Here is a 72089-nt window from a genome sequence, read left to right as displayed (position 1 = left end):
AAGCTGCCTAAGACTCCAGGCGGGTTTGACACCATATGGGTAATCGTAGACAGATTGACCAAGTCTGCGCACTTCCTGCCAATAAAGGAAACCGACAAGATGGAGAAGTTAACCAGAACGTACATCAAGGAGATTGTGCGACTGCATGGTATACCAATATCCATTATCTCCGACCGAGATAGTAGATTCACCTCGCGATTTTGGCAGTCTCTACAGAAATCCTTGGGAACTAGGCTTGACATGAGTACGGCCTACCGTCCACAAACCGACGGACAAAGCGAGAGAACCATCCAGACATTGGAAGACACGCTGAGAGCCTGTGTGATAGACTTTGGAAAAGCATGGGATACCCATTTACTGCTTATCGAATTCTCCTATAATAACAACTATCACACTAGCATTAAAGTCACTCCGTTCGAAGCTCTCTATGGCCGCAAGTGCAGATCACCCCTGTGTTGGGCCGAAGTGGGGGATACTCAGCTAGCTAGGGGAAAGTTCCTAATAGCACCCTCACTGGTCCTGAAATCATAAGGGAGACCACAGAAAAGATTGTTCAAATCCGAGAAAGGCTGAAGGCCTCCCGAGATCGGCAAAAGAGTTACGCGGATAAGCGACGCAAACCTTTGGAATTCCAGGTTGGTGATCGAGTGCTACTAAAAGTTTCCCCTTGGAAAGGAATGATACGTTTTGGCAAGCGTGGGAAACTGAATCCAAGGTATATTGGTCCATTTGAAATCCTTGCCAGGATTGGACCAGTGGCATACAAACTTCGATTACCTCAAGAACTTGATAAGGTACATCCCACCTTTCATGTATCGAACCTGAAGAAGTGCCTGTCTGACAAGACACTCGTAATACCACTTGACGAAATCGAAGTTAACGAAAACCTCCACTTCGTGGAGGAACCAATCGAGATCATGGATCGGGAGATCAAAAGAACGAAACAAAGTCGCATTCCCATAGTGAAGGTTCGTTGGAACGCGAGACGAGGACCTGAGTTCACCTGGGAACGCGAAGACTAAATGAAACAAAAGTATCCGCATCTCTTCCCAAACCCTTGAAGTCCCAGTCCGAGTTTAAATTTCGGGACGAAATTCCCTCTAACGGGGGGATGATGTGACAATCGTCAATTTCGAGTCAAGTCAAAGTCAACAAGTCAAACCGATCGACTCGATTAACCTTGTGTATTGGAGCATACGTTATGTAATTCCTGTATAACTCACTATTTTAATGAGAAAACATCACTTGGAAAAGTTCGTGTGTTTAAATTTCCTAAGCCTTAGTGCTAAACAATGAACCAAACTGATAAAACAATGTTACATACTCATCGGGAGTGGGTAAGATCCTTAAACATGACTTAACGGGGTTCACGGACCTTGCGTTGCGGAGCCAAACACTCACCATTGTCACACATGAAACCTCTCTCAACCGTTTTCACTCTATCTCTCTTTATCGAGAATCTCTCCCAAATCACTCTTTCTATGAGAAATCTCTCCAAGAATGTGAAATCTCTCCCAAATCTCTCTTTGTATGAGAAATCTCTCCCAAATCTCTCCAAGAATGTGAAATCTCTCCCAAATCTCTCTTTATATGAGAAATCTCTCCAAGAATCTGAAATCTCTCCCAAATCTCTCCAAGAATGTGAAATCTCTCCCAAATCTCTCTCAAAAGTTTCTGTAACTTTTTTGAAGTCATACGGGTCATTCCGACCCTTAACCGGGTCAAAAACCGCTTAAAACGGGGCAAGAACAGGCAAAAAGGGCTTGAGGACCCGAAACCCTCTTATTAGGGCCGAAGCCTCTTAGGACCCGAAAGTCCTCTTAGGGATCGAAACCAAGAGGAACGAACCCGAAGGGTGCTCTTGGGCCCAAACCTCACTCAAAGAACCGAACCCGAAGGCTCCTGGAACCGAACCTCGCATACCACCCGAACCCGAAGGCACTGTTCACTTCGGTCTATTTCGCTCCTTACGCCTTCGGACCGAGCCTTCACTTCTTGCTTCTTTCGCTTCCCTTCGCTTTCGGCTCAGCATCAGAGGAGACCGAGCCTCGGCCAGGACCGAGAGGTCTCGCAGGAAACTCATTATCTCCCGGTTTTCGACTAGTTTTGCGTTTTAGACCTGTTTTTAATTGTTTTAACACGGGATTTTCACCCAAAACTTTATTTTAACATATAAGACCCCTTAATTAATGATTAATCACGTTTTAAAGATAAAACATTATCCAAGAAGAGTGGGTGAAGTACAAAGGTTGAGTGTTGACTTTTCCTTGTATTATGACACAAGCAACCCCCATACCCACTCCATGACCAACCCACACTCCTCCCCACCATACCTTGTCACTTCCTTGTACTTTTTACCTCTCTCACAAGTTATTCACACGTTCATAGAGATGGACATTCATCCTCTCTCCTCATTCTCACTCACTTGCTCTCATTTCACCAAAAATCAAACACAATTTTTCTCTCAAACTTTTCTCTCTAATTCGAGATCCCAAGGCTGATCATCAAGTGTTCTCCCACTCTTGGTAAGTATAATCCATCCTTCTTGTGATTTATACACTTCATTCTAATCCAATCATCGATTCCTTACACAAACATCATCACGTTCATGTTAGATCTTCAAATCTCCAAGTGATCTTTCAAGTGTTCTTGAGTTAAACACTTCCGTTCTTCAACAATCACCTACTGAAATCACTCAAGGTGAGTTCATACCCCTACATTTTCACATTTTCTCAAGGTTTTTTTTTGGGGGGGAATACAAGTTGTCACAGCAGCTGCTACTGCAGCTTGTAATGTAGTGGCGTCGATATGGAGGATAGGGGTTTCGTTGCTCGCCTGATTGTTTCCGGATGACGACATGATTCTGTAACACGAAAGATAAGGATTTTGTGAGCGATTTTGGTTGACCCTAGATGTACTTCGATTGTTCAAGTAAGGAGTAAGAGTATGTTCTCGAAAGTTTTACCTACATCCCTATGATGCAGTCCTAGTACAGATTGGAAGTATGTTCACGAAGGTTTGACCTACATCCCTATGACGCAGTCCTAGTAATGAGTGGAAGTAAGTTTGTAGAATGGTCTCAAGACGTTTGTCCTTCAAGCCGAGGTATCGTTGGTTGGTGAATAACATGATCCAACCACTAAAAGAGACTTGGAAATGTCTCTGGAGCTGAATAACTATAGTCTGATGACTTGACTAAAGCATGTTTCAGGTATACTCAAATAAAAGTATGATGAGAGTATTTGAATAAAGAAAATGACACAGAAGTTAGCCGACTGTCAATATCTTTGATATTCATGACGTACAAGTTCGGGAAAATGACCTTGTACAAAAGGTCTTACATCATATCCAGAGAAGATAGTTCTTGACATCATAAAGGCCTAACTAAAGTACTTACAGTACAAGATAGTTTCATACAAAATGCCACATCGGGCATAGACAGCAAAACAATTCCTTTTAACAAGGAAAATAAAGTAAAGCATCTACTACTAGCGACGGTCATCCCTCTGGTGAAATCTCAGTTCGGCTAGTTGGCGTTCCATATCAAGTAGGTGTCTTTCGTACACCCTCTGGCGTATCGGAGCTCTATGACTTCGGCTCATGATTCAGCCAGTGCTTGCAACAGGGTTTCATGGTCTCTCTCAGATCTCTCACGAGCATCTTCTAGACGAATGGTGCGGAGGGTATGCATTCTTGCATCGGCGACAACTTATGTGATCTGATGTAGGGCTGTCCTGCCTTGAATCTCATTTCGGGCCACTCTGCGGACCAAGATTGGCAAGATTCTGTCTGCTGAGCCCCCATTGCTCAGGTCATAAAAGCTTCGGTCACCATTAAATGGCATGGTCTGATCTTGTCCTTGGCTCCATGTTTCCAAACATTCCACCCACTCAGGCGTCGGGCCATGAAAAGCCGGACGAGGGTTAGGAATTGGAAAGGGAGCTGCCTGGGGTAGGTTCTCAACCTCCGGTTCCGATTTAGCACCGTCTGAAAGGTCTTCATCATGGTGATCATTCAAAGGGATAGGATGATCATTCTCTGGTTCTTCTCCAAACCAACCAGCAATGACTTCGTTCAGAAGGTACTGGTTGCCGTGGGGATGGAGTCCAGCCATGTTATCTACGCGAGAATTGGAGTGAGAAAATAATTATTAGACGAACTATCTAAATAATTATTTAGAAAATCTTCATTAGTTACATCACTATTTGTGAAGTGCATACCAGTTATATGTAATCGAAACGGGATAGGCCTTCGAATAAGTGACCTTAACTCCAAATTCACAAAGAATGGGGGTAAAGCAAAATTTCCACAGATTCTAAGTCTCTAACATCCTAGTTACATATAACTTTAGTGTATCCACTTAGCAACTATCAACTTAGTAATGAAGATTCCATTTTAGTTCTCAAGTATAAAGTACTTATAGTAACACCAAATACTCCTATAGTATTTTAAGTTTAATGTTATGTTCTACTGTTCTCATTGTGGTATTGTTGGTAAGATTTTAGACTTGTTGCAACCACACAACTACACTTAGGCACATGCTAGTCAACCCTCGGATAATATAGTTGATCAGGCTATATCTTCCCAGTTTTGCCTATATGTCTCTAAGTCCACCTGTGTTGCCCAACAATCGTAATTCTTTTGTACTGTCCTAGTCACGCTGATTTTAGTATGAATGCAGGCACGTATACTTAATTAAATATTTTATTATTTAAAGTATAAACTCTTGGTCAGAGTATTTTAATCCCATTGTATTTATAGTCTGTATATCTTTTATGGGTTGATATACTTAATTCACTATAAGCAATGACTCTGATACCAATCTGTCACACCCCAAAACCATGAACGGCGGAAACGTTCTGGGGCGGAGGACGTCATGTACAGTATCACAACAATAAAAAGTAGTAAACAAGCAACAACATCATCCATTGCATTAATAATATAATTTTAATACAAGTGTGTTCTGTCAAATTATAATAGACATTAAAGTATAAATCAAAATGAAAGATGAGTCTTGAACGAGCACCATCTTCTCTAAACCTTGCATCGGTACCTATCTATCGTTGACCTGAGGATACAAGTTATTTTGAAAGAGAGTATCAGCTTTAAAGTTGGTGAGATCATAAGTATTTTAGTGTCTTAATTTGTAAGAATGTATTTGTATGTATATGAACTGTAAGTATTTGTATGTATGAAATGTAAGTATTTGTATGTATATGAAAATGTAAGTATTTGTATGTATATGAACTATAAGTATGAAAAACGTTTTGAGCATCCTAGAAAACCATATGTTTCCTACTAAAAGTATCCTTCTACCAAGGCATCTAGTATCTGTGTGTGTCTCTCGTAAGAGTGTGTATTTTCCCAAATCTAACTATCATTAACCAAAAATATAGTTTCTACATTACCGTGCACCGTGTGAATGTTCACGAAGTGAATGTAATGGGAAAATAAAATAGTACTATGGTGTAGTATCAAATAACTACAACCATACTAACTACCTTAAGTCTATTGTAATCTTGTGAGTACTGTAGTATTTGTAATAAGTGACTACTTTTGTACTAATATTGCCTTATTTGAGGGATAAGGCATAATGTGATGGCTAGATCCCAGGCTAGATGCTCCCCTGTCAAAGGGATTTTGGGACCCATACACGACCCCTGCATATTTGCAAGCCGTGAACATCCACATTACTATGATCATGTATACCCAAAATAACTATCACAATGCGTTGTGATTCATTGGTATAGTTAGATCCTGAAATCGTTCCATGCTATAGCACCTAGTGATGTCTGTTCTATTATCGTATACGTAAACGCACTAATGTAAGCGTAATCATCTAAACGAAATCATGTAAATGTAATCATGTAAACGTAATCATGTAATAGTATAGTAGTGTATTGTAATGTTCTGTGTGTGCTAGCTGTAACGTGTGTTCTCTCTCTATCTAGCATGTATAGTAATGTACTGTGTGTACTAGCTGTAATGTGTGTTCTCTCTCTATCTAGCATGTATAGACTCATGAATGAACTGACTTGTGGTATGATTCCGTATTTTAGTAAACGTATTAATATCTTCCTAAACTACCCATATGGTAGCTTACTAGTAATATAACTGGTACGTATGAACATGGAAGTATACCCTTGCTACCCAAGGGTATTGAACTGACTGGAAGAACCTTTATGAATATATATGTACACATGATATATAACTAATATTTAAACGACCTTCAGATGGATACCCGATACCCCACCAGACCACATCTCAACGGCGAAAAGGAAATAAGGCCGGCAGGCCTTCCTAAGCCTTTTAAACATTGCTTATATAACTATACATACATAGACATGCAATTGATAATAAGTATAACAGAGCTGAAGTAAATGTATTTAATAAGTATAAGAATTTGTAAAACAGTTTGAAGCAAAACAGTTTGATAAACAGTTTAAGTATAAAGAAACATTTTTTTGAAATACAATTGTAAATGAGTTTGAAATGAAACATACAGTGTAAAATGACCAGTTTAATAAGGAGTTTTAAACATATAAAACGTTTATGAAAATCATGTGAAGAAAATTGTTTGGTAAAACAGCTAATGAGTAGTAAATCATTTGAATGCTGCTTATTAATCACATGTGATTGATATAATAACTAGCATGATTCTACTTGTATCCCCCCCCCATAAAACATTTAAAAACATTTAAAACATTGATTAAGGGGTATGAACTCACCTGTAGTGATTGGTACGGATGAACTGAAGACGTAGGATTGCTAGGTGTCAAGTGAAGTCTTGAACACACTCTATGATCCTAGTTAACATATAATATCACATATATGTATCAAATTAGACTTTAAACAACTAATAAACAAAGTCAAGACACCCTAGGACATGTTAAACACCTTTATCAAGTGTTATTAGCCTCTAGGATTGCAATCTAAGTGTTGTAGGGACAAGCTAGTGTGTGTAGGGTTCAAGGAAAACTCCCTAATGGAGTTCACGGCCCTAATGTCATCAACAAATGAGTTTACGGTTGTAAACTCATGAGTTTACGGCCATAAGCTCATACTCACATGACCATTTGATGTTTGAGGCTCTACAAGACCCTAAGAAGCATTTCTACTTAATGGCAAGGTCTTTGGAAGAGTTTAGGGCATCCTATAACTCCTTTGAGGAGTTCACGGCCCTGGGACCAAACCCCTTGGAGATTACAGCCATAATCTCCTATGCAAAGGGTGTTTTTGGTGTTTTCAAGCCCCTAACTTAAATAGGAATGAATCTAGGCTAGTGTCCAAGGCTTAAGGAGAGTTTAAAGCACACTTTGGCGCTTGTGTTTGGAGTTCACCGTCCAAGAACTTTTTAGGCCGTGAACACCTTACTCTTTGTGTTCTAGAGGTGTTTTCTAGTCCTAAACACATTAGAGTACAAGTCTAAACTAATTTTATTGCACAAGGAAGGGACTAGGGCACTCTTTGCCCCTTAAAGAAGGGTTTACGGTCCAAGATGTTATTGGGCCGTAAACTCTTAAATCTTGATGGTTTCCTATGATTTCTAGTGTATTAGACACATATCAAGCCTTATATCACACTTAGAAGTACTCACGTTTTGGGACGAAAGTCCGAAGATCCTTGAGAGAGAATTCGGCTTTTCTCTAGTTGGAAATGTAACAAATGAATAACTATGGCTCAAAATCATATATATATATATATATATATATATATATATATATACTCCTGGGGTTTTTGGCATAAAATATTTTATTCAAGCAATGAATTCTAATATCATAGAGTTTTGAAATAACAGAGTTGCACAATACCCTAGAGCATCCTCTCTCCTTATATCTCTTTAAGTGTAAATCCTGAAATACTCAAACTTATACCAAAAGTCTAAAAATTTATTGCAACTGTTCTAACTTCTATTGACTTGATATGTTATACATAATGGAAATTTCGGGTTGTCACATCATGGGTTTCCCCATAGATTTCGTGCACTCCAACCTCTATGGAGTCCATTAGCCCAATATCCAACTATCACACAATTGACAGTTCTAGACCCCTTTATTTAATTAATGTCTTTTAGCCACAAAATTAATTCTTATTAATTCTTGACTAATATTAATTAAACAATATGATTTCTCTTTTAATATATTATTCATATAATATATTAATAAATCATAATTAATCTCTTTTTCCACAAATCATCCTATCAAGTTGCTTTGGTTAAGGCAAACCAAAAGGCCCATGCTCACAAATGGGTCAAGTACATACCAAAATAGTTATGGACTTAGACACTAATCAAACACTAAATTCATCTGCAATTTCCTCTCATCCCACCTGCGATTTTGCATTTTTTTCTTCCTTTTTTTTAATGTTTTGACTATGAAATTGATAGGGTTTAATTGCGAAACAACCTTATTATAGATAAAGTTTTGAAAAAAATTATCAGTTTAGTTTTAATTTCTTTGGAAAATTTTTTAAAACATCTCTAATAAAATGAATTTGTAATGCCCCGATTCTCAGGTATGGTAAATATTAGTTTTTGGATTAGGCCCTACTCGACGAGTTGGTTTACCTACTCGTCGAGTAGCAGTGAGAAGGATCGCGGGTTAAGTGACCTACTCGGCGAGTCCATAATGGGACTCGGCGAGTAGGAGCTGGCAAGTGAAACCCTAATTCCCGGGGTTTGCACCCCTATTTAAAGGGACCTTAGCCTCCCTTGGACCTCCTTACAGTTCTAAAGAACCCTTAAGAGCCTTATTCATGTGTATGTGCCTTGTGTGTGTGTTTGAAGCTTGAAAGAGATTCCTTGGAGGGAGAAGACTTGGAGGAGAAGGAGATTGAAGCAATTGGAGTGTAGGAATCAACACTCATCTCAGATATCAACTTCAAAAGGTACCCAAACCGTCATTCTCCTTATAGATATCCTTTATTGGTTGAGTTTTAGGGTTTTCATGGAATATCAAGTTGGTATGATGCACTATGGGCTAGATCTGAAGTTTTAACGTCAGATCTGGACTCTCTTTGGATTCTAGAAGCATAAAGTTGTAGCTTTAGTCGTGATTGAGGTCCCCTTTGTGCATAAAGACCCATCAATAGCTTAGATTTTCCATTTTGAGCCTTTAAAGCCATGCATGCACGTAAAGTTTGCAATTTTACGTGATAAGCATGCCCTAGAAGCTTGGATCTGTGATTTGGAGTCGCTGCATGGCTCAAAATGGATCTGTATGGGAAGAGGACTGAATGGACTCGGCAAGTCGCAGGGTCGACTCGGCGAGTCGCATGAAGATGGCCATTGAACTCGACGAGTTGGTTGAACAACTCGGCGAGTCTGATGAAGATTGTCATCAGACTCAACGAGTTGAAGAACAACTCGACGAGTCGGATGAGTTTTAACCAAGAATATGTTCACGAGTATATCCGTCGAGTCGTAGGGAGGGAACTCGATGGGTGGCCTTAAGGTCTTATCGGGATTCGAACAAACTCTACAAGTCACCTCGATGACTCGGCGAGTAGCTGGGTGTACTCGGCGAGTTGAGGTCAACATGGGCTGTTGACCTTGACTGAGGACTTTGACCTTGATCAGGGGTTGACTATTGGGTTATGGAGTACCTTATAAGGATAAAGACTTATGTGTATATTAAACTATGGTTATAGGTGGTGGGGTCGGTGTCGAGTGATCCGAGAGTTGGAGTTTACCTTCCGAGTCGACATCTACGAGGTGAGTTATCCTCACTATATTAATAAGGTCTACGGCACCAAGGCCAGCCCTTTAGTTGTTATTATTATGGTATGTTGCATGTGGTTATGATTTGTTAGTTTGGAATCGAGGTAGACAGTATGCTATGCTTTTATGATCCGTAGGGATTGGTGTGTTAGTAACCCGCTAGGTCGGTACTCTAGTTACAGGAGAATTCTATGACTATGATCAGTGAGATAGACATGTCTGATGTTTGTATATGCATGTATATGATAGTTATGCGCACATGGTTATTTGCTTGTTGGTTGGGTTGAGGCGGTCCTGCTTTGTGCTGAAGGCCAACATACCCTATGAGCGGTCCGGGGAGACTGTAGGCCCACGTGGCGGCCCAGTCATGCCGAAGGCTCGGGATAGATCCAGATAGACTGTAGGCCCAGTAGGGCGGTTCAGTCAGGTCGATGGCCCAGTATGCATGTTGATTGATTGATTATTACTGTTATGATATTGGTATTTTGGGGGTAGCTCACTAAGCCCTCGGACTTACAGTTTACAGTTTACTGTTTCAGGTACTTCAGGAGATCATGGAAAGGCGAAGGCGTGATCGTATCGCTCTTCATCCTTATGTTATGATTTTTGGGACGCGCTGATGGGAAAAATGATTTGAAAACATTTTGTAAACAATGCTATGTGGTTTTTATTTATGCTTGAAAAAAGTTTAAATTTGGTGTGAATTTTATGGATGTTACAAGTTGGTATCGGAGTCATGGTTTAAGTGAATTTAAGGAACACTCGTGTGAATCCAGTCTCAAATCAAGGAGATTTTCGGAAATAAGTTTAAAATGGTTTTCAAAATAAAGGATTGGGGATGCAGAGGGTATGATCAGCCGAAGCCTGTAAGTAAACCCCAAAATACCATGCAGTTATTTGATATTCTGATATGTTAGAACAGCATGCTAGTGCTAGGCTAGGGATCTTCAGGAATCACATGATAGATTTTCCTGATTGCATGATGCCTATTAGCCTAGGGTTTCTTATACGTGGAATTGACATCATAACTATAGATGTTTAGTGTATGCATCACGGCTGTTCATAATAAAGACCTTATAGCCTGAGAATGTTGATTCGGCCTTCGGGTAGGATCGGATATTCGAAAGTCTATTGGGTCCAGCATTATGTGCAACTAGCATGCATTGGCGCTGCAAGGGATGATGGAAGTTTCATGGATGTGAGAGTCGTGATAAGTGGTGAGTCTAGATGCGAGGTGTTTGGTATTCCCCTAGAATTAGGGTTGAGCGCATTTCCTATGTTGATGATATTTTTAGGGCGTTGTGATGATACTAGAGACAAATATGGGTAGGTGTGGAAGGTAGTATGGGACCGTACTACTAAAAGCACAGGACCCATACGCGTAGCAAGGAAGTCACAACCCCTAGGGTTTTTGGGTTTTGGTCTCCCGACATTATGTTATTTATCTGATGACTTGTATATATTTTAGTATGGTGGTGACGTGACGTGTTGCTTCGGGATCCGGATCAGGATCAGGATCGGGGTCGGGAGACGAAGGGTTGGAGGTGCTGGTAGCACCCAAGCCCGTGGTTCAGAGAGGGACAGAGGAGTTTGATGCCATGATCTGGGAGATCATGCACGACGAGATTGTTGCTACGTTCCGAGCGCAACTGCCAGAGATGTTTGGGTCGATTAAGACCGCGATGGTTGAGTATTTTGATGAACGATATGCAGCTCTAGCAGAGATAGCTGCCGCTGCAGCCACTTCGGTTGTAACTACGGCAAGGGTTGGAGGAGGAGCCGGCAGGGCTTTCCAGTACTGGGACTTCGATAATACGAAGCCATCGACGTTTGATGGTACACAGGATGCGATTAGGGCTATGAGGTGGTTATCTGACGTGGAGGGCTGTTTCTTCACGTGCTCATGTCCTGCTGACCAAAAAGTCAGGTGTGCCCTGAACCTGCTGAGGCTTGGGGCAAAGGACTGGTGGAGGCTGATGACTGGGTCGTATACTGATGATCAGCGACTGCTGTTACTTGGGAGCAGTTCAGAGATATGTTCCGCACCCGCTACGTTCCACGCATTGAGCGGGAGCGGCTTGCGCAGTAGTTTCTGACCTTGAGACAAGATGGGGAGTCTTTAATGGAGATTACTCGTATGTTCACGGAAAGGGCTATGTTTTGCCCGGAGTTCGCTTCAGAGCAGTCTCAGATGACTCGATATTTGCGTATGCTCAAGACTGATATTCGACAGTTAATGTCTACACAGCGATGTGATACCCTCCTGGACCTTCAGGAAGCCGCGAGGCGGCGTGAGTTGGAGATAGGGCTGCAGCTGAAGGAGCAACGTCAGGCACCAACACAGTCTCAGCCGGCGCCTAAGCGGTCTTAGACCACTGATACACAGTCTGGGGTCAGTAGAGCCGCACTTGTAGGAAGTGTGGCAGGGTTCATTCGGGAGTTTGTAGAGCAGGATGTGGGTGCCACAAATGTGGCAATGAGGGGCACTTTGCCAGGGACTGCCGTTAGTCCGCCCCTCCCGCAGATATGAGGATTTGTTACCATTGTCATCAGGTTGATCATGTAAAGACCAACTGTCCGCAGCTCGCCGCCAAGCCGGCACAGGGTTCCGCGCCAGCTGGTGCGAGGATTGGAGATGGGAGGCCAGTCAAGGTGGAGCCTCCAAAGTCTCAAGGTCGCGCCTTCCAGCTCACGGCCGAGGAGGCCAAGTCAGCACCAGATGTGGTTACTGGAACGTTTCTATTCTCTGTCTCAGTTATTGTATTTGTGTTATGCTTATTGATTGTACCTGTGATTAGGTACGTTTTTAGTAAATTCTTTGCCTGATTTGGTATTATTTGACTCGGGGGCGAGTCGGTCGTTTGTATCTCAGTCCTTCTCTAGAGGGTTCAGTGTGCCGATAGATGATCTTGAGTATCCATTGTGAGTTTCGATCGCCAACAAGCATGGGGTTTCTGCTTCTTCGGTCTACCGGGGATGCGAGTTAGAGATTTTTGGGGTGTCCTTCCCGATAGATTTGGTTACTATCCCCATGGGGGATGTATGTGTGATTATAGGGATGGATTGGCTTAGCCATTTTGGCGCCATGATCGACTGTGAGGGACAGCGGGTGGTGGTTCAAACCCCAAGTGGGGGAGAACTTGTAGTATATGGTGAGAGCACCAGGTCGGGATCAGGGTTTTGTTCAGCAGCTAGGGTTTGACAGTATATTCAGCACGGGTGTGCCGGTTATTTGGCGTATGTGGTAGATACGCGGGTTCGAGAGCAGCTCTCAGTTTCTGAGGTCCCGGTGCTTAGGAAATTTGCTGATGTGTTTCCGGAGGAGTTACCCGGAGTGCCTCCGGAGAGGCAGGTTGAGTTCAGGATTGACTTAGTGCCAGGTGCGGCCCCTATCACCAAGGCACCGTACTGACTGGCACTGCCTGAGATGCAGGAGCTGTCATCTCAGTTGCAAGAGCTGCTGGGCAAGCAGTTTATTCGTCCGAGTAGTTCACCCTGGGACCACCGATCCTTTTCGTCAGGAAAAAGGACGGTTCGCACAAGATGTGCATTGACTATAGGGAGTTGAACAAGTTAACGATGAAGAACCGTTATCCACTCCCGAGGATAGATGATCTTTTTGATCAGCTACAGGGTGCGTCTTGGTTTTCCAAGATTGATTTGAGATCAGGATATCACCAGGTCAAGGTGAGGGGGGAGGACGTGGAAAAGACCGCGTTTCGGACTCTTTATGGTCATTACGAGTTCGTGGTGATGCCGTTTGGGCTCACCAACGCGCCAGCGGTGTTCATGGATCTGATGAACCGAGTCTGCAGACCGACGCTCGATCGCTCGGTCATTGTGTTCATAGATGATATCTTGGTGTATTCCAAGACTCGAGAGCAGCATGAGGAGCATCTTAGGGAGCTGCTAGGGGTTCTGAGGCGAGAACGGATGTATGACAAGTTCTTGAAATGCGATTTTTGGTTACGAGAGGTCAAGTTCCTCGAACATCTCGTTAACCAGGAGGGGATTTTGGTCGATCCGGACAAGGTGGAGGTGGTAATGCAGTGGGAGACTCCGAAATCTCCCTCAGACATCAGGAGTTTCTTGGGATTAGCAGGGTATTATCGGAGATTCATTCGTGATTTCTCCAAGATTGTCGTACCCGTCACTCATCTAACGAGGAAGGGGGTGGATTTTAGGTGGGGCCTTGAGCAGAGGAGGGTGTTTGAGACCCTCCGACAGTGTTTATGTGAGGCACCGGTGTTGACACTCCCCGAGGGAGTGGAGGATTTTGTGGTATTTTGTGATGCATCCATCACAGGCTTGGGGGCAGTCCTCATGCAGAGGGGACGAGTGGTAGCCTACGCGTCGCGGCATCTAAAGCCGCATGAGACGAGATACCCTACTCACGATCTTGAGTTGGGAGCGGTGGTTTTTGCTCTCAAGATTTGGAGGCACTATCTGTACGGGGTCCATTATACTATATACATGGATCACAAGAGTTTGAGACACATCATGGATCAGCCAAAACTAAACATGAGGCAGCTCAGGTGGCTGGATGTGGTCAAGGACTATAATTGCGAGATCCTTTACCACCCTGGTAAAGCGAATGTGGTTGCGGATGCTCTGAGCCGCAAGTCAGCTAGGTCCTCGACCCTAGCCAGTTGTATGAGGATAGCAGTGCTGGTGGGTTTGATCAAAGATGCCCAAATTGAGGGCATGAGGCCAGAGAACTGGAAGTTGGAGAGGATTAAGGGCGAAAGCACCCGGTTTGTTCAGGATAGCCGCCGATTGTTGACCCGTTATGGTCGGGTTTGGGTTCCGATGTCCGGAGGGGTCTGGCAGACAGTGATGGAGGAGGCTCATAAGTCTCGTTTTTCAATTCACCCGGGAGACACCAAGATGTACCGTAATTTGAGTTCGAGTTATTGGTGACCTGGTATGAATCGAGATATCGCTTGGTTTGTTGAGAGGTGCTTGACCTGTAGGATGGTCAAGGCCGAGCATCAGAGGCCGCATGGTAAGTTACAGCCTCTAGGGATTCCCATGTGGAAATGGTAAAGGATCACAATGGATTTCATCACGAAGTTTCCGAAGAAGGCAAGGGGGTTCAATGCTATATCGGTCATCGTGGATCGATTGACCAAGAGTGCCCATTTCCTAACCGTATGGGAGAGTTCATCGGCAGAGAAGTTGGCTGACCTGTACGTCAGAGAGATTGTCTCTCGCTATGGGGTTCCAGTTTCTATCGTTTCCGATCGAGATGTCAGGTTTACTTCCCGTTTTTGGCAGAAGTTCCATGAGGAACTGGGTACACGACTGCATTTTAGTACGGCGTTCCATCCGCAAACTGATGGGCAAAGTGAGCGGACCATTCAGACCCTCGAGGATATGTTGAGGGCGTGCGTTATTGATTTCGGTGGGAGTTGGGATTCCCACCTACCGCTTGTAGAGTTCGCCTTCAACAACAGCTATCATTCCAGTATTGGGGCCCCGCCTTTCGATCTGTTGTATGGGCGGAAGTGTAGAACCCCAGTCTGTTGGGGCGAGGTTGGGCACAGAGTGATGGGTCGGACAGAGGTAGTTCTGCAAACCACCGAAATGATATAGCAGATTAGACAGCGACTACAGACCGCTCAGAGCCAGCAGAAAAGTTATGCCAACCAACGCCGATATGAGCTAGAATTTCAGGTGGGTGACATGGTTCTTCTGAAGGTCTCACCCTGGAAGGGTGTGATTTGCTTTAGGAAGAGAGGAAAATTGGGTCCCCGTTACATCGGGCCATTCAGGATTATCGCCAGGGTTAGCAGGGTGGCTTATAGGCTAGAGCTTCTGAAGGAGCTTAGCCGGATCCACAGCACATTTCATGTTTCGCAATTGCGAAAATGCATTATGGACCAGGAGGCAGTGGTATCATTGGATGACATTCAGGTCGATGAGTGTCTGAACTATGTGGAAAGGCCTGTGGCAATTTTGGAAAAGGAAGAAGAAGATTCTGCGGAACAAGGAAATACCTTTGGTAAAGGTACAACGGGAACATCGGAAGGGATCCGAGTGGACATGGGAGCCGGAGGCGGAGATGCGCGAGCCTTACCCGACATTGTTTATTCCAGCGGACTTCGAGGGCAAAGTCTAGTTAAAGTGGGGAAGAGTTGTGACGCCCCGATTCTCAGGTATGGTAAATATGAGTTTTTGGACTAGGCCCTACTCGACGAGTTGGTTTACCTACTCGTCGAGTAGCAGTGAGAAGGATTGCGGGTTAAGTGACCTACTCGGCGAGTCCATAATGGGACTTGGCGAGTAGGAGCTGGCAAGTGAAACCCTAATTCCCGGGGTTCGCACCCCTATTTAAAGGGACCTTAGCCTCCCTTAGATCTCCTTACAGTTCCAAAGAACCCTTGAGAACCTTATTCGTGTGTGTGTGTGCCTTGTGTGTGTGTTTGAAGCTTGAAAGAGAGTCCTTGGAGGGAGAAGACTTGGAGGAGAAGGAGATTGAAGCAATTGGAGTGTGGGAATCAACACTCATCTTATATATCAACTTCAAAAGGTACCCAAACTGTCATTCTCTTTATAGATCTCCTTTATTGGGTGAGTTTTAGGGTTTTCATGGAATATCAAATTGGTATGATGAGCTATGGGCTAGATCTGAAGTTGTAACTTCAGATCTGGACTCTCTTTGGATTCTAGAAGCATAAAGTTGCAACTTTAGTCGTGATTGAGGTCCCCTTTGTGCATAAAGACCCATCAATAGCTTAGATTTGCCATTTTGAGCCTCTAAGGCCATGCATGCACGTAAAGTTGCAAACTTCTTTACATCCTGCACGGCTTGGAAGCTTGGATCTGTGATTTGGAGCCGCTGCATGGCTCAAAATTGATCTGTATGGGAAGAGGATTGAATGGACTCGGCGAGTCGCAGGGTAGGGCGGTCCAGTCAGGCCGATGGCCCAGTATGCATGTTGATTGATTGATTATTATTGTTATGATATTGGTTTTTTTGGGGGTAGCTCACTAAGCCCTCGGGCTTACAGTTTTCAGTTTACTGTTTCAGGTACCTCAGGAGATCATGGAAAGGCGAAGGCGTGACCGTATCGCTCCTCATCCTTATGCTAAGATTTTTGGGACATTCTGATGGAAAAAAAATGATTTGAAAACATTTTGTCAACAAAGCTATGTGGTTTTTATTTATGATTGAAAAGGTTTAAATTCGGTATGAATTTTATGGATGTTATAGAATTCTCCAACAAAAAAATTGAAAAATGTTTGAAAAATGAAATCATCCATTGTGCCTCTAGAGAGAAAGTTCTCCAAAAAAACAAAGTTTGAAAAATGAAAGGAAAAAACATTACGTTTTTATACACCTAAAAAAGGGAAAAACACATATGGACGCAAAATCAGTCCATTTGCAAATGTACAAGTTGCTAAAGCATAAATGTGCTTTAGCGACTTGTATGTTCGCAGATGGACAAGTAAAATTGCCGATGGACTGAGTCCATCTGCAATTTTGGTGGCTATTTTTGTAATTTGGGTTTTTTTGGCTATTTTCCACAAAGTAATTAAGGGATTAGGATATATTTATAATTTTCTCTTTATTAATAATCTATGGTCCCCGATTAGTCCACGTCAATATCGATTAATCCCTAAACATCAGCCGACCGTGCCGAATGATTTTTACAACCTTGGTTCTAGAGAACAATTAAGAAATGATGTTAAACTTAATGTTTCCTCCACCAACCACACACCATCCATGTATGGATGATGTTTCATCCATATATATCCATGCATCATTTCTCTTACAATTATTTCCTTTTCGTCAACCATGATATTGTCCTTCACTTTTAATTACTAAACCCAAGGTCTAAATGAAATCATATGAAACGCCTATCCATTTTAGTAAACATCAATTCATATATAATAGAATTAATTTCATTGAAAGACCACAACTTTCGTATTTCTGAAAGACCCAAACTTTCATACTTCACAATATTATTACTCCAAAACATGCTACTTGCATATTCATAAAAGCAATATTTTACATTGCTAAAGAGGTTACAAACTATTGGATACAAACCGACTATTACAAAGTGTTATGTATTACATAACTACCCAGGATATTATAATTTATACAAACCTAAACTGAAATACAAAAGTACTATTACAAACTATTCTAAATCTTCGAACAGTAGACGATCATACTGATTACTTATATCCTGCAATTGTTAAACATTGAGAGGGTAAGCGGTGACGCTTAGTGAGTTCAATAATAGATACAATATAATGGTATGTCATATATATACTTCAATATGGCAGAAGCAAAGAAAAACAAGGAACAAAAAAAGGCATATGTGAATCATGTGTTAAGCTTTCCATATCATTCAATGACTTGATTCAAAGATATACAATCAATGAGACATAACAATTTCCATAGTTGATATACATCAATAAAGCTTCGGCCCAAATGGCACAGAAGACATAAGATTTCTGATTAACATCTCGGTAGATTTCAGGCTTATAGCTCTATCTAACCATTGGCCAATGCCATAGAATAGAAGTCATTCTCTTACGGAGACAAGCTCTACATCGTCAGAGGCTACGTACCAGTACCAATGTGAATCTAAGTCCTTTCACTGATCACATGGTCAAAGGTATTACTTTTGCTATAAAAATAGCGAATAAAATAACACGGAAAAATAACTCGGAATAATAACACTAAAAAACACATAGCACATATAACACATAACATACAATTTGTTCCTATATATTGAACTCACATTGAATTAACCGGGGGTCAAAATAGTAATTTGGGCAGCACTTCGGCTTTAAATATGACTTTCTATGTTGAAAACTGGGAGCTTAATTGAAAACCGGGCTCTGCGAACGTAGGGCTTCAAAACCGAAAAGATAAATTTTTCGGGCTTCTCGGGCACTTCGTGGCGTATTTCGGGGGTTATAATCGATACCGGGGCTTCGTGGAATGTTAAGATGAAGAAAATATGGAAAAAGGGGGTAAAACATGGCAAATTTCCAAATGTATCCGAGAAGGCTCGCAAGCCCTCTATTTATAGGGAAGATCCGAAGGTCGGCCGAGAGGAGGAGTCAGCAGCGAAGCAGCTCGGTGGCAGCCATATGCGAGGCGTCTTAGGAGGCGTCTTAGACGTCGCCTAGGACGCCGAAAGGCACGTCAGACAGCACACCGGTGACTAAGCAGCTTCGTGCGAGGGACGTGGCTGCTTCGTGCGAGGGACGTGGCCAATTCCGGACCACCCATGCGAGATTCTTCGGAAATTGAGCCCCGAACTTCTAAAATCCATAACTTTCGCATACGGGCTCCGTTTTTGACGTTCTATATATGCACGCGTAGGCAGGAATATTTTCTACAACTTTCGTTTAGACTTCGTCGGCTATTTTTGAATTTATTTTTAATATTATTATTTTTAACAGACCGGGACAGGAAAATCCGTTAAAAATTCATAACTTCTTCATCCGACGTCCGTTTTTGTCAGACTTTTTACCGTTGTACTACAAATGATGAGACCTTCGATTCTCGTTTAGGTTGTATCGGCTAAATATCGCTTGATCTAAAATTCGAGTTTTTAGTTGTCTACTGCTATTCCGAAACTTAGAAAAATCATAACTTCCTCATACGATGTCAGATTTTTGGCGTTCTTTTTATCGAACTTCTCAGTTTAACAAATACTACGAGTTTCATTTAGATCACTAAGGCTAAAAAGTAGTTTATCAAAAACTCACTTTTTACGTCATTCGGTGTCGTGCCGATTTTGTCGCAGATCTTCGATTGGTCATAACTTCTTCGTTATAACTCGGATTTCGACGAGGTGTTCGCCTACAAGTTTCTAACGAAATTATATACAAATTTAAAGAATAAAATTTCACTTATTTCAAATTTTTATATTTTCGCTAAATTTCACTATTTGACTTTTAACTGGAATCTCATAAGACTTCCAATATTTTTATGAGTGATTCTAAACATAGTTTTACTTTATTTCTAGTAAAAACTATCTGTTAGAACTCAACACTCAATTTTATTCACTTTTAATAATAACATAACACTATTTCAGAATGTGTATGTTACAAATACCTCCTCCTTTTAAGGATTTCGTCCCCGAAATCATAACAATTAAAACAAATGGGGATATCTATCTCTTATCTCATTCTTATTCTCCCAAGTATAATTTGGGCCTTGATGGTGTTTATACTTGACAAGCACCAACTCTACTTCTTTATTATGTAGATTAGTCGTTCTTTCATTTACGATCTCTTCTACTTAACTTATTATCCAGTTTCACCTCGGATAATAGAACCATTTCATCATATATGCTTAAACCTTTACACAGATAGCTCACATGAAACACTTCATGAATATCTGTCAAATCTTCAGGCAATTTCCAAGCAGTATGCTTGCTTACCAACTGTTCTTTCTTCCAAAGTAACATAACGCCTTTCCATGAAATACCTTCAGTATTACTAAATCATCCACCCGGAATTCTACGGGTCGTTCCCTCTTTTCTGCATAGGACATATGTCGATCCTGGGCCGCTTTCATTCTTTCTCGGACAATTTGTATCTTGTCAGTGATGTCTTGAATCATTTCAGAGCCTCCAATGATCTTCTGTCCTACGTCACGCCAACATATTTGAGTATGACATTTACGCTCATACAGTACTTTATATACCTTCAGTATATTTTCTACTGTTTGGATTGCTCTCTTCTTCTGACCATTTGTCTGAGGATGATAAGTTGTACTAAGAGCAACTCGAGATCCTAATTCATGCTTCATTGTTGCCCAAAAGTGAGAAGTGAAACGAGTATCACAATCGGAAATAATCTTTAGTGGTGCACCATGTCTCGCCACAATTCCGTCTAAGTATACTTGCGCGTATTTCTCTATTGGAGTATCTTTTCGTAGCACAAGAGTTCTGCATGGTTCTTTGATAACCAATCTATGCCAAGAATAATATCAAACTTGGGCAAGGAGATAGGAATTAGGTTAGCAAGAAGATTATAACCTTCAATTCCTATGGTACTATCTCTATAGACTTTATCAGCAAGTAATGATATACTTCCCATGTCATCTATATGAAATGATTGGACAATTGCATAACAAGTAATTTGAATAGAATGTGTGAATTTATAAGGCATGAAAGAATCTGAGGCATTGAAATCAAATAAGATGTGAGCAGATCTAGAGTTTACGAGAAAATTACTAGTCACAACATTCGAGTCTTAACTTACTTCCTTTGTGGTAATCTAAAATGTACGATATTTAACTTTTGATTTGCCAAACGATTGTCAAATTCTTCAAACTTCTTAGTTACTAGCGGTGTTCAAACTTGCACCCACTCATCATTCTTTATTGGGCCTTCGATCCTAATCTTTGAGTTAAAACTCAATTTTCATTGCAGACTCCTGCTCCTTGGTTTATAGACTAAACCCAAGATATTGTCTTTACTTTTGCTACAACAACAACTCGAATGGCCATATTCTAATGACCTTTGATTTTATAATGCACAAGACACATAACGAACCAAACTCTTGTATTAGAATCAGATCAAATAAATCGAGCTGACGGAATAGAGAAAACAAATAAAGTTTGATCAACACGTGGATGCTTCAGAACCGAAAGAATAGCACCACGTATCTCTAATTCGTGCTCGTGCTTTCGGGTATACACATCAGTTTTGTCAGATGACAGAATATTTTGATTGATTACATAATCACAAATTTCATATTGTAATCCTTCCATGAATAATTAAATTCTTCATCGTCTTTATAATAGGTAATATTTCCAGCAAATGGTTGCTCACTCCTTTAATGAAGATCCTTATATTTCTATCTACCACATTGACCATCTCCTTCAATTTTCTGACTGAAGTTTCATCACTACATAAGACATGGTTTTCTGAACCAATCATCTTAGTTCGCGGATTTATACTAATCGAACTTGGTTCTTTATGAGCACTAAGGTTCGAATGAAAATCATCTTCTTAGTCATCACGGAAACGAAGGTAATGACATACTCAAACAAAAACGGAATTGATTTCTAGCTTCTTGGTAACCTTGTGACTTTCCCTGATCTAAGTGTGAGTCATGTGCGTTCAGTAGTATAGGCCTATACTACTATTCACACCTACTCATTCTCGTCCCAAGTATTGTCTCGCAGCTCCCAAGTTACTATTCAAATGTTTTCACAAAGCGACTTATCACACATGAATGTATTCAAACAAGTACATACAAAAATTTCCTCTAGACTCAATTAAGGATTTGACGTTTCTATCAAACATATCTTGGATTTCCTATATTCACCTTCTAGGATTCTTTTCTTGCATATGCTTGATCTAGCATTTTTTAATACTTTTCCTAGGTTAATAGGAATTTCACTTCCAAATTCTCCGTATAAATTCTTTCTCGGGTAATGTCTACTCTGCAAGACATGCAATACCAAAATTTACTCTTGTAGCCTGAAGACAAACGGTTTCCAAATACCTGCATTATCTCCTAATTCATATAACTCACCATGCATATTTTTTCATTTCATTATTCTTCCTTGACATCATCATTCATGTATATGAGTAAGTCTTCTTCTCTTAAGTGTATTCGTTTAAGTCTACTTCATAGGATTCTATCCTAGAAAGTACGCAATATAGTTGCATCTCAGCAAGCTCTACTAGCTTCAACTTGGTTCTCTGGCATTCCTGACTACAACATCTCTTCTCATACGATACTATGGGTGTATTTCTTCTTTAATTGAGCAATCTACCTTACTTAGACAAGTAAGTTTCTTAACCATTTACCACTAAATGACTCAGTTCACCATCCTAATATTGTATGTTAAAGTCAACTTAACACACTTTGGAACTTCCATAAGGATGTGATAGAAGTTATCCATCACTCAGCATTAATAAATACTAAGTCTGAATATCCTATATAGGGTTACTACTCAAACTGCATACTACATTACAATGTTTTTGACAAAGTCTTGGCCTATTGAGTCTGAAAACTTCATTAGTCCTTCCTTTAATTCTTCTAAATCTTGTACAACATCAATTAAGATACTATCGAAGTATTGATCGCCATCTTCGGTTCTTCCGACTCTCTAAACAATCACTGCTTCAATCTAAACAGCGGTGGAAACAACTTCATGGATTTGCACCAACACATTTATCTCTCCCAAACGTGTTTCATACGCACATCTTTCTTCCAAAGATGTTATTATATCATTAAACATACTTTAAATGTATAATACCACTCTATTGGTATTAATACACTATTTACGATAACACTTCATATTTGTTATTTTATGATATTCTGCGATCGTTTATTTATAAACTTATCGATGTCAAACCTTAAACTTTCTCAAATAATAGCAATTATAGATAAGCACTCTAAGGCATGTTATATTCATTTTTTCACATATTAGAATATAAGGCATATTTCCTCTTAATATTCTAGTGTTTGTCTCCATTAGGTATTCAACCTAAAATATACCGGATACATATCGTATCATCTTCACTTAACAATTCTTATTTAAGTTTAGAAATTCTCAAAATTTCTAGTTCACTTAAACTAATTCTCTGAAAATTCTGAAGTAACTTAATATCTTAGAATACTAGGGTTTATCACTACCCAATACCCCATTTAAGTATTTCCTATAGTTTGTATCCATATATTTACTATGAATCCGTTCATATATTGAACTTCCAACAGTTTAAGTCTAAATACCAATCCGTGACATTTAGTTCGCTTAAACTACTGCTCTGATACCATGATTGAAAGACCACAACTTTCGTATTTCTGAAAGACCCAAACTTTCAGACTTCACAATATTATTACTCTAAAACATGCTACTTGCATATTCATAAAAGCAATATTTTACATTGCTAAAGAGGTTACAAACTATTGGATACAAACCGACTATTACAAAGTGTTATGTATTACATAACTACCCAGGATATTATAATTTATACAAACCTAAACTGAAATACAAAAGTACTATTACAAACTATTCTAAATCTTCGAACAGTATACGATCATACTGATTACTTATATCCTGCAATTGTTAAACATTGAGAGGGTAAGCGGTGACGCTTAGTGAGTTCAATAATAGATACAATATAATGGTATGTCATATATATACTTCAATATGGCAGAAGCAAAGAAAAACAAGGAACAAAAAAAGGCATATGTGAATCATGTGTTAAGCTTTCCATATCATTCAATGACTTGATTCAAAGATATACAATCAATGAGACATAACAATTTCCATAGTTGATATACATCAATAAAGCTTCGGCCCAAATGGCACAGAAGACATAAGATTTCTGATTAACATCTCGGTAGATTTCAGGCTTATAGCTCTATCTAACCATTGGCCAATGCCATAGAATAGAAGTCATTCTCTTACGGAGACATGCTCTACATCGCCAGAGGCTACGTACCAGTACCAATGTGAATCTAAGTCCTTTCACTGATCACATGGTCAAAGGTATTACTTTTGCTATAAAAATAGCGAATAAAATAACATGGGAAAATAACTCGGAATAATAACACTAAAAAACACATAGCACATATAACACATAACATACAATTTGTTCCTATATATTGAACTCACATTGAATTAACCGGGGGTCAAAATAGTAATTTGGGCAACACTTCGGCTTTAAATATGACTTTCTATGTTGAAAACTGGGAGCTTAATTGAAAACCGGGCTCTGCGAACGTAGGGCTTCAAAACCGAAAAGATAAATTTTTCGGGCTTCTCGGGCACTTCGTGGCGTATTTTGGGGGTTATAATCGATACCGGGGCTTCGTGGAATGTTAAGATGAAGAAAATATGGAAAAAGGGGGTAAAACATGGCAAATTTCCAAATGTATCCGAGAAGGCTCGCAAGCCCTCTATTTATAGGGAAGATCCGAAGGTCGACCGAGAGGAGGAGTCAGCAGCGAAGCAGCTCGGTGGCAGCCATATGCGAGGCGTCTTAGACGTCGCCAAGGACGCCGAAAGGCATGTCGGACAGCACACCGGTGACTAAGCAGCTTCGTGCGAGGGACGTGGCTGCTTCGTGCGAGGACGTGGCCAATTCCGGACCACCCATGCGAGATTCCTCGGAAATTGAGCCCCGAACTTCTAAAATCCATAACTTTCGCATACGGGCTCCTTTTTTGACGTTCTTTATATGCACGCGTAGGCGGGAATATATTCTACAACTTTCCTTTAGACTTCGTCAGCTAATTTTGACTTTATTTTTAATATTATTATTTTTAACAAACCAGGACAGGAAAATCCGTTAAAAATTCATAATTTCTTCATCCGACGTCCTTTTTCGTCAGACTTTTTACCGTTGTACTACAAATGACGAGACCTTCGATTCTCGTTTAGGTTGTATCGGCTAAATATCGCTTGATCTAAAATTCGAGTTTTTAGTTGTCTTCTGCTATTCCGAAACATAGAAAAATCATAACTTCCTCATACGAAGTCAGATTTTTGGCGTTCTTTTTTTCGAACTTCTCGGTTTAACAAATACTACGAGTTTCATTTAGATCACTAAGGCTAAAAAGTAGTTTATCAAAAACTCATTTTTTACGTCATTCGGTGCCGTGCCGGTTTTGTCACGGATCTTCGATTGGTCATAAGTTGTTCGTTATAACTCGGATTTCGACGAGGTTTTCGCCTACAAGTTTCTAATGAAACTATCTACAAATTTAAAGAATAAAATTTCACTTATTTCAAATTTTTATATTTTCGCTAAATTTCACTATTTGACTTTTAATTAGAATCTCATAAGACTTCCAATATTTTATGAGTGATTCTAAACATAGTTTTACTTTATTTCTAGTAAAAACTATCTATTAGAACTCAACACTCAATTTTATTCACTTTTAATAATAACATAACACTATTTCAGAATGTGTATGTTACATTCATCTATTTATAATATGTAATAGATTTCCCACACATATGCTCATGATTTAAAATTCGAGGACGATTATCTCTAAATATTATTAAAATAGAAACTTAAATTCTAATCTTAAGAAATCGGGACCATTCATTACATTTCTATCCTTAATTTTTCACCCTTGGATTATTTGCTGACATCATCCTTTACCAAGGATTATTCAAACTCCGTTACACCCTTCTCTTTTCTTTCCTTCGTCATCTACCCTCTCTCTCAATTGTAACCTAAAGAAACATAAAAACCATTCCTTTTTACTATAATCATGCAAAAAAACATATTCCTAATTTGCATCTATCTCGCCTCTTCAAACACCTCCAGGAATATGGTTAGTTCGTCTTGATTTTTCTCACAAATTCAAAATTTCTTATCTTTCTGTAGTGCATTTGTGTAATCGATTCTATTCTTCATCATTTTGTTTTTTTGTTATCCTTATCAATATCAATTTCATTGTTACAATTCCTTATGCGATTTTCCCTTTTTACTGATCTTTTCTTTCTTTCTTCTAGGAAATTTTTGATGATGTTGGCCAAATCGAGAGTGTCGGGTTATCAATACTTCTATGCAATGATGAATTTGCAATATCAGCAAGTCACAAATCAAGATGATGGAGACACGACTTAATTTGATAATGACAAAGAGGAATACAACGCAAAAGTATTTGAGGAACGATGTGGCTGAAATTTTTAAGAACGACCTTGATTCCAATGCCTACAAAAGGGTAATTATTTCTTTAACTTTCTTATTCTTTTCAAGGTCTTCTTGTGCTGTTTTTTGGGTTAAAAAGAATGTTAAGTTAGACTTAATTTAAGTTTTATACAAATCAGCACCATTGGATGCTCTCTTCATGTGTTATATATGGTTTGACTTTTGGTTGAACTTGAATAAATTGATTGAAATCAAATCAGAAGAATGTTTCCAGAGGTTATTGTTGACATGATTGTCGATTGCAGTAATCAAAAACTCATTCCAGATAAGCATTGTTTCAGTAGCATCTTGGTCTGTTTCCAAACAACCACCAATTTATTTTCTCATCTGCATTTAATGTTGGAAGTAGAAAGGAGAAATTTGAGGGACATAATTAAGAACAAATCACACATCATTCTTGTACACTCCACTTCAGGATACAATTATGGATTTTTCTTATATTCATTTCTTCAAAAAAATTAATGTCATATTTAAGTAGCATTTTTTGTTTTCTTTGTTACACAAAAATAGTTTAAGAGAGGTTTGTGATGCTCCAAATGTAATGAATATTATCAAAGATACAAAAGCAGCCAAAGAGGTGCGAGTTCTCATGGATTTCTTCATTATGCTTACTAATGTAAGTTTCCAACTTCGATGGCAGTATTGTAAATTAGTCCTTAAAACGTATGTTAAAAGTCATTTTGATATTATTTGTTTTTGTTGTGGGATCCACATCGTGCATGTTATGGACCGAAGCATGTTGAGGTTGCCCATGATAGAATGGTTGTTCAGATATTACTTATCATTGATGACCTTTTCAGGTTTTTAATTTTTATAAATATATGATTCTTGTTTTACACAATGGTCATTTTGTCCATGGACCAAAATTGAAGAAAAAAGTCTATATTGGGACCAAATACGTAGTTTGCTCCATTTTATTTTATATAATTAAGGTTATAGTAATTGAAATATACTATTTTGTTAAAAATATAAGATCAGAAGAATGTACACATTACACTGATACAAATATAAATCGTACACTTTTCCACAGTATTAAGTATACTATTTTTTCAGCTTTGGTCCAAGGGCAAAATAGACATTTAGATAAACAGCTAGACTGTTAACTTGGATGACTGAAGAATCAAAAGGGAAAGAAAACCTTAAAATAATGACGAAAATTACAACAAAAATCTTTTAGCGACCGAAACCGAAAAATTCAGCTAAACTTAGAGATCAAAATTGTAATTTAGTCAAAAATTAATCAAAACAATCCTACTTGTAAGTGTTTGGTTCATTGTAATTCTTCTTTATTCAATGTTCATTGAAATTTTCATATTTAAAAATTTTAAAGGGTTTATTATAACCAATGTTTTATTAAATGTAAGGTTAAAGGAGTTCTGATATAGCACCAAGGCAAAAATATGTGAATAATGTCAATATGGTCAAAGACTCTAGGGGTATCGCTCATATCGTTTCTTCAATGCATGTTTCTGGGGAGCCTAAGTACTTTAACCAATTTATTCTTTTATCCCATTTAACAATGTGTATTTAATTTTTTATTGAGTAAACTACATTGTTGGTCCCTGAGAACTTCCTATAAGTTCATTTCATATTGCAAGTATATTCATATGTACATGCCTTCACTTTTGTTCTCATAGTTAATTGAAAGAGACCATTGTCCTTATAGTCTAAAAATTATATAAAGAATTAAGTTGCTGGTAAGTTGGTATCTTGTAATATATCTTCTTAATTATTTCCGTATATTTCAAAATGCTTCTCTGAAGGTTTGATTGTTATTTATGTTTTACTTTTGCACTCAGATTCAACCATCATTACCTAGCTTGTTATCACATTTTGTCTATTATAGACTGTAGACCCCTAATGTTTAGAAGAGTGAGATTTTTATTATGTAATTTGCTCCCCACAGAAGAAAAAAGATACAAATAAAAGCATTTAGTTTAACAAATAGAAGTTATGTCGCTTGTTCTTCTTCCAAGAGTCCAATAGCAGGATGTTTTATTTTACACATAGTTTAAGAGTAACCTTTAATTTGGTTTTCACCTACTAAAACTCATACATCTACAGAGGTTAACGGCAAAACCCTAAAACACTGGTTAATAAGACAATGTAGGAAACTTATTATGGACCTCAATCAATTTCACTTGAATTTTGTAAGGGTTGCCGATGGGCAAATAGATAAACATGGATTCGAATGTTTTTCAAAAACGGAATTGTTTTATTATTGTGAAATAATTTGTGACATAAATTTATGATTCAGAACAAACAAAATGCATTATTTAGATCTGCATTTGGTCGCATCGAGGTTCATGTGGATGATCCTTTGGGAGAGTGAAGGCGAATTACATGCCAAAAGTGCAACCGTTTTCATATATGGTTTTACACCAAAAAGACCAAATCTACAGCCAGATCCTGCTTGGTATCATTTTTTTTATTCTCACCACAAAAGTAAAAATAAACCCTTCAGATAAACCATTAATGGCTAAATGTATAATATAGCAATTTACTTTTTATTTTTTTTCTTTTATCATAACATCGTGTTTTTTTCTTATTATAGCATTGTACTTTGTAAAACCAACCCATTTATAGCAATGGGTAACCACCTACATGTACGTGTCATTCCATTATTTGTTTTGATGACATGACACATTTAAGGATGACATGGTGGATAGACATCCTAAGGGGACAATGACATTACATAAGAACCTATCACCTTATGTCATGTCATTATGCTTCAAATTAGCAGGTTCCTCATTGCTATAACTGGTATTTTTTGAATTGTTTTTTTTTTTTGTTTATTCACAGATGTAAATTTATAGCATGTGCTGCTGACATGCCTCTCAAGTTTACAACATTCCAAAAGTTAAAACAAACTTAATTTTTAGTTATATTTCACAAGTTAATACCTTTGGGATCATGTATTTACTAAATTGACATTTTGCTTTTGCAATACAATGATGTTATTGAGAGAATGATGAGGTGGGAGAGATATTTTTTTTATTTTTTACTATTGTGGCGTTTTATAACTATGTATGGCTTCCAAGGGAGGGAAAAAGAAGCGATTATTATTTCAATGGTTAGGTAAAATTCAGCGAAAGAGGTATTTTTAATTTTAATTTTTTTTATTCTTGTGCTGTTTTATAATTGATTTAAAAATCAATGAAAATGTTGACATTGGTTTTGAAATTCAATTAACTCTTTTGTTTTTGCAAATAGACCAAAATACCCTTATCATGTATTCTTAAATAAGACACTAGGTTATTAATTTTATTAATTTTTTATTAATTTGTTTTGTATTTTCATATTTATTGAAATCGTATATGTTTATTATATTTTTTTCTTATCCGACTTTTTTTTCAAATTTATTGATATCTTATATGGTAATTATTATTTTAAATTAGGTATGATTTTATCTATTTTTGTAATTATATGAATCCGACTTCTTTTCACATTTATTGATATCTTATTTGGTAATTATTATCTTAAATTAGGTATGATTTTATCTATTTTTGTAATTATATTTGACAGGTTATATTAATCTTATTTTCGATATCATATCATACTTAAGACATATTTGAAGTATGGAAATGATATTACATTCCAAAATCTTTATATCATTTCAGCGTTAACCAATTTTATACTTCCCTATAAATATAGGGTCTACGATTTTTCATTCTAAATCAGTTTTCTCTCTGACTAATTATCTCATTTCATTGCAGATAATAGAATTTCATGGCAACTAACAATGCGGATTAAGTCGTGTTTGATAAAGTTGCTGAAATCGGTGCATCCAAAGATTCTTGGAACATACGTGTTAAAGTCGTCTTGCTTTGGAAGCAGGCCTATAAAAACAATCCTAAAATGGTCGGGAGCCTAGACATGATTTAAATTGACCAATAGGTATTGTATGTAAAAATAACAATCTACTTTATGTAAAAATGTAAGAAGTAATGTACCTCGCATCATCCGTAGAATAAATACAAAAAACACAATTGTTTTTTTTATCAAAAAGACTTATTTTGTGATACTTTTTCTTTAAATTTTATTTTTGTTTTATTAAATTTTAATAAACAATATTAGTTTTATGTAGTTTTATTACTTATCTTTCATTGTCACCTGTAGAGCAGTAGAATACAAGCAACAATAAAAAAATTCTTATTCCTGTATTTGAATCCCTATTCGATGAAGGAGCTGTCAGAGAGATCGGTAACTTTGCTATGGATAGCAATGAAGACGATTACATCCTTGTTCTTAATAACCATAAAATCAATTTCTACAAAACCACAAAAGTTCGTGTATCTACTGATTTGTTGATATGGTAGATCCTTATGATTTTATTGCTTTCCCAAATTTGCTAGCCAGGAACTTTGACACTCGTGTTGCATTTGGTATGTTGTTCTGTTACTAGTTTAAATTATTTCTATACTTCAGTTTTTAATGTGATACACATTCGAATTATTATTACTAATTTGTTGTTGCTTCTTCCTTGAAGATCCCAAAAATGGAAAAGCTCGAATAAGTTTAAGCCATTCATCATTATTCTACATTTTAGTTTTTATACTTTTTTTATTTATCTTTATTGTTTGCTTTTGTCAAACAAATCCATAAGCAAACAATAAAAACTAATAAAAAAGAGTTTGCAAACTAAAATGTCAAATAATGATGAATCACAAACTAAAATCTCAAATAATGAAGAATGGCTTAAACTTACTTGAGCTTTTCTATTTTTGGGATCTTTAAGAAAGAAACAGCAACAAATTAGTAATAATAATACCAATGTGTATTACATGAAAAACTGAAGTATAGAAATAAGTTAAACTAATAACAAAACAACATCCCAAATGCAACACAATTGTCAAAGTTCCTGACTAGCAAATCTGGGAAAGCGACAAAATCATAAGGATTTACCATATTAACAAAATCAATGGATACACGAACTTTTGTGGTTTTGTAGAAATTGATTTTATGTTTCTGAGGAAGAAGCATGTAATCGCCTTCATTGCTAGCCATAACAAAGGTACCGATCTCTCTGACATCTCCTTAATCGAATATGGATTCAAATACAAGAATAAGAATTTTTTTTATTATTGTTTGTATTCTAATGCATTATAGGTGACAATGAAAGAGAAGTAATAAAACTACACATAACTAATATTGTTTATTAGAATTTAATAAAATAGAAATAAAATTTAAAGAAAAAGTATCACAAAATAAGTATTTTTGATTAAAAAAAAAACAAAACAACTGTGTTTTTTGTATATATTCTACAGATGATGTGAAGTACAGTACTTCTTATATTTTTACATAGAGTAAAGTTGATTGTAATTTTTAAATACAATATCTGCTGGTCAATTAAAATCATGTCCAGGCTCCCGACCATTTTAGGATTGTTTTTATAGGTCTGCTACCAAAGCAAGATGACATTAACACGTATGTTCCAAGACTCTTAAGATGCATCGATTTCAGTAATCTTATCAAACACGATTTGATTTGGAATGTTAGTCGCCGCGGAATTCTATTAGCTGTAATGAAATGAGTTAATTAGTTGGAGAAAAAATTGATTTGGAATGAAAAATCATAAACCCAATATTTGTAGGGAAATATAAAATTGGTTAATGTTAATATGACATAAAGATATTGAAATGTAATATCATTTCCATACTTAAATATGTCTTAAGTATGCTATGATATCAAAAATAAGATCAATATATCATATCAAATAAAATTACAAAAACAGATAAAATCATACCTAATTTAAGATAATAATTACCATATAAGATATCAATAAATTTGAAAAGAACTCGGATAAGAAAAAAATATATATAATACACATATAAGATTTCAATAAATATGAAATATAATTACAAAAATAGATCAAATCATACATAATTTAAGATAATAATTACCATATAAGATATCAGTAAATTTGAAAAGAATTCGGATAAGAAAAAAATATAATAATCATATAAGATTTCAATAAGTATGAAAATATAAAAAAAAATAATAGAATTATTAAACTAGTGTCTTATTTAAAAATAGATGATAAAGGTATTTTGGTCTTTTTGCATAAACAGAAGAGTTAATTGAATTTTAAAACCAATGTCAAATTTTTTTGATTGAATTTTGAATCAATTATAAAACACCACAATAATAAAAAAAAATTTTAAAAAATACCTCTTTATTTGAATTTGACCTAGCAATTGAAATATAAATTGCTTCTTTTTCCCTCCCTTGGAAGCCATCCACAATTATGAAACGCCACAACAATAATATATATATATATATATATATATATATATATATATATATATATATATCACATCTTCATCATCCTCTCAATAACATCCTTGTAATGCAAAAGCAAAAGGTCAATTTAGTAAATAAGTGATCCCAAAGGTATTAACTTGTGAAAAAAAAGGTAAAAATTAAGTTTGTGCTAACTTTTGGAATGTTGTAAACTTGAGAGGTATGTCAGTAGCACATGCTGTAAATTTATAGCTGTGGATAAACAAAAAAAACACTTCGTAGATGATTATAACATTGTACTTTGACACTCCCAATTTTTTTACAAGGTAATTGTATTTCAAAAAAAAAACATTAATTATAGCAACGAAGAACCTGCTAATTTGAAATATAATGACATGGCACAAGGTGATAAGTTTTTATGTAATATCATTGTCCACATAGGATGTCTATCCACCTTGTCATCCTTAAATGTGTCATGTCAGCAAAACAAATAATGGAATGACATGTACATGTAGGTGGTTACCCATTGCTATAAATGGGTTGGTTTTACAAAGTACAATGCTATAATAAGAAAAACATAAGCACGATGTTATGATAAGGGAAAAAAATATAAAGTTAATTGTTATATTAAGCATTTAGCCCTTAATGGTTTATCTGAAAGGTTTATTTTTACTTTTGTGGTGAAAAAAAAAATGATACTTGGTAGGATCTGACTCTAGATTTGGTCTTTTTGGTGTAAAATCACATACAAAAACCGTTGCACTCAGGGCCGGTCCATACGTTTTTATGCCCCAGGCCAAAAGGCTTTAGGATGCCCTTACATATGTACCAAAACTATATAAAAGAAATTCATAAAACAAAACTGAACACACTTTTTTATTTAAAACAAATCATATTTATAGAAACTAAAAATCACAATAAGACTAAATACCAAATGTTGATTGTTGTATACAACTTTACTTCTATTTAAGGATCATAAAACCTAACCATGCCTCATCATAGAAGAAATCGATCATGGATTTCTTACCTTTCCAAGATCTTCAAAGTGTACAACTTAATCATGTTTGAAATATCAAAATAGAAGGAAGACATTGAACTATCAAATTAGAAAAAAATTTGTCCCTGAAATTGAGGTTAATCAAACTCATTAGTCTAACCTCATCTCCTTAGAAAGACCACATATAGAATACTATATCAGATAGACAGATATATGTTTTGGATCTTTCTAATATAAGATTTGACAATGTGAGCAAAACGAGATTTGAAATTATCAAACCAATCAACATCAAATCAATATCATAAAAAAAAAAAGGAAAATGACATTTGATAATAGAAATTCAGCAGTCATTTATTCATGAACATGAAGAAAGTTATGTTATATGTTAAACCGTATCATTTGGTTGAAAAATCTTAAATCAAAAACCAGCAAAAGATAGCAGCAGGGTATATTCAAATTTACCATTAAAAGTTAAAACCAATATATAATATCTCAATTATTCACCCATGAGTAATGAAAACACAAAGATGATGTTCTTAATGCAGCAATTCTCAAGTCAGATTGACTACCATAGTTTTTGCAAACATATGAAAATGCAGATCAATATATTTGCAAACAAAAGAAAATTCAATTTCATCTCCAAAACTTAAAGAATATAAGGGAAAAGATAGAATGAAATAGGGAAAAAGATAGAGCTTTAGCCGATGAGTTGCTTCGTTGATTAATTACATCCCCCACACAACTGCCCAGATTACAATCAAGAAAAAGACCTGTTCTAATAGTGACACAATTCGCAAGGTGCGTTTTCAAAAAAGTTGAACTTTAAGAAGATTGAAGGGCTTCCCAACAAACAGCAAGCAGGTGGTTTGAAGTCAAGAAATAGGGCAATCAGAACTTGAAATTAATGAAATCAATGTATTTAAAAATCAAAAATCGTCTCATAAACACTTTGAGAGCTATGTAATAGATTGATAAGTGGGAATTTGAAAGCAAAATATCATATTTAGACAGAAATTGTTCTTACTTCTTATCGAGGAGATCGACGATTAAGAAAAGTTATAATGGCATTTGAAATCGATGGGTGCGTATTGAGTTCTCCAATCGACAACAGATGGGCGTGGTTCTAGGCATATACGATTAACGTTTGGTTTTCATAGGAACCATTCCGTTGACGATCGCCAGTCCCTTTTGTTTTGTGCTGCCCTTCTCACGATTCACGACGACATACGGCAGAAATCAGACACACAAGGATATTGGTAGGGATGGAACTAGGGCCGGCAATGTAGCGGTTTTTAACGCTGATCCAATCGAGACCTTGTTAATTATATCCGCTAACCTTTTTATTAAAAGGATCGGGTATGGATTATCATCGATCCGTTTTATTTATAATCCAATCTTCTATGAATTTTAGAATTATACATTTATATTTTATACTGCCTAAATTTACTTTAAATTACAAATAGGACTCAGGGACTTAACTTCTAGACTTTCAGTCTTTTCCCAAAAATCATGATTTGATTTCATTTATATTTTATCATGTAATCACCAATTTAATTTATAAATCAATAAATTAATTTATCAACTGGAATAAAGTTTGTAATTGTTATTCTTTATCAATACAGTCGATGGTCAAAAACCAATTAGAAGTAACTATAATAATGATTTTAATTCCAATCGAAAGTCTTTGAGTACATAATGTGTTTTCTAAATCAACATTTATTTTATTTACCAAATGTGATTTTATGATTTAAGTAAAATATATTTGATTATTTAAAAAAGCTACGGGTTACGGGGCGGGTTTGGATCAGGTTTTGAAATTTGTTAAAAAGGTTTGGATCAAGGTAGATTCGTTCCAAACCCACCTCATTGCCAAGTCTAGATGGAACCCGAAACCAGCACCCGTTTTGACCGTTTTGACTGGGAATCCCAAGTTGAGCGGGGATGGGGATGGGGAATCCCCAAATGTCGATGGGGATGGGATACCCTTAATCCCCGACCATAGACCTGTCCCCGATATATATTAATATATAAAAATAATATAAAACATATATTTATTGTATAATTTACAATACATAATACTAGATCCAACTTACCTAACTTATTACTAATTACTTGATTGAAATTACATATTTTCTTTTTCTTTTATCTAATTTAAACTTGTGTATAATTTTTTTTTCTATTTAGTTTATCTACTTTATCTCAAATATCACTCTAATAATTTATTTCTAGTTTATTTTTATGTAGTTATTTAAATTAGATAGAAAATTTGTTTATATTTTTTTATGCAATCTATAGATATTTTTATATTTTGTAAAATCTTTCAACTTATTCTAATAAAATTGAAATTTATAGTTTTCCTTTATGTAAAAGGTTTCATATTAAATAAGGAAAAAAAAAACTCTCCGATTCCCTGTTGGGGATCCCCGGTCCCCGTTCGGGGTGGGGATGGGCGTTTATTTATATTTCCCAATAGGGATGAGGATTGGAATGAGAATTCGGGAATGGGGATTGGGTCCCCGTATTCCCTGCACTCGTTGTCATCTCTAGTATTTTGTGAGTCTACATGTGAGGGATATGAGGGAAAGGAAGTTATGAATTTTTGTGATTGTCCCCTAGACTATTAAGACTTAGACTATTAAGACTCATGGTATATCGATATGCCCATATATTACAATGGTAGTTAATATGTATTTTTCATTCCTCGTGTTCCATATAATCTAATGTATTTATTTATATACTAATTTATTTATCTATTTGATGTGATCGTAATGAGGGGTGTGAGTGGGTATAATTTGATGTATCAATTTCTCGTACTAGTTGATACGGTATAACTTCATGTTTTATTTGCTTTACTAGGTGTATGACCCATGTATTACATGGGTTAATTTAAAAAAATAAATATAAATGTCTAAATATTTAAGAACTTTGGATTTATAAAAAAAATAACGAATTATTAAAATTGATTTTTTTTATCTTGTAAATTTAAATAAATAAACAAAATAAACTAATGATATTTAATTTAGGAATTTTGAAATAAGAAGTTAAGTGCATTAATGAAATGGATATTCATTTATTACTACATTTATTGTAATTATTACATCAAATTATTATGTGGAATTTATTGAAATAAAAAAAAATCCATAAAATGACATGGGGAAAAGAAATTAATTCAAAATAACCATAAAATGATATTTGGCAAATTGAATGAAAGTATGACATGTGGCAAAAAAACCTTCATTTATTAGAGTAGATTGTATGTTTATAAATATACACTTGTGTATGGCTCGCGTTACTTGATAACAAATACATATACGCATAATATATGTGTATTGTTTTCATAATCTATATGGTATAAATATGGAACTTCAGCATTTTCAGTATGTTAGCCAATGATTTACCTTATATGTTTTATATTGGACATAGGAAATCATATATAGCATATATGTATATTTATACATGCCATGTACATGTTCACCTTACATTAATTTCATGCGTTCATTGTTACATATCGCATAAATTTATTATTATAATGCGTATAATCGATTAATCGTTATAATATCTTTTAAACATGTTTAGTACATAATGACGAAGTGTAAATCCGGTTTGGTTCTAGTAGCGTCACACGAGTTTATTGATTGACTTTGATCTAAATTTGAGGGTTGTTACATCCCCCCCCCCCCCGGTTAATGGAATTTGGTCCCGAAATTTGATTTGTAGTCGGGATGTCACTCAAACAATTGGGGGCATTTATGTCTCATTTGGTCTTCGCGTTCCCAGGTGAACTCCGGTCCCCTTTTTGAATTCCAACGAACTTTAACGGTAGGGATGTGACTTTGCTTTAACCGTTTCACTTCCCGGTCCATAATTTCAATGGGTTCTTCGACGAAATGAAGTTTGGTGTTTAGTTGAATTTCATATTATGGTACTGCAAGGTTGTCGTCAGCCATACACTTCTTCAAATTTGAAACATGGAACACATTATGCACATTACCTAGCTCTTGCAGTAGTTTGAGTCGATATGCTACCGGACCGACCCTATCAAGAATTTCAAATGACCCTATATACTGTGGGTTTAGTTTTCCCCTCTTCCCAAGACGTATCATGCCCTTCCATGGTGAAACTTTCAACATAACCTTTATCTCCCACTTGAAATTCTAGTGGCTTTCTTCTTACGTCTGTATAACTCTTCTTACGATTGCGGGCAGCTTTTAGTCTTTCTTTAATTTGAACTATCTTTTCAGTGGTTTCGCGAATTATTTTCAGTCCTGTGCGAAGTGTGTTGTTTGCGTGTTCTCTGGCCAACTGTGTATCTCCCACTTCTACCCAACACAACGGGGATCTGCACTTTCGGCCATAAAGAGCCTCAAATGGTGCAACCTTTATGCTGGCATGGTAACTGTTATTGTAGGAGAATTCAATGAGCGGCAAGTGAGTATCCCAAGCATTCCCGAAATCAATCATGCAAGACCACAACATATCTTCTAACATTTGGATCGTTCTCTCGCTTTGACCGTCTGTTTTGTGGATGGTAAGCGGTGCTCATATCCAGACGAGTCCCCAAAGATTTATGCAATGTTTGCCAGAATCTCAAAGTAAACCTACTATCTCTGTCGTAGATGATAGAGATGGGTATTCCATAAAGTCTAACAATTTCCTTGAAATAAGTTCTTCTTAGTTTCTCCATTTTATCAGTTTGTTTAATTGGTAGAAAATGAGCAGATTTCATCAATATGTCGACCACTACCCATATGGTGTCGTACCCACTAGGTGTTTTTGGTAGTCTTGTAATGAAATCCATTGCAATATGTTCCCACTTCCACTTCGTAATTTCTGGTTATTGGAGTATTCTGGTATTCCGATTTCACTTTAGCACATGTTAAGCATTTGCTCACATACGTGGCGATCTCTACTTTCATGTTTGGTCACCAATACAACTGCTTCAAATCTAAGTACATCTTGTCTGATCCAGGATGAACATAGTACATTGTTTTATAAGCTTCGTGTCACACCCCCAAACCAAGGATGGCAGAAACGTCCGGGGGTAGTGGACTTCATGTATAGTATCATAACAACAATTGCGATAGTGATCAAAGTAAACACAACCAACATAAATATAATTGAAAAAGTTACACCATAGTATGAGTTTACATGTTTCCAAATCAATTACATCATGTTGAAAAAATGAAATGTTTGACGCCTTACGTCCCATCCTCAAAAGCACTTGGTTACCTGTTTATTGATTTCCTGAGAATACAAGTAGTTTTGAAAGAGTGTCAACATTTAAGTTGGTGAGTTCATAAGATTTTTGAATGCAGTAGTAAAATTCTTTTGTTTTCCTTGTAAATGTGGTGTAACACCCAAAGTTTTGAAGGCCAAGAAAGGAAAGAAAACCTTAATGTTAAGGGGAGACTCGGCGAGTCCAAGGAGGAACTCGGCGAGTCAGAGCGGGATCCGGGTCGAGGAGTAAGTGACCGACTCGGTGAGTCGGCCAAGATGACTCGGCGAGTCTGGTTTGTGCGTGGAAAACCCTAAATTCGGGACTTTGAGCCTATAAAAACATCTTAATCTTCTTCCTAGGGTTCCTTACTGCCTCTTTAGCCCTGGATACCAAACCCTAGCCGCCATATCCCTTATTTGAGCCATTTGTTGCCTTGGAAGGTGCATTAAAGCTTGGAGAAGGAAGAAGGAGCTTGGAGGAGCAAGAAAGGACTTTAGATCTGGAATTGTGAGTTCATTATGAGCATTTGGAGGTAATAAACTAGTTCTTGGACTCTTTTTGCACCTAGATCTATGTGTGGTTGTTGGGGCTCTTTAGCCATAATGATATTATTTTGAGTTAGAAGCCGGATCTGGAGTTGCTACTTCAGATCCAAGTGTGTTATGGACTGGAGAAGTATAAAGTATCAGCCCTTGAGTCGATTTTGAAGCCCCTTGGCCTTAAACCCTAGTTTATGGTGCTTTTTGCCTAGATCTCCATCTCTACACGTAAAGTTTGCAACTTTATGTGGGGAATATGCTTGGGAAGGGTAGATCTACAGTTTGGAGTCCATGCATGACTCAAAAGTCCTCTACATGTATGTAGATCTGAATGATAATAATCTCTTAGGATTCTTTAGACATTTCCATTCTCGCACGAACCCTATAGAAAACCCTATCCACTTCAGTGCTTGACAGAAGAGTTGATTCCGGCCCCGAAGAAGTTCATTGAGAAGATTTCCAGTTCGGAAATAAACGAGCTGGGTCGAGACTATTGAATTCACCAAGTGCCTATATCTTTTAGGGACAGTGGTGAAAAATTCGCCTAAGCTTCCAAGATTCCCAGTCGTCCACCATGAAGTGATGACACCCAGAGTCGGAATCAGAAGGAAGGCGGAGTAGAAATTCAATGTGTCCATACGAGGAGAGAACCCTAGGTAACTACCTGAAGGAAACCAACGCCGACTTCAGCCAAAGATACGAGGCAGACAGAGGGAGCCAGTACATAGAACCCGAGAATTGTCTTTTCCTCGTGTTCGTCACGATAATACACCCTTAAAATAATACAATTTAGTGAGTTAGTGGTTACACTACTCACGCTATGTGTTAGGTAAATCGTCGTTTCCCGTTGCCAGTTACACGATTAGAGCGGATCCCCGCACCTCTATTGAGGATATTCAGCCATAAGCCTTCATAAGCCTCTCTTTCTGCGGTGTTCGTTCCGAACTGTTCTCAAATCTTTCCAGGCCGGAGAGTGAAACCTTCCCAGTATAAAGGTAACTTAGTAGGAACGACTCGCATCTTATGGCCTTTTTTTTCCGATACTCACACTCCTACCTTGATTACCAGGACTACATCATAGGGATGTAGGTCGACACTTAGAGAACCAACATCCGAGGCACGGGAAAGTTTATGCCTAATACAGTCAGGACAGATATGTCCGGGGTTAGCCATCATCTCTCATTATCTTGTATTCCTTTCCGTGTAGGAAAAACCATGCCTCCAAAGAAATGCAACCAGTCCACAAGCAAGAAACCTACTCTCTTATTCGATGAAGCTACGTTCCAAGATGCAGTCTCGGCAGCCGTAGTAGCTGTCATAGCTTACCTGAATGCTAACAACGCTAATGTTAGCGAGGGCCCTATCGGGATTCCCGATCCTAGCAATGGACAGCAACAACCAACACTTTCATACCCAGTCACCCAAGAACCTCACTCAAACCCACTGAAGAGAAAGATCAAAATCGAAGAGGGAAGTACCTCAGCCCAAGGACCTTCCGAAGGGCAGCGAGCTGAGATGGTCAAATTCCCTACCAACCCTTCCATCTCTACACCTAGGAGACCATACCTAGGAAACCTTCCCCATTGCAACAAGTGCAGCTACCATCATAGTGGTGTCTGCCGGGAGCTCTATTGTGCTAGGTGCTACATGTTGGGGCATACTGGTCGCGTCTGCAGAACCCCGGTTGAGTTCATTACATCAACCACCAATGTGGCGACCCGCACAGTTTGCCACCTATGTGGTGAAATGGGACACTTCAAGAAGGATTGCCCAACCGAAGAAAAGACAAAGACACAGGAGGAGCCTAACTCTACTGCTTAGGGAAGAGCGTCAAAGAACTCGGTAGATTTTGGTACGTCTCTCGATCTCGGATAACTAAACTAAAAACAATAAAAGACTAACTCAAATGTAAATTCTTCCCAGTAAGGCGAAAGTCGCAGCACTGTTATAAAATCTAAAATTCATCAAGTAAAACTGTAATGGCTAAACATATACGTTATGGCTATGTATATTTAAGATGGACAGACCTAGAGTGAGTGAATGCCGCCTTATTTCCTGTTCCTTGTTTGGTTGTGGATTTAGGGCGGGGTCGCTCAGTCAACAGTCCTCCCCACCTTAAATATACATGACTAGTATATGTGAGGCAATTATAGAAATGCCTTGTGAGGATCCATTCATGAAAAAGGTACTCTATTCGGAAGCACTTAGGACTCTCTATAGTTCCGCGTCGACCCTATCGGTCCAAGTATCCGCGATAGTGATACATAGGACGAAACCCGAGACGCCTAGAACTTGTGTGCCTGTTTGGCACATGACTCTATCGATCTTCATTATATATCATGTCGGAGTGTGCCAACTTCGACGACTCTATTGATCATGGTTTGACTTCGTGCAACCATGTGTACATCCTTGGTGCTGTGTAAAAAGAACTTTCTCCGTAGCCATGTAGGCAAATAAAGGTTCTCCCGAATCTAAACCTAACACAAATAATCAAACCTAATGCGATTCATCAATCGTCCCCTTATCTCAAACCTTCCGAAGTACCCAGGAGAGGGATACCACGTGCTGTTAACCAACCCTCCTTAGACAGATAATAACCGAAGCGAAAGGAACTGCATGCATTCCAGAAGACGATAACCACCCGAACCATACCTAGTAGATTCCCTAGAAAGACCCTTCATCCTATCCCATGGAACGGGAGCTAGAGTCAAGAGAACCACTGCGGGTTGAGCTACTATGATGACCACAAATCCAAAGTTGTTGTCATTCCGCTTGAGCCAACATAGTAGCTAACACCCTCGGTTGGTAAAGAAATCTGAGTCGTAAAAGTCAAGGACATTGACTACGACCATCCATTCACGCTCAATCCCCCGATTTAAGCATCGCAGCGGATATTCCAGTAATCCTAAAGCTGTGATGAGTTAAACTCCGAGAAGAATGGATGAGGGGATTAAAGTTCCGAGTAATGGAACTCTATTGTCACACCCCCAAACCAAGGATGGCGGAAACGTCCAGGGGTGGAGGACTTCATGTACAGTATCACAACAACGTGTATAATAGTGCTCAAAGTAAATACAACCATCATAAATATAATTGAAAAAGTTACACCAAAGTATATGTTTACATGTTTCAAAATCAATTACATTATGATGACAAAAATAAATTGTTGACTGTTTAACGTCCCATCCTCAAAGCGCTGTAGTTTTCCTGTTTCACTGATTTCCTGAGAATACAAGTAGTTTTGAAAAGTGTCAACAATTAAGTTGGTGAGTTCATAAGAGTTTTGTTTGGAGTAGAAACCGTTTTCCTTTTTTAAAATCGATAGAGTTTGATCTTCAGAAAATCCAATATTTTCTTAGTTAAGTGTAAACAGAATATTCTTATATGATGTGTTGATGAACCCTAGATTGACCCGTAGATTTCCCCTATAATCGTCCAGCGTATATAAGTTATATAAGATTTAAGTTAGATAAAACGTTGAATATAGTGGGTCTGCCCTAGGTCCACAACCCAACGAGGAACAGGAGATGAGGCGGGCACCACCAATTCTAAGCCAATCCAGACTAAATTCTTGTATGACTCAAGCATATACGCTCAACGATTATAGTTGAAGTCTAACAATGCGAAAATTTAATGTGAACTTAAACTATGCATACAATAGTTTACCAAAAGTGGTGGTGATGGTGAATATAACCTATACATATCATAGTTCACCGGAGAGTAATAGTGATTAGTGAACCTGAACTATGCATATTATAGCTTATCTAAAGTGATGGTGATGGTGAATATAACCTATACATATCATAGTTCACCGGAGAGTAATAGTGATTAGTGAACCTGAACTATGCATATTATAGCTTATCAAAAGTGATGGTGATGGTGAATATAACCTATACATATCATAGTTCACCGGAGAGTAATAGTGATTAGTGAACCTGAACTATGCATATTATAGCTTATCAAAAGTGATGGTGAATTCCTTTCTTGTAATTAAGTTCATAGGGTAGATGAAACATAAACTATACCTATTATAGTTTATCACTTTGTTTGTAATATATATTTACCATAACTATACCGATTATAACTAGCGTGTTCGTTTGTGGGGGTATAATGGCTTAACTATACTTATTATAGTTTATCATAATTGTCCATAGTGGCAATAACTCTTTTGTATGTGTAAAACCTTTAATAATGTGTTTGTTATATAAATAACCCTAAACTATACCTATTATAGTTTATCAATTATTTGTGTGGGTCGTGAGCATAGGCCTTACTTGTCATAATTTACCAATGTTTATATTTTAATGGATATAGCCTTGTAATATCATTTATATATTTACCATACTTGTGGAGGTGTAAATCCATTTGTTTTCTGATGTATGTCTATATAAGAATACAAAATTGTCATATATTGCAACTACACATAATCACATAACGATGTATACCTTGCTCAACATGTTACAAGGTGAAATGAAATTTATAGTGTTTTTCTGTTAATAACATTTTCTGTAACTGTTATTGGAAAAATTGTAGAAAAATCATAAAATGTCCAAATCAAGTTCTGTAACTTCTGAGAGTTTGGAAAATGAGTCTAGTTTGTTCATAATTTTTATTATAATTTTTAATGACTTCTTACTTATGTGAAAAAGTCCATAATCACAGACTGGTCCGGATTGATGTTTGAAATGATAGGCAGTTTTGTAAAAATCACCATAAATTGTAGAAAAATCGTATGGAGATGTGCAAGTAGTCATTTTAAAGCTAAGAAGTGGAACTACATGCACCTAAAACAGTTTTGAAAACAAAAATGTTTAAGGTGTCCAAAACAGTCCGTGAATGGAGTTGAACTTTTCTGATGAAGGCTGTTAGAAAAGTGTAGTTATGTTCTTGGTGTTTTAACTTGTATTCCCCCCTAAAAACTTGAGAAAAACATGAAAATGTAGGGGTATGAACTCACCTTAAGTGTTTTCAGTAGATGATTGTTGAAGAATGGAGGTGTTTAACTCAAGAATACTTGGAGATGCCTTGAAGATTTTTGAGAATCTAGCATCATAGTTATGGAGTTTGTATAAGTTATCAATGATTTGAGTGGAAATAATTTAGATAATCATAAAGAGAATGGATTATTCTTACCAAATGTGGAGGAAAATCCCAAGATCAGCCCTCAAATCTCGAGTTCTAGAGAGGGAAAATGAGAGAGAAAAGAGTTTGCTCTTTTTGGTGAAAAGAGAGAAAATGAGAGAAATGAGGAGAGAGGATGAATATTCAGCTCTCAAAAACGTGGGAAGGAGTGATGATTGAGTGGAAAGGACATTGATGTGACCTAGGTAAGGTGGGGAGGTGTGGCTGGTCATAGAGTGGGTGTGGGAGTGGTTGCTTGTGTCATAAAGTAAAGCAAAGTCAACACTTCACCTCTTTGTACTTTACCCACTTGCTTTTATTATTTAAATAAAGATTTTGATGAAAATATGATTAAATTGTGAATATTTAGGGTTTATTATGTTAAAATATGATTTTGGGTGAAAACCCCGCGTTAAAATAATTAAAAACGGGCCTTAAACGTAAAACTATGCGAAAACCGGGAGAAAATGAGTTCCCAGCGAGACCTCTCGGTCCTAGGCCGAGGTTCGATCCCTAGGCCGAGGCTCGGTCCATGCTGATGCTGAGTCGGAAACGAAAGGCGCGAGCCAGAAGCGAGAGGCGAAGGGCGAGGGTCCGTCCGAAGGCTCGGTCCGAAGTCAGAAGCGAAGGTCAGAAGGGAAGCTTCGGTCCTCGGTCTGGAGATAAAAGGCGAGAACCGAATGAACTGTAGTGAACAGTACCTTCGGTTCGGTTTAGCAGCCGTCTTCATCAGGAGGGGTTTTAGTTCCTAAGAGGGGTTTCGGTTCCTAAGGTCCGTTTTTCGCGTAGACTTCCGTTTTTGGGCTGTTTTCGCCAAATTCGAGGGTCGGGATGCCCCGAGTGATTATAGAAAGTTGGGAGAGATTTCGAGAGAGATTTGAGAGAGATTCCACATACTCAGAGAGATTTGGGAGAGATTTGACGTACTTGGAGAGATTTCACATACAAAGAGATATTTGGGAGAGATTTCACATACTTAGAGAGATTTGGGAGAGATTTGACATACTTGGAGAGATTTCACATACTTAGAGAGATTTGGGAGAGATTTGACATTCTTGGAGAGATTTCTCATTCAGAGAGAGATTTGGGAGAGATTTCTCATAGAGAGAGATAAAGTGAAAACGATTGAGAGAGGTTTCATTGGTGACCTTTTGAGTGTTCGGCTTTGCAATGCAGGGTCCGTAAGCCCCGTTAAGCCTTGTTTAAGGATCTTGCATACTCCCGATGAGTATGCACATTGTTTTATCGGTTTGGCTCGCCACGTACCACAGTTTTAGGTTAAGGAGATCTAGATGTACGCACTTTTCGATTTATGATCTCTCATTAGAATAGAGAGTTGTTTAGAAATTACATAACGTAACTCTAGTACCTACGGGCAAATTGAGTTGACCTGTTTGACTTGTTGACTCTAGTTGACTTTGACTTGACCGAATATTGACGGTTGTCACATCTATACTCACTAGATTTGACCTAGACCGAGAAAACTCAGATCCTTCGGAAGAGTAGTGCAGTCGATGCCCACACTACTCAGGCACTTCGTCCACCCTGTTTACAGACAAGTAGTGCCTAAGATCCTCCACCCTCTCGCTTGGAGGAAATCGTCGTCGCCCTGTAGACAATAGACTTCATTCTCCGAAGTGAACACTAGAATACCGAGAACCACAGGATAATCTCCGCAGCCAAGAATACTTGATCAAAGTGCGAAAGTAGTTGCGTGAAGCCTCATGACCCATATCCCGAAGAGATCATAGTCTTGACACCCGCCTTGGTGTTAGTCGAGGGGTTATGCAGGAACGTGCACTTTCCGCACTAGAATAAACCAAAGACTTAGAGATTTATTGGACTATTAGGTGTTCCACGAATACTATCTCGCGCAGAAATAGTAGAACCACCTACCGAGATAGTCCAACACTTGTCTGGTGAAACTCTATCTCCCCGACCCTCAGAGTTTCCGTATCTCAAAAGCCTTTAGTGCAGATTCATTTTGCACAAGCTTGAGATAAACCCTCTACAGCAGACAGATAACTGTAGATACGCAAAACCAAAGACCACCCGAGCTTTCTAAGAACCAACCTGAAGGACTACACTACCAGTACGGGAGAGAACGTTAGGAACTTCGGAATGGCGATCGCGCCGGTGATGATCTTGCGATAGAAGTACACTATGTTCTAAGTACTGAAAGGCTCTACCCTTCCGAAAGCCTAGGACCATCTGAAAATCCTCAGGGATTTGGTCCAACCCTCTTCAGACCACTACTACATTCGGATCTCCCACAAAGTTTCATACCCGATCGATCCACTTCTTCGACTTGATCAGTGATGCCCGACGTCACTCTTCGTATCCCACTCATCCCGATAGAGACCATTGAGAACCCTAACCTCGTAGATACACCAGTCGGAACCCACTAACTACACGATACGAAATCTGCACCTCGTACGTGAAGGTCTGTTGGAATGACAAACACGGACCAGAGATCACTTGGGAATGCAAGGACAAACCGTAAAGGAAGTACTCTCCTACCTCTGCTTAGCCATTCATACCTACTTCCTTGCCTAGACCTGAATTTCGGGACGAAATTCCCTCTAACGGGGGGATGATGTGACAACCCAAGTTGTTCCGTTACATTTCCCCGTTACCGTTAACGGAATATTCCGGTTTATAAAAATTCTGTTAATTAGAGGTCGTCAATTAAATAAACATTACAATTGTTTATATTTTATGTTGTTAAGTCATGATAAGAGAAATAAAAACCCGTAATACATATTTCCATTTAATTGGAAAAGTTAGTTTTTATTATTACGACCACTAAATCGGGTGCGACCAAAAGCCCCGTTTAACGGCAGTATCGGGTATAATTCCACTGAGCTCCAACTCCCACCCATATATAAGGGGGAGTAAACTCCATTTGGAGCTTTTCCACCCTCTCTCTCTATACTCTCCCTCTAGACTTGTTTTCGACCCGAATCCGCAACCAAACGCTTCCAAATCGTAAGTCCGCTTATCCTAACTTGTTCTAAACATTATGATTCGTGTTTATAGCTTAAAAATCGGACTTGGAAGCTGTTGAAAAGGAGTTTACAGCCTAATCTCCTCCTTAGGCCGTAAACCCCTTAAATGAGGCCAAAAAGACCCAAACTTGTCCCTAAAAGCTTGGAAATAAATTGAGGGTTTAGCCTAGGAGTGTTCAAACATTAAAACACATGGACTTAGGGCATAAAAGAGAGTTTACGGCCCAGGCATATGCCAAGGCCGTAAACACCTCTTAAACTTGTTAAAATGCCCCAAACACACTCCTAAAACACTCTTGGACTTAATACATAAATTAGGGGCTTGTCCTTTCGAGTTTAAATCATTTAAACACAAAGATTTGGGGGATTAAAGGGAGTTTACGCCCCAGGCATGTACCAAGGCCGTAAACACCCCTAAACATGCCCAAATGATAGTTTTAATTCCCCCAAATGGCCTCACACTTCATTATAAATTACTAGCAAGGTATTAGGGGCTTGAAACTTCAATAAACTCAAGGAATGAGAGTTTACGGCCGTAAACTCCCTTAGGAGTTGTCCCTGGGCCGTAAACTCCATTAAGATGCCCTTAAAGACCTTAAACCCACTCATACTATATAGTTGGGTCCTGTTATTCGGCCTCCCCCCTATAAACCTATATCACATACTTTTTGTTTTTCTGAGTCCCCTATTTCTCTTTTCTTTTTTTCCTTTTACATATTTTACACTTATGGTCCCTTTACTTTTGGAAAATTTCAATTTATTTATAGTTATTAACAATATTTTCATTATTCTTTTATAACACATTTAAGGATTTTAGTTTTTGATACAAAACAATAACTCAAAATTTATATAGTCTTATTAATTTATTGTATTTAGTTGAAAGTTTTTATAAATTGGTTTTTATACATTTGTTTTTGTATAATAATTTATCACTTTTTACAACTTGAAAATTTTAAAACTATAATTACAATGTTGATTAATTATTTATAATTGTTTTTTATTTATTATAATATTTATTAAAAAATATACTTATATAATTATATATTTAAAAATGTTATATATATATATATATATATATATATATATATATATATATATATATATATCAAATGTCAAATCATAGGGAGGGGATAAAAAAAGAGAAGAGGGGGGGCTATTTACTTGTTCCCTATATAGTTTTGGACCTAGAATAATTCCATGAACAAGTTAGAAGCCTTAAAACACACTAGATCCCCTCACCATGAGTTTACAGCCGTAAACTGATAGTGAGATGTCCCTGGGCCGTAAACTAAGCTTTGGGAGTTTACTCTCGGAGAGTAAACTCCATTCCTAAGCCATACACACCTTTAGACGCTACCCGGGACACCCCAAACGCTTAACCAAAGTGGTTTCTGCTCCTTTGAGTGCGTATACGTGTTTAATTAGTATTAAATATACTAATTGTATGTGAACATATGTTATCATATGTTAAATAGGTCATTGAGTGTGTTCGAGTCCTTATGTGACACCGAACGCCCAACCGGCACCCTCGTCAGACCTACTTACACCAGGTAAGTTCATACCCCTGAATGAACCTTTTAAATGTTTTTACATGTTTTATAGGGGGGAATACAAGTTAAACATGCCAGTTATCACATCAATCATATGTGATTGATAACCCGCATGCACAAGATTTTACCATTGTACCCTGTATTACCGAGTAGGATACTATGATGGTTTCAAAAGGGTTTTCATTTGTTTCAAAACTCTTACTTATACTAAATGTGATTTTCCCTGAGTATAAAGGTTTTTCCAAGGCTTTCATCGAAGTCCCTTTTTTTTTCGACATATACTTTTACTTGTTTGTTACTACTGCTTCGCTTTTACTTATTTAAAACTCCTACTTGATAACGCATTTCCTTCGTGATATGCTTATACCGGTTATTGTCTCTATATCGCTTATACTTGTAGCCTCTTATACTTGATAGACGCTTTTACTTCACCAATTGTCGTTTCCACTTCGTGATACACTTATACTTGGTACACTTGTACTTCACGATTCGATTATCCCACTCTGTACACTTATACTTCACGATTCGATTATCCCACTCTGTACGCTTATACTTCACGACTCGGATATTCCACTGTACGCTTATACTTCACGACTCAGATATTTCACTGTATGCTTATACTTCACAAGTCGGTTATTCCACACTGTACACTTATACTTTACGATATGATTCCACTTGATACACACTCAAGCGTAGTTAGATGTATGTCTGTGCTTGTATAGATGCATATAAATAATGATTGAAGGACTTAGGAAGGCTTGTCCGCCCTATTTCCTTTTCTTCGTTGAGATGTGGTATGGTGGGATCGGATGTCCATCCGAAGGTCGTTTGATTCATTAGTTATATATTATGTACACAAGCATAGACATATGGGTTTACTTCAGTCAATTCAGTTATGAGTCTCTACCTCTAGTTCAACACTTACATTAGAAACCCACTATTTGGAAGTCTCTACCCACTATTTGGGATGCATCTTCAGGACACGGCCTTCTCCATCGTCTAGTTGGTAACCAAAGTCTCTTGTAGGGAGAGCAGACATTGTGTGTATAGATCTATACGGGATTGACACCCCCGCACCCTGACTGCTAGCTACAGTCCACGACCTACCAAGCCAAGGGGTGAAAAATGTCACATTTTATAGACGCTTGTAGGGTGTCTGGAACTCTAGTCAGTATGGTTACGAGTATCTCGGGTTAGCTTATAATTCATGGTCTTAAGGTAACGGTATTCACCAGCAATTTACATTGTAAGCTGGTAAATCATTTTTCAGAGTCACACTGTTTTGACCTTGCAAGATGTATCTTTCATTTGATACTGTCTTCGGTCTGTATTCTCTGTTTTAGACCTTACTAGACGCATCATTCATTTGATGCTGTCTGGGATCTGTATCCACTGTATTCACTGTATCCACTGTATCCACTGTATTCACTGTATCCACTGTACCCAATGTATTCACTGTATCCACTGTATCCACTGTATTCACTGTTTTAGACCTTGCTAGACGTATCATTCAGTTGGTACTGTCTGGGGTCTGTGTTCACCGTATTAGACCTTACTAGTTGTACCTTTCATTTGGTACCGCCAGGGGTCTGTGTCTCTTTCTGTTAGACTGAGCCAGGCGTGTCGTTCGTTCGACACTCTCCTGGAGTCTATGATCCCTTTGCCTTAGTCAGCAGTCCTCACTGCTGAGGCATATGTTATTTCCCTGTTGTCTCTTGCTTTCTTTAATAATCAAATTTAGTATTTTGATAATGATAGCAATTAAGGGAAAACTACTTTTTACCACATAATACTGACCATTCTTGGTAGAAGGCTGCTTTTATTAAAGAAAATATAGGATTTTCTGAAAAGAACTCTAATGCACTGTAAACACTTAAACTATTACTTCATAAAGTTATTTGACTAAATGACACTAAATACTTATGAACTCACCAACATTTGTAAAAATGCTGATACTCGCTTTTCAAATAACTTGTATTCTCAGGCCAGCATTAGACAGGTACATCCCTGGAGCTGTTGATGAAGACGTCTTAGTACCTTGTTGTACTTATTATATTTGTTTGTATACTTTGATACATTGTAATGTAAATCATGTAAAATTATTACTATTAATGAAATGTTTTGTTGTACTTTGATTACTATATGCATGTGTTGTGATACTTGATATGACGTCATCCACCCCAGAACGTTTCCGCCATTCCGGTTTTGGGGTGTAACACCAGTTAAGGCAAAGGATAGTCATACCTTGCCAAATGGGATGAAAGTGCAAGAAGTCTTGCATGTTCCAAAATTACATTCAACCTTTTGTCTGTTAGCAAGCTTTCAAGGGAGCTAAACTGTGTCGTGAAATTTTTTCTTGAATTCTTTGTTATGCAGGGCTTGTGTTCGAGGGAATTGATTGGAACGGGTAGGTGAAAAGATGGTCTATATCAAATGTGGATGCTTTCTAGTAAAAGAAAGGCAATGGTGGTGACTAGTAATATGTGGCACAAGAGACTCGGACATGCTGGAGATGAAAAATTATCTCAAATTAATTTTTTAAGTAATTTTTCTTTTAAGAACAACAATGACATTTGTGATTCTTGTATAAAGTCTAAATTGACAAGAAAGCCTTTTTCCTATTAGTACAACTAAAAGTGGTGCTTGTTTTGATTTGATACATTGCGACATATGGGGGAAGTATCGAACTCCCTTGTTTTCTAAGGTAAACTAGTTCCTGACAATAGTTGATGATTATAGTAGCCTATTTATGATGTATGTGACCGTTTGGGTTTATCTCATTAAGCACAAGTATGAAGCAAGCACGTATCTAATATATTTTCACAAAATGATCAAGACACAATTTGAAAAGAACATTAAAAGGATAAGGTGTGACAATGGCGGAGAGTTTACTTCTAACCAAAAGATGAACGTCTATGCGGAACAAGGAATCATCTTAGAAACATCGTGTCCACATACTCCACAACAAAATGGATTCATGGAGAGGAAACATAGGCACTTGCTTGAGACGACACATGCTCTCAAAATTGAAGCCAACATCCCGAAAAGATTTTGCGGCGAGTGCTTCTTAACCGCCACATACATCATAAATAGGCTACCCTCAAAAGTTATTGGAAATAAAACTCCATATGAACTGCTACATGGCGAAAAATCAAACTATGATCACATGAGGGTCCTAGGGTGCTTGGCATATTATCGAAGCATTGAAAAAAATGGTGACAAATTTGAAGTAAGAGGAAGGCCAGGTGTTTTTATGGGATATCCAAGCGGAATGAAAGGATACAAAATTTTTGATCCAAGCAATGGCAAAATCATCACATCAAGAGATGTAAAATTTGAATAAAAGGTTTTTCCTTTTGCTACAAGTATTAAAGAAAACCAATATAAAGAGAATGATATGTTCACACTCTTGCCTGATGAAGAGAATAAACCCACCAAGTCTATTGAGCCCAATGAAACACAAGTTGAGGGAGTAGGCTTGGAAAGTCCAGAAGACCACTTGACAAATACCGAAAGGGAAGAGCTGGGCCACAATGACCTAATTGGTAACCATAATGGGCATGATCACGATAGGCCTAAAATGCAATCCCATTCACAAGCCACAAATGATCCAGAAGGTTTCGAACCTACTCTAGAAAATGTGAATGAGATCCAAAATAGAAACAATGAGGATTTCGCACAAGTCAGGGAAAGCGAAGTAGAACTAGGCCAGTTCGTTTCAATAACTATGATGTCGAACCTCCCCCATCTATAGACCATGCACATCCCGATTCCTATCAAAGATCCTCAATGGTATGTCGCATTGCTAATTTTGTTTTGTATGAAATTTTTTCGAAACCTCATAAAGCTTTCATTGCGGCTGTCACTTCTAATGATGAGACAACGAGTTTTGAACAAGCTGTGCAGGATCAAAATTGGAGGGACATTATGCAAAAGGAAATAAAATCCCTTGAAGAGAATGGAACTTGGAACATAGAAGATCTACCCAATGGGAAACATGTCATAGACTCAAAATGGGTATATAAAATAAAATTTAAACCAAACGGCAAAGTTGAAAGGTACAAAGCAAGACTCGTTGCCAAAGGATACATGCAAAGGGAAGGAGTCGATTATCACGACACATTTGCACTAGTCGCTAAGTTGGTAACCGTAAGGAGTCTTATTGCCATCGCCGTCAAAAAGGAATGGAACATTCGCCAACTAGATGTGAATAACGCCTTCTTGCATGACGATTTGAATGAAGAGGTATACATGAGAATCCCACAAGGCTACAACAAAGGAGAGGGAACAAAAGTGTTCCGGTTGAGAAAATCAATATATGGTCTGAAGCAGGCTTCGAGAAAGTAGTACCAAAAGTTTACATTGGCTTTACTCCATCTTAACTACAAACAATCTGCTGCTGATCATTCCTTGTTTACTTATAAAGTTGGGAAGATTTTCGTTACCATCCTCATATACGTAGACGATGTAATCATAACGGGAAACGATGAGAACAAAATTCAAGAAACTAAGAGCTTTCTTGATGACAAATTCAGCATCAAGGACCTTGGCTCATTAAAGTATTTCCTCGGAGTAGAAGCGGAATGAAACAAAGCTGGCTTTGTGCTAAGCCAACGAAAATACACCCTCGACATCTTGGAAGATAGTGGAATGTTAGGGTTTAGACCATGCTCCTTTCCAATGGAGAAGAATCTGAAACTTGACAATGGAGAGGAAGACGTTCATGTGGATGCAAGCGAATACCGAAGATTGATTGGGAGGTTACTCTATCTTCAAGACACTAGACCCGATCTTGCCTACTCTGTAAATGTCCTAAGCCAATTTGTCTCGGACCCTCGAAAAAGACATTTTGATGCTGCCATGAGAGTTCTTCGTTACCTAAAAGCCACACCCGGACAAGGTATATTTTTCCCAAAGGAAGGAGGTACCAAATTGGTCGCATACTGTGATGCAAATTGGTTGGGTTGATCAACTACACAGAGATCGAGAACGGGATACCTTCTACTCTTGGGGGGAGCTCCCATTTCATGGAAATCAAAGAAACAGTCGGTTGTTTCTCGCTCCTCGGCTGGAGCTGAATACCGTGCCAAGGCCACAACCACTAGTGAAATTTTATGGATGTGATGGTTATTAAAGGGCCTTGAAACAGAACAACATGACTCTACACCTCTCTACTGTGACAATAACGTAACTCGCCATATCGCCAACAATCCCGTTTTCAATGAACGAACAAAACACGCTGAAATGGATTGTTATTTTGTCAAATAACGTGTTGAATCACATGAAATCAAACCTCTCTCTATTGACACGAAGACACAAGTAGCTGACTTACTCACGAAAGCATTGGGTGCAAAACAACGCGAGTTTCTACTTTTCAAGATGGACATGCGAAATCTACATGCTCCATCTTGAAGGGGAGTATTGGAATACATAATGTCACACCCCAAAACCATAGAACGGCAGAAACGTTCTGGGGCGGAGAACGTCATGTACACTATCACAACAATGAATAGTAGTAAACAAGCAACAACATCATCCATTGCATTGATAATATAATTTTAATACAAGTGTGTTCTGACATGTTTAATAGACACTAAAGTATAAATCAAAATGAAAGATGAGTCCATCTTCTCTAAACCTTGCATCGGTACCTATCTACTGTTGACCTGAGGATACAAGTGATTTTGAAAGGGAGTATCAACTTTAAAACTGGTGAGATCGTAAGTTATTTAGTGTCTAAATTTGTAAGAAAGTATTTGTAAGTATGTGAAATGTAAGTATGTAAAAGTGTTGAACCTCCTAGAAAACCCTATGTTTCCTACTAAAAGTAGCCTTCTACCAAGGCATCTAGTATCTGTGTGTGTGTCTCTTGTAAGAGTGTGTATTTTCCCAAATCCGACTATCATTAACCAAAACTATAGTTTTTACATTACCGTGCATCGTGTGAATGTTCACGAAGTGAATGTAATGGGAAAAATATTATAGTACTGTAGTATTGTAATAAGTAACTACTGCTGTACTAACTACCTTAAACCAATTGTAATTTAAAGTACCATGTGATCGGCCTTTATCCTGCTACCGACTCTAGTAAAACGACAATGTAAGACGCCGTAAGAAATGACATTTGGCACCCGTGGACTTGCAAGTCCCACTATAGCGAGCAACAAGGTGTAGGATAGTCAGTTCAGTATAGATCTATACGCAAACTCATACGCTCCCCAATTAAGGAGATTCTGGATACAAAAATGGTCATGGCAGGTAGTGTCATGCCCCGTTTAATGGCTCACATAACTGTATTAATGTTTATGTAATGTATGTGCTAGCTGTATTGTGTGTTCTTTCTCTGTCTAGCATGTATGTTATGTTTCTCATCATAGTATTTATCGTGTGTTTCTCGTTATAATATCTATTGTGTGTTTCTCGTTATAGTATCTCTTGTTAGTTTCTCATCATAGTATCTATTGTTTTTTATTAACTCATGTATGAACTGACTCTTTTTATGTTTCATTGTTCTAGTAATAGTATTAGTAACTTCCTAAACTATGCCTATCGTAGTTTACTAGTAATATGACCTGTACGTATGAACATGAACGTATACACTTGCTACCCACGGGTATTGAATTTACTGATAGAACTATTATGTCTATATATGTATACATAATATATAACTAATATTTAGACGACCTTCGGACAGATAACCGATGCCCTAAAGCCACATCCCAACGAGGAAAAGGAGATAAAGCGAGCTAGCCTTCCTAAGTCCTTTAAACATTACTTATATAACTATACATACATAGGCATGCATTTGAAAATATAAAAGTATAAAAGAAGTTTTGTAAAACCATTTAAAAGTTTAGTAACTAAGAAAGGATGACTTGATGTCAGTTTGTAAAACGATTTGAAAGCAGTTTGTTTGATAAGAAAAGTTTAAAGTATAAGGAAACCTTTGTTTGAAACACAATTGTAACAGAGTTTGAAAAGAAACATTCAGTATGTAAGACAGTTTGATAAAGAGTTTTAAACAAGTAAAAACGTTTTGGAAAGCCATTTGAAGTGATCTGTCTGGTAAAATAGCTAAAAGAGTAGTAAATCCATTTGTATGCTACTTATTAATCACATGTGATTGATATTATAACTAGCATGATTCAACTTGTATCCCCTCCCCATAAAAGCATTTAAAAACATTTAAAATATTGATTAAGGGGGTATGAACTCACCTGTAGTGAGTGGTTTGGATGAACGGATTGTATAGAATGCTAAGTGTCAAGTGAAGCCTTGAGCACACACGTGGATCCTATTTAACATATAATGATACATATATGAATATAATTAGTGCTTATAACAACTAATTATTGAATTGAAACCACCTTAGGGCTAGCAAACACTTATTTTGAAGTGGTACAACCATATAAGATTGTATATAAGGGGTATATGGCTATACAAGGGAGTGTATGGTCAAAATACACACTATTGGTGTGTGTGCGGCCAGGGGGTGTGTGCGGCCACACACTCCCTATGGAATGTCCCAAAACGTATTTTAAGGCTTTAGGACTCATCTAGGAAGGTTTCTTACTTCATGCTTTAGCCTTATATGAAGTTTATTACCACTTTTGGACCTAAAAAGGGTGTGTGTGGCCAGCATGATGTGTGCGGCTTCACACCCTTTACGAACATGATAAAATCATGTTTTTCTAGCATATTATCAAGTGTTCTTAGCATATAACAAGTTATGATAAGTGTATACACGTTATAGAGGCTTGAAAGGGTGATTAAGGTCCAGAACTAGTGTGTGTTCTTGGTGTTCTTCGTGTTCTTGGTGTTCTTGACTAAAAATGGATGTTTTCATGGATCAAGGCAAGGGGAAAGGCTAGTTAAGGTCACATATTAACTAAACAAAAGATGAATAACTCATGTAAGACCCGAAATCTGAAAGGTCAAGAAAGGAAAGGAAAACCCCTAAGTTAAAGAGGGTTGACTCGGCGAGTCAAGGGAGGAACTCGGCGAGTCAGAGCGGGATCCGGGTGTAAAGTAAGTGACCAACTCGGCGAGTCAGCAAGTGGACTCGGTGAGTCTGGTCTGGGTTAAGAAACCCTAATTTCGGCACTTGGTACCTTATTTAAGTATCTTGTTCTCTTCCCTAGGGCTCATTTGCGGCCCTTATAGTCCAGAACCAGAAACCCTAAGCCTCCATTGTTGCTCATTCAAGCTTTCTTGCCATTTTGGGTGATTTGAAGGAAGAAGGAAGAAGGCATCCATTGGGGATTCAAGGATTGGTAGTAGATCCAGAGTTTGTGGGGTCTTCCAGAACATTAAAAGGTAATGAGTCGCTACCTTCCCTCTTTTGCATATAGATCAACCATTATCATGAGATTTAGGGCTTTTAGGGGAAGTTTATGAACCATTTCGAGTTAGAAGCCCAGATCTGAAGTTGCTACTTCGGATCTAGGTGTATCTTGGCCTGGAGAATCATAAAGCATCAGTCTATGGCTTGATTGTTAAGCCTCTTTGTCTCAAACCCTAGTTTATAGTGTTTTGAGCCTAGATCTCCTTAGCTACACATAAAGTTTGCCACTTTACGTAAGGAATAGGCTTTAGAAGAGTTGATCTACAGTTTGGAGTCCATGCATGACTCAAAAGCCTCTGAATATATGAAGGACTGAATAGACTCGACGAGTCCTTCGAGTGGACTCGGCAAGTAGTATGAAGATGGAGATGAACTCGACGAGTTGGATGAACAACTCGGCGAGTCTGTTGAAGATTGCCTTGGACTCGGCGAGTTTGTTCTTGGACTCGACGAGTCAAGTCACGAAACCCCAAACCCTTCGAGTTAAAACTCGGATCAGTGAGTTAGTGGGGACTCAGTGAGTTGGTCAGGTCAGGACTCGGAAATCGGTAGACTCGGCGAGTCAGGGGCTGACTCGGCGAGACGAGTCACGAATGAATGGATTCTGAGCGTATGAACTCGACGAGTCAGTAGGCAGACTCGACGAGTAGGGTTGACCAGGACTTTGACTTTGACCAGAGTTGACTTAGTTGAGTTCTGGAGGACTGTTAGACTAAATGTCATATTGATATTGGTAGCTCGGAGAGTTAGAGGAGCAGCGGCTCAGAGGGTTGTCGGTTAGCAGCCAGAGGGTTATTAGCAGAGCTCAGCGGTTCAGGTGAGTTTCCTTCCAGTAGGAACGGGTCTACGACCATAATGCCGAACCGTTTAGTTAGCAGTAGTTCCAGACTTTAGTCTGATGCAGTAGTTCAGCATGCTTCGTGTCTTTGTGATACAGACCTGGTGTGAGTTATATGTTCCGGATAATGGTCCGATGTTGTATGTAGTATATGTGTTCATGTTATACGCTGCGAATCTGTTATGCTATGATCAGTTAGTTCCGGACCTCGGTCCCATGCAGTAGTTAGGGTGCTTGATGTCTTTGTGATTCAAGCATGTTTTGTGTTTTGTGTTAATGTAGTATGCAGTATTGTGACAACCCAAAAATTTCCATAAGTTTTAACGTCGAAATTAATTACATCAAAAATTAGCCAAATTTATCCCGAAAATATTTTTGACCGTATTTAAACCCATTGGAATATTTTAAATAATATTCGTCAAGCGGACCAAAATTAAGCCGGTAAAATTTTAAAATTTGCCGTGATTAACGATAGTTGTGAAAAACTCCGTTCGCGGTTGGTGTCAGGTGAACCGCAACCAGGCCATAAACTCCACCCTATATAAGGGTGGAGTGGGTTTCATTCCCACCTTAGACTCTCTCTCTCTACTTTCTCTCTCTATAAATCGGGTTTTGGTCAAAAATCGCCCCTTCGAGCTTCAAATCGGTAAGTTAACCCTCCTAGCTTGTTGTTTATCTTATCTAGCTTACAAATTCGTGTTTAAATTACCCAATACCCTCAATAACATGAGTTTACGGTCCAAGAACACCTTCATGGACCGTAAACACTCATAAATGGGGTTTAATGCTCGAAAACCCTTCCAAACCACTTATGGAGCTTAACAATGACTTAGAGGCTTACACGAAAGGACTTAGAGCACCAAAATCAGGAAAAATGGGGAGTAAACATGAGTTTTTGGTCTAAGAACATCCTTAGACCGTAAACGCATCTTCATGGACCATAAACACTTTTTTAAGTGTTAAACTACCCCTTAAACACCTCCAAGAGCTTCCATGAACTTCCTTGAGTGCATAGAACCTTATTTTCCTTCATGATATGCACCAAAGCATACAAAAATATGTCACACTTGAGTTTACGGCCCAAGAAGGTTCTTGGACCGCAAACATCCATTCTTAGACCATAAACACCCCCAAAGGGTATTAAAGTGCCCTTAACACTTTGTATGGCTTGGAATTGGACCTAGAACTTCATATTCTTAACCTACAACCACCAAAACACATGATTCATAGACTAAAATGAGTTTACTGCCGTAAAATCATGTGTTTAAGGTAGTAAACTCCCCAAGAACATCTTCTTAGACCGTAAACACCTTTCCAAGGTGTTTAAGTGCTTTAACACATTCCTATGCTCATATAAGTGACTAGAACCTTACATACATGAGTTAGAACCACCAAACTGTTGGAATAGTGTCTAAGGCTGCAACTATATTAGGCAAGTATTTGACCCGATTGTGCATGGTCCTTTTGGGTTGCCTTCACCATAGCAACTTGTCAGGATGATTTATAATGAGAGAAGAAATATTATTATGAGAATAATATAAGGAATAGTAATATTATTATTTGATTAATATATGTCATAAATTAATTAGGAATTAATTTGGTGACTTAAAGAGATTAATTGAATAAAGGGGCATAAATTGTCAATTGTATGATAGTTGTACTTTGGGCTATGATCTCTTAAGGATAAGTGGAAGACGAATTTAGGGTTTAGAAGAGCCTAGAATTCGTCCAAGGGCTTATCATAAAGGGATTGGATTGCTTAGGGCCTAAGTTATCCAATTAGGGTTTTAAGGGTGAAACCCTCGGAGCCTTATAGGTATAAATAGACCCAAGGGGTTAATGAAATTGGCACTCTTGCCTTTGGAAGAACCCTGGCCGATTTCTAGCTCCCTCCCCTCTCTCTCTAATCATCATCTTGCTAAGTTGGTGTTTGTAAGCCATTAGAGGAGTGACTATTGTGACTCTAAGCTCCAAGGACAAGAAGATTCAAGCAAGCAACTTAAGGTAATCTTCTAGATCTGTTTTTCTTATGTTATTACCTAGATCTATTGTTCAAAAGTCTTGGATTCCATGCATGTTCAATTAGAGAAACCTAGATCCAAGCATTATGGTTTGTATGTGCACATAGGAATGTTCATATGGCTAAAACCCATCAGTGGTATCAGAGCCTTGATTGGTTTCTATTGAATTGATGCATTGGTTGCTTGTTTGTTGCTTGCAAAATTCGAATTTTGTCATCCTGCCTGATGAACTCGGCGAGTTCCATAGTGGACTCGGTGAGTAGGCCTCAACTCGGCGAGTCCATTGTGGTACTCGGCGAGTTCGAGCATCAGAAAGAGCTAATTTCGGGATTTCTTGCTGTTTATCTTTTGGAAACTTACCTTAATCTTAATGGGTCAATATAAATCTGATTTTAATATATATTTGAGTATATTCTTGACCTAATTAAAGATATTTATCAATTAATAAAATAATAATTTCCTTATGTGATAATTGATTAATTATTTCAATTAATTGGTAAATTGTTTTGCAAGAAATAATTAAATAAATCAAATATAGATAATTATGTGATTAAATGTTAATTTGGATTATTTGTTATTTGATCCCCTATGTTTTGAAAAATTTAAAACTTGCCCTCAAGTTTTGAAATTTATGTTTTGTGATTAAAATTGTAATTTAGGCAATTTAAATTTCAAACCCTAGAATTTTACAAGTTTAAAATTCAACCTTATACTATATAATATTACAAGATTAATATATATATATATATATATATATATATATATATATATATATATATATATAATTAAAATGCTAGTCTTACCGTTAGTAGGCCTCATTCACGAAGCCGGTCTATAAGGTGGGTATAAGGTTGTGGCCCATAAAATGGCGCTTAGTGGGTGTACACTCACACCCACCGCTTGCTTGATCGGTGGAGGGTCGTTAGCCGAATGGGTAGGATAGGGCAACCTCATCTCCTCATTAAAAGTATAATATGAAATACAAAGTAACTACATGTTTTTCAAAAAAATTCCCAATCCTAGTTACTTTAGGAAAAGTGAATTGATGCAATCCCATGAAATTACACTTTGCACCCTTGCTAAGAAGTTAGTGGAGCGTGTGTGGTTTACCGGCACATTAATTGGTTCTAAGCAAAGGTGGCAAAGGGTGATTCATTGTTTATCATATTTCGATGGAGCGTGTGTGGTTTACCGGCACATCGAATAAGTGATTGTTACAATGAAGGCACCGTGTGAATTTGCATGGTAATTCACACCCACTTTGTGATCCTCGGTATCCCAGTCACAAACGAGAAGGGCATATCGAGATTTAAACATGTCGTTGAAAGGTTCAATGAATCTCATCAAAACCTAGGAATTCTCAATACATTTAAAACTTAAAGTTAGGTTTTAATGGTGGAGAATTAGTGAATCGTCATTCACTTACCTTCAAATTGTTTGCATGTTAGATTACGACATCCCTTTTCTAATATCTAAATATTGTTGTTGGATCCTAGCCCTAATTTTTCTTATTGGGTGATAATTAGGGATTCGAATTCTAATCTTCATTGTCCTTTCTATTTGTAGATGTCGAACGTGAACAATGCTGCTGCTAGCTCGTTCACATTGATGAGCCTTTGCCAAAAGGTGACTTTCGATGGGACGAACTTTAGCGAATGGATAAGATATATTCGCACAATTTCTCACTACGAGGACAAGGAGTATGTCCTCGATGAGAAGCTCGAGAATATCAACTCAGAAATTGCTACTCCGGCTGAAATGACTGCTTTTGAGACTCATGAACGTGATGCAACGAAGGTTCATTGCATCATGATAGCCACAATGAACGCTGAATTCCAAAAGTCCTACGAGGACATGTATCCGTGCGAAATGCACAAAGACTTATTGGAGAGATACCATCAAAATGCGAGGCAGGAATGTTACGAGATCTTCACTAACATGATCTCCGCCAAAATGGGTCATGGAGAATCTCTAACTGTGCACCTACAAAAGATGCAAAGGTATGTCGATCGTCTTCGCAAGTTGAATGTTGACTTTAGGGAAGACTTGGCAATCGACATGGTGCTTCACTCCTTGCCTCCATGTTACAACCAATTTAGGATGACCTACCACATGAACAAGGAAGAGGTCACCCTAAGTAAGCTCCAACGTTTCCTTAGGGTTGCTGAGAGCAACCTCAAGGACAAGTCTGTTGCACCCACTCCCAATCCACCCGCTGCTCCTGTTTTGGCCATTGGGCAAGGAAGAGGCAAGAAGAGGAAGGCTCCGTCTAAGAGCCACCGCAAGGGAAAGTCCCGCGATGGTTCCTCTTCTAGTGGGACCAAATTTGATCCCGCTAAGCCTAACCCTAACCCAAAGGAGGCAGAGTGCCACCATTGCCACAAAATAGGGCATTGGAAGAGAAGCTGCCCATACTACCTGCAATCCATCAGGGAAGGAAAGATCAAGCCGTCTTTCGCAGGTATATACACAATTAAATCTAATGATTCATCTCATGCTATTTCTTGGGTCCTCGATACCGGGTGTGGTTACCACATTTGTTCTGAATTGCAGGGACTAAGAAGAAATAGGGATGTGGAGCATGGAAGAATAAATCTAATCATGGGGAACAGAAGATCGTCGCCTGTGACCAAGATTGGAGTGTATTCTCTAGTGCTTAGGAATGGTTTATGTTTAGATTTGAATAATTGTTGCTATTCGCCAGAAATGGCAAGAAACATCATTTCATTTCATGGTTTGTTTAGACAAGGATTTAGATTTTCTTTTAATAATGAGAATGGTTCTATTTGTGCTTATCTAAATGGTGTCTTATATTTTGAAGCACTACCATGTAATGGAATTTATGAAACTGTAATGATTGTAGATAACCTAGGAAATGATGTTTTATGCATGGATTCTTCAAATAGTATGGATAAAGCATCCTTATGGCATTGTTGTCTTGGACATGTCAACAAGAAGCGCATAGCCCAACTCCAAAAGGATGGAGTGTTGGAGTCATTCGACCTTAGGGAAGATGACACATGCAAGTCTTGTTTGCTTGGAAATATGACCAAGTCACCCTTCACTAGTACATGTGAAAGGGGTGAGGGTCTATTGGACCTCATACATACCGATGTATGTGGACCGTTTAGATCAACCACAAAGGATGGGAACCGCTTCTATGTGACTTTTACCGATGACTATAGTAGATATGGGTATATCTTCTTAATCAAGCAAAAGCCAGAAACGTTTGAAAAGTTCAAAGAGTTCAAGAATGAAGTGGAGAATCAATTGGGCAGGAAAATCAAGATGCTTCGATCCGATCGAGGAGGAGAGTACCTAAGTCTTGAATTCCATGACTATCTTAAGGAGTGTGGAATAGTTTCACAATTGACGCCACCTAGGACACCGCAGTTGAATGGTGGGGCAGAAAGGCGTAATCAAACCTTGTTAGACATGGTCCGCTCTATGATGAGTCGTGCTTCACTACCTATCTCATTATGGTGGTATGCCTTAGAGACTGCCGCCCATATCCTTAACCGAGTCCCTACTAAGAAGGTTTCCAAAACACCTCACGAAATGTGGACAGGGAAGGCTCCCTCGTTAGCACATATCAAGGTTTGGGGTTGTGAGGCTTTCGTTAGACAAGATACTCACGACAAGCTCGAACCTCGTAGTGAGCGATCTATTTTCATCGGCTACCCGCATAAATCCTTTGGATATCTCTTCTATAGACCGAAGGACAATGTTGTCTTTGTTGCGAGGAGAGGAGTTTTTCGAGAGCGAGAACTCATAAGCCAAGGAGACAGTGGGAGGCAAATCGAGCTTGAAGAGATTCAAGAGTCGATTGATGAAGGAACCTCTACCGTTGGCGCTCAACCCGAGGAGGAAACTCCGGTTGAACCGATTGACGAGTCATTACCTCTTAGACGTTCCGAAAGAGTTAGAGTTCAACCCCAGTTTTATGGTTTTCATATTACTACCGAAGGGGATACGTATATTAGTGATGGTACACTAATAAATCTAGATGAACCTAATATATATAAGGAAGTCATGGTAGGCCAGGAGTCTACGAAATGGAAAGAGGCAATGGACAGCGAGATCCAATCCATGTGTAACATACACGTTTTTGAAATCGTGTTTTAAGTAAATAATATTATGAAATATTATGTGAATTTGAATGTTGAGTTCTAACAGATAGTTTTTACTATAATTGAAGTAAAACTATGCTTAGAATCATTCAAAAAAGTATTGGAAGTCTTATGAGATTCCAATTAAAAGTCAAATAGTGAAATATAGCAAAAATATAAAATCTGGAATAAGTAAAATTTTATTATTGAAAGTTATAGATAATCTCGTTAGAAACATTTAGGCGAAAACCTCATCGAAATCCGAGTTATAACGAAAAAGTTATGACCAAACGAAGTTCCGTGATAAATCCGAAAAATACTTTGTCGCGTAAAAAATTTAGTTTTCGATAAACTAGTTTTTAGCCTTAGCGATGTAAATGAAAGTTGTAGAACTCGTGAAAATAATCAACTTTCATATAAAGACCGTTTGAATCTGACTTCGTATGAGGAAGTTATGATTTTTCGAAGTTTCAGCTTAACAGTAGACAGCTAAAAACTCGAATTTTAGATCGAGTGATTTTTTAGCCGACACAACCTAAACGAGAATTGAAGGTCTCGTCATTAGTAGTGCAACGGTAAAAAGTCTGACGAAAACGGACGTCGGATGAAGAAGTTATGAATTTTTAACGGATTTTCCTGTTCCGGTCTGTTAAAAATAATAATATTAAAATTAAAGTCAAAATTAGCCGACGAAGTCTAAACGAAAGTTGTAGAGCATAATTCTAGCTTTACGTGCATATAAAGAACGTCAAAAACGGAGCTCGTATGCGAAAGTTATGGATTTTAGAAGTTTTTTTCACATTTTTCGAGAAAATTCGTATGAATAGTGAAATGCCACGTCACCCTCGTATGCGAGGCTTCCACGTGTCGGACAGATGTTCGCTTCTGATTGGACCGCAGCCTTGCGTGTTGCCTTCTGATTGGACCAAGCCGAGGACCACTTAGCCCGGAACACCTTCGCATGTGACACCCCCTTGATCACCCTCGCATGCGAGACCCACGTGCGAGCCACCTGCTGTCCGAGCCGAAGACCGAGCCGAAGACCCAGCCGATGACGCGCCTGAAGCTGATGACTCCTCGCATCCGAGCCTCGCTGGAGCCCTGCGAAGCTGCCATCTGGTCCGAACCTCGCAGCCGCCTGTCTCCTTCCCTTCGCTTCGGATCCGAAGCTTAGCCCTATATAAGGGGTGCGAGCCCTCTCGGCTAGTTTAAGAAATTTGGCATTTTCACCCCCTCTTTCAATATTTTTACGATCCCGACATCCCCCAAAGCCCCGGTACTGATTCTAAAGCCCGAAAAACGTCCCGAGACTTCCGAGAATCCCGAAAAATTTATCTTTTCGGTTTCAAAGCTCTACCTTCGTAGAGCCCGGTTTTCAAGAAAACTCCCGGTTTTCAACAACGAAAGTCATATTTAGAGCCGAAGTACTGCCCAAATTAATATTTTAGCCCCCGGTTATTTCACGGTGAGTTTAATATATAGAAATAATTATATGTTATGTGTTATATGTGCTACGTACTTTTCAGTGTTATTATTCCGGGTTATTTTCCCGGGTTATTTTTAATTGCTATTTTTAATAGCAAAGAAATACCTTTGACCATGTGATCAGTGAAAGGACTTAGATTCACGTTGGTACTGGTATGTAGCCTCTGGCCATGTGGAACATGTCTCCGTAAGAGAATGAATTCTATTCTATGGTAGTGGCAGAAGGTTAGATAGGGCTATAAGCCTGAAATCTACCGAAATGTTAATCCGAAGTTGTATATCTTCTGTGCCGTTTGGGCCAAAGCTTTATTGATGTATATCAAGCACGGAAATTGTTATGTCTCATTGATTGCATATCTTTAAATCAAATCAATGATCGATATGGAATGTTTGTCACATAATTCACATATGCCCTTGTTGTTCCTTGTTCCTCTTTGCTTCTGCCCTACTAAAGTATATATATGGCATAACGTTATATTGTATCTATTATTGAACTCACTAAGCGTGTCCGCTTACCCTCTCGATGTTCAACAAATTGCAGGAGATAAACATCCAGTATAGTTATATACTGGTAGAAGATTTTTGAATAGTTTGAAACTATTGTATCGATGGAAGCTTATGAATAGTTTGAAACTATTGTATTTTGCACTCCCATATGTATAAAACTATAGAATCCTGGGAAGTTATGTAATATATAACACTTTAAAATAGTCGGTTTGTATCCAGTAATTTGTAATCTCTTTATCAATGTAAAATATTGTTTTTATGAATATGCAAGTAGCATGTTTTGGAGTAACTATATTGTCGAGTATGAAAGTTTGGGTCTTTCATAAATACGAAAGTTAGGGTCTTTCAATCATGGTATCAGAGCAGTAGTTTGAGTGAACTAAATTCCACGGATTGGTATTTAGACTTAAACTATTGAAAGTTCAATATATGAACTAAATCATTATAAGTATAGGGATACAAACCATAGGAAATATATAAGTAAAAGTATTAGGTAATAATAAACCCTAATATTCTAAAATACAATGTTACTCCGTATTGCAGGGCAATGGCTGAACAGGTTAGTAGCCATACCCCTGAGGTTGGTGGAGGTCCTCAACCCGAGGAAGTGAATACTCCAGTATCTCCTCGCGAGGAGCGACTCTTGGGTAAACTTACCGGTGTTATTCGACAGACTCTCGAAGAACACAAAAAGAATGGTGATAAGGGTAAAGAGAAAGCCACTGGAGAATCTTCAAAAGGAGAGGTGAAGCGTCCCTCATTCAAAGATTTCAAGAGTAGTGGTGCTACAGAGTTTTCCGGTGTTCTCAATCCCATTATTGTTCTTACTTGGATCCAGAACACAGAGAAAGTGTTTCGTATTTCTCATGTGGATAATGAAGACAAGGCTAACTATGCTTCCGCAATGCTCATCGGAGAAGCATTGGTCTGGTGGGAAGCAACATATGAAGCTCTCAACGGGTTTGACCAGGAGAATTTAGCCTGGGAAATGTTTAAAACTCGTTTGCTAGAGAAGTATTGTCCTCTAGACATGAGGAGGAGATTGGAGAAGGAATTCCTCGAGCTTAAACAAGGAGGAATGACTGTGAATGAGTATGAAACTCAGTTTAATCAAAGAGCAAGGTTTGCTACAAAGTATATTCCAACTGAAGACGAGAAAATTCAGTTATTCATGGAGGGACTACGACACGAAATCCACGATTTCGTTGCTAATCGAGAAGTTCTGTCATTCGATAAAGCCGTTGAATATGCTCGAAGACGTGAGCATGACTTAGAAATACGTGGTGCCACTATTACTGCTCTGAAGCAACCACGTACTGAAAGAACTGTTCCTTCTTTTCTACCAGCTCAATCCGTTCGGACTGATCCTGGTAATCAAGTTCAAACTCAAAGTGTCTCTCGTGGACGCGGTAGATCACAATCTTTTTCTATGCAATCGCCTTCATGTCGTATTTGTGGAAGGAATCATCCGGGCCAATGCAAAATAGACAAGGAATCCATTGTCTGTTATGGATGCGGAGAAAAGGGTCATATAAAGCCAGCTTGCCCAAGAAAGGATGTTACTTGTTATGCATGTGGTATTACTGGCCACAAGAAGCGTTTTTGCCCTACTCTTACTAGTCAGATGACGGGAAGTCAAGCTTCTGTTCAACAACCGGCGAGAAGCCAAGTCCCTGCTCAACAATCAAAGGGTACTCCAACTAAAAAGGAGGAGGTGCCGAAAGCTAGGGGTCGTGCATTCCAGATTACCTCAGAGGAGGCACGCGAGGACCCGAATGTTGTGACGGGTACATTTCTGGTCAACTCTAGACCTGCTCACGTCTTATTTGATTCTGGTGCCACAGATTCTTTTGTGTCTTACGAATTTGCGCATTCCTTTCAAATTGCTTGCTTTGTACTCGCGCAACCATTTCACGTAGATACTGCGGGAAGTATATCATTACTTGCTGATAAAGTCTATAGGGATTGTGTTATGGAAATTGAAGGCTATACTTTTCTCGCTAACCTGATCCCTATCTCCTTGCCCAACTTTGATATTATTCTCGGCATGGATTGGTTATCAAAGAACCACGCTGAACTCTTGTGCTATGAAAAGATAGTACGCATTCCTATTGAAGGGGAGAATCATATCTATGTCTACGGTGAACAAAGACTCTTAAAAATAATCTCTTTCCTTAAAGCTCGTAAATTCATATCGAAAGGATGTTCTATCTATCTAGCATACACAGTTGATGTCTCAAAAGAGGAGAAGAAAACTGTAAATGATGTTCCCGTTGTTAACGAATATCCTGACGTTTTCCCTGACGACTTGCCTGGCCTTCCTCCGGATAGGCAAGTAGAATTTCGAATTGACCTTGTGCCTGGTGCTACTCCGATTGCAAAGACTCCTTATCGTCTTGCGCCAGCTGAGATGAAAGAAATGATGATCCAACTGCAAGAACTACTTGACAGGGGTTTCATTCGACCGAGTACCTCTCCCTGGGGTGCTCCGGTACTATTTGTCAAGAAGAAAGATGGATCGATGCGGATGTGCATTGATTATCGTGAGCTGAATAAGGTGACTATCAAGAACAAGTACCCACTACCTCGCATCGACGATTTGTTCGATCAACTTCAGGGTGTTAGCTATTTCTCAAAAATTGATTTAAGATCTGGCTATCATCAGTTGAAAGTTCACGAGCAAGATGTACCGAAGACTGCTTTTCGTACTCGATATGGACATTATGAATTCCTTGTTATGCCGTTTGGTTTAACAAACGCTCCGGCTGTATTCATGGATATGATGAATCGGGTATGCCGCCCAATGCTCGATAAATCAGTCATCGTATTCATTGATGATATTCTAATCTATTCCAAGTCTGAAGCTGATCATGCCATTCATATTCGTGCGGTATTGGAACTTCTTCGAAAGGAGAAACTATATGCTAAATTCTCGAAATGTGAATTTTGGCTTCGCCAAGTTCAATTTCTCGGCCATGTTATTTCTAGTGATGGTGTATCCGTGGATCCTATCAAAATCGAAGCCATTCAAAATTGGGAAGTGCCCCGTAATGCTTCCGAAATTCGTAGTTTCTTAGGTCTCGCGGGATATTACCGGAGATTCATTAAAGACTTTTCTCGTATAGCCGTACCTCTCACGAGTCTTACACGGAAAGAAGTGAAGTTCGAATGGGGTGAAACCCAAGAAAGAGCTTTCTCAACTCTAAAAGATCTTTTGACTCATGCTCCAATCTTATCACTCCCAGAAGGTGATGATGATTTCTCCGTATATAGCGATGCTTCAAGATTGGGACTCGGTTGTGTGTTGATGCAACGTGGCAAAGTAATAGCCTATGCCTCAAGACAACTGAAAGATTATGAAAAGAATTATCCCACTCATGATCTCGAACTCGCTGCAGTGGTATTTGCCCTAAAACTTTGGAGGCATTATCTTTTTGGTACAAAGTGCCAATTATTTACCGACCACAAAAGTCTCAAGTACATATTCAGTCAGCAAACTTTGAATATGAGACAACAACGAGCCATGGAGCTGATCAAAGATTATGATTGTGAAATCCTATATCACCCTGGAAAAGCTAACGTGGTTGCTGATGCACTTAGCAGAAAAGTTTATCGCAATAGTATGTGTTATGCCATTACTCATACTACAGTAAAATTCACTATTTTAGATGAATTAGAGAAATGGCAAGAAGAGGCCCTAAAGCCAGAAAATGTGAAGAAAGAAGGGATGATACATTATAATGATGCTCTACTTGATGATCCGCAAGGATTAAAAGTATTCAAGAATCGGTTGTGGATTCCAAAGATCGGTGGATTGAGACAGAAGATTTTAGATGAAGCCCATAAATCTAAACTGTCAATCCATCCTGGTACAAGTAAAATGTACTATGATGTAAGAGCTGATTATTGGTGGCCTGGATTAAAGAGAGACATTGGAAGATATATACAAGAATGCTTAGTATGCTTACAAGTCAAAGCAGAGCACCAAAAGCCTTATGGAACCCCAGAAAGTCTTAGTGTTCCTGTATGGAAATGGGAGGAATTGACCATGGATTTCATTACCAAATTGCCAAAGACTGCTAGACAGCATGATAGCATTTGGGTAATTGTCGACCGCCTGACTAAAAGCGCTCATTTTCTTGCCATGCGTGAAACGGCCCCAATGGAGAAATACGCACAAGTATACTTGGATGAAATTGTGGCAAGACATGGTGTGCCACTAAAGATCATCTCCGATCGTGATACTCGCTTCACTTCTCACTTTTGGGCGAGTATGCAACGTGAATTAGGATCTCGAGTTGCTCTCAGCACAGCATATCATCCCCAGACAGATGGTCAAACGGAGAGAACAATCCAAACAGTAGAAGATATGCTTCGTGCATGTGTCTTGGAGTTCGGTGGTAACTGGGATAAATACTTACCTCTTGTCGAATTCTCGTATAATAATAGTTACCACGCTTCAATCAAAATGCCACCATACGAAGCATTATATGGTCGCAAGTGTCGTACTCCATTATGTTGGCGAGACATAGGACAGAAGATCCTTGGAGGCCCTGAAATGATTCAAGACACCACCGACAAAATTCAAATCGTACGAGAAAGAATGAAAGCGGCCCAGGATCGACAGAAGTCCTATACAGAAAAGAGAAGACGACCCATAGAATTCCAAGTGGGTGATTTCGTGATGCTGAAGGTATCTCCATGGAAAGGCCTTATGAGATTCGGGAAGAAAGGAAAGTTAAGTCCTAGATTTGTTGGTCCTTTCAAAATCATCCAGAGAATTGGAAAGCAAGCATACCGCTTAGAATTACCAGAAGATTTGGCAGGTATTCATGATGTGTTTCATGTGAGCTATCTGCGCAAATGCTTGAGCATCAATGATGAGACAGTTCCATTATCTGAAGTGAAATTGGATAATAAGTTAAGATATGTAGAAGAGCCGGAAGAGATCGTGAATGAAAGAACAACTAATCTACGTAATAAAGAAGTGGAGTTGGTGCTTGTCAAGTGGAAACACCATCGAGGCCCAAATTATACTTGGGAAAATAAGAATGAGATAAGAGCAAAATATCCCCATTTATTTTAATCGATGTAATTTCGGGGACGAAATCCTCAAAAGGAGGAGGTATTTGTAACATACACGTTTTTGAAATCGTGTTTTAAGTAAATAATATTATGAAATATTATGTGAATTTGAATGTTGAGTTCTAACAGATAGTTTTTACTAGAATTGAAGTAAAACTATGCTTAGAATCATTCAAAAAAGTATTGGAAGTCTTATGAGATTCCAATTAAAAGTCAAATAGTGAAATATAGCAAAAATATAAAATCTGGAATAAGTAAAATTTTATTATTGAAAGTTATAGATAATCTCGTTAGAAACATTTAGGCGAAAACCTCATCGAAATCCGAGTTATAACGAAGAAGTTATGACCAAACGAAGTTCCGTGATAAATCCGAAAAATACTTTGTCGCGTAAAAAATTTAGTTTTCGATAAACTAGTTTTTAGCCTTAGCGATGTAAATGAAAGTTGTAGAACTCGTGAAAATAATCAACTTTCATATAAAGACCGTTTGAATCTGACTTCGTATGAGGAAGTTATGATTTTTCGAAGTTTCAGCTTAGCAGTAGACAGCTAAAAACTCGAATTTTAGATCGAGTGATTTTTTAGCCGACACAACCTAAACGAGAATTGAAGGCCTCGTCATTAGTAGTGCAACGGTAAAAAG

General features: G+C 38.1%; 1 long non-coding RNA gene across 1 annotated transcript; it reads right to left on the bottom strand.

Annotated features, from left to right (window-relative positions):
• Positions 1-33474: 33474 nt before the first annotated feature.
• LOC145086564 (uncharacterized) lies at positions 33475-34921 on the bottom strand. Its single transcript, XR_013700499.1, has 2 exons — positions 34644-34921; positions 33475-33744 (listed from the first exon to the last, which is right to left on the bottom strand). It is a non-coding gene; the product is annotated as an uncharacterized LOC145086564 (long non-coding RNA).
• Positions 34922-72089: the final 37168 nt, after the last annotated feature.

Source organism: Lactuca serriola, chromosome 2 (assembly GCF_051521515.1).
Source record: "Lactuca serriola cultivar US96UC23 chromosome 2, Lser_US96UC23_V15, whole genome shotgun sequence".
Taxonomy (NCBI): domain Eukaryota; kingdom Viridiplantae; phylum Streptophyta; class Magnoliopsida; order Asterales; family Asteraceae; genus Lactuca; species Lactuca serriola.
The sequence above is the reverse complement of the archived record's forward strand: the minus strand, read 5'-3'. Positions and strand labels throughout refer to the sequence as shown.